Raw genomic sequence first — 53,571 nt, forward strand, 5'->3', positions numbered from 1 at the left:
TTTTTTTTTTCTTTTTCTTTTACCAAGTGGATCATCATGGCCTTGCCATATTGGTCCATTTGATTGACCTTTATTATAATTATGAATTTATTTTATTTACAGTTGCTACAAACGGGACAGACATGACTGGGGGATAGGACAGGGAGAAAGAATGAAAGAAAGAGAGGGAGAGAAAGAAAACCAAAGGGGACAAGAGACGGTGAGAAGGGGGGGAAGAAAGAAAAAAAAACAAACAAACAAAAAAAACAACAACACCTGGGTCACCTGTATGGAGAAAAAAAACAAGAGAAAGCAAACAACAAAGAGCAACATAATAAAAAAAACGGCACCATCACAATAAACTAGCTAGCAGTAGATATCAGTAGATACTAAATAATAAACGATATTGTGCAGCACGCAAGATAGACAGCGCACAATGTGCTTTGAGGCAGCAGCCAAGAAAGCTGTAGTCCGCGTCTGTGAATACCCGTGTGTACACCTGTGTGCATACCGGTGTGGATCAGCATGCTTGTATTCCAAAGGTTTCTCCATGTAATGATCTGCTAGGGAGTGTGGGGAGCCACAGCCCCGTCCTCCAGGGTATGAAGCAGGTATGGAGGAGATCAAAACTCCAGACATCCAGAGGCCCCCAGAACACAAGAGACCAAGGAAGACCAACAGAGGGGCAGCCGCGCCACTGTCCCAGAAAGAGCTGAGGAGAGTCCCAGAAAAATGCTTTTCTTACTTTGAATTCAAATTAAATCTCTTCATCGAGTATCAGAGAGTAAGAGTAACATCTCAGCGTCGCTCTGTTTCCAGTTTAGCATGTTAATAACAGCCAGAAAAGACTGACTCAGTGTTTTTAAGGCTGATGGAGCTCCTGCAAGTTTGGACAAACTCCAACCTACGGAGGAAAATCTGCAAATCATCCAAGAAAGAATCAAAAAAGGTAAAAGAAAGCTGTTTAATGCCAGGTTTGAGCAGATTCTTTTATTCATATCTCATTTCTACAAAACATATAAATCCTCTTCAGTTCATTTACTGACAAACAAACACAGAGAGAGGACGATTTTACCCTGCAGTTCCCCCAGCATCCAGCAGAGGCAGCAGTGAGTCGGTCCCATAGACTCCCAGGTAAAATGAAACCTGCTCGCAGCCTGATGCACAAACTGTTTGGTCTCTAGAGACAATTTTCTCCCTCGTAACACCAGGTTAACTTGTATTAACTCATTATTATTATTATCATTATTAAGGTTTAAAGGTTGCATTAATGGGGGCGTGGCCTCTTTGACTGACAGTCGAGACACATTTCAGCTGCTTCCCTCAGCTCTGCACCTCGAGGTGGACGTCCTTCCAGCTGCAGGAGCACAAACGGTTAACGTGGCCTGAGGCGCTTCCAGAACAAACTGATTTGTGGGGCATGGGCGGAGCCTTTCACAGCCTCGACCCAAACATGTTCCCTCATCATCCTCATCAACGATGATGAGTGCTGCAATAAAATCTGTACATCTGCTCACACGGTACAAGCAGCGATGCATCTCGCGGGGGTCACTCTGCTTTGTGAGCATTTAAAGGCAGGCTGAGCGGTTACCAGGCAGCAGCTAAGCACCCTCACACTCCTCTCCTCCTTCCTCTGTGTTTCCCTGCATCAGGATTGGGATCACATCAGGGAATAATAAAGAGTTCTGATTAAAACGTGCCGCGCCCTCCTCGTGTCGCTTCCAGCAGTCTGGTGATCATGTCAGAGTGGGTGGGGTGAAAGGTCAGGCCATCCACCTCCATGGCCAGGTGACCAGTTTTCCCGCTTCGGATCCCAAACCGGACCAGAGTGGAGAGGAAGGACTCCTCCTGGATTTAGGGAGAGAGGGAGATGAGATCGTCCGCCAGCATTAACTACAGTCTATTTAATCAAGTCACGTTAGCTTCACGTTAGCTTCCTGCTGTGAGTATTTACAGGCACAGAGGCTCTAGATCAGGCTGCGGGGGCACATTTGGTGCTTGTTAATGAGTTATTAAGCATTTGTGTGTTACCTTTTCCACAGACGGCAGGTTAGTGGTCCAGTCCTGCAGCTGCTCCGTGGAGGTCACAGGTTCCAGTCCCAGCCCCTTCCTCAGGTAGCGCAGGTGTGCTGGGCAGGTGTGGAGCAGGTAGAGCCCGCAGGCCACAGCGTAGCCTCCCCAGTTAGACACGCCTGCAGGAGCACGGGAGGAGGTCAGAGAAGATGGAGCACAGGGTTAGTTCAAACTGACCTGCAGCTCACTCTAGTGAGCAGCATGATGCTGCAACAGCTGCTGTGTTCGCAGAGGCCGTACCTGCGGTGACGGCGTGGTCTGCAGGAACCTCACAGGCGATCAGACCGCCTTTGGGCATCAGGCTCTGCACCTTCTCCTTCACCTTCCCCATCCCCAGCTCGTTCCCACCATCACCGATTCCTGCACACACGCACACACAGACACACAAATCGTTCAGTCTCCTGTAAGGCTGAGTCGTGATTGGCTGCTGGATTTATCACAGAGTGTAATGATCAGATGGTGGGAGGGTTCCCGCCTGTGGTGCCGATTCCAGGTATGTGCTTGGCAGCGATGAACAGGTCGTCCACGGGATCCACCAGATGTTTGATGTTCACTGCTCTCATGTTGTAGTAGTTCCCATCTGCGGCGCGTCCGCTGCGCTCTATCGCCACCAGGTGGTCGAATCTGGTAACGAGCATCAGTGTCACATTAGAACCTGCAGCTGTACCTGTGCAGGTGTGAATAACAGGGGGCTGTATGCATGAGAAAGTTAAAGAACAGTCTGTGCACGTTTCCTGTTGTTTGAGCTCACGTGTGGTCTGATGATTCACAAACCTGCAGATTCTTCTTTCTCTGTTCAGCTGAACACTCAGAGATGCTTTTTATTTGTTTTTGAGGTTTTCTGCATTATGATGACATCATCGTAATGTTACACGTGTCCTTTTGCTTTGGTCACAGCAGCACTCCTGCTGCACACACCGCATGTCGTTATTTTATGGGCTCACGGGGTTTGAAGTCAGGTGACTCGTCACATGACAGTCCTCACGTGTGTTTGGACTCGCTGCAGAGGGTGGAGCAGGTCTGTGATGGAGAGCTGCTGATCTCTGACTGCGACTAGTAAACTGGACTTTTTCCAATCATGCACAGCTCAGCTGGACCAACAAATCCAGCCCATCCATGAAGGTGCCTCACACGCCAGCTCACCTGGGCTTGTTAGGGTCTCCATGGTGACACAGGAAGTGCCGCGCAGCGTCTGGACCACCGTCTTCAAATGTGACCAATGGGATAGCATCCTTCAGGACTCCTGAGGGTGACATCACAGCAGTTTCTTGCACTTTATTTTGAAAGTCACATTTTATTTTCTCATTCTGAACATTTCTAAATTAAATTCATCCCAGAGCAGATTTAAAACTCTCACCCGTCCTCACTGCTTCATCGATGATGGTGCGGTTCATCTCCAGCGCCCGGCGATCCGTCACCATGGTCACCTGTTTCCCCAGAGACAGCAGCATGGTTGCCATGGCAATTGCTCCTGGTGGGCCGTCGGTTTCATCGGGAGGGCTGAAGAGGAGACGCAAACGCTGAGAATCACCTGCGTTACTCGTGACCTCTCCCCCATCACAGACTGCAAACAAATGATGGAGGCAGCTTCTGACGCCACCGCCATCATTTGTTTACAGTCTGATATAATCCGATGTTGAACTTCCTGGTCACACAGAACCAGGAAGCTGTGTGTGTGTGTTTGTACCTGTGCATGTAGTGTGTTGGGAAGCCCGTTGTTATGGCAACAGAGGAGGAATGGGATAGAGCCAGACAGGAGCGCAAGAGTTCATCCTGAACGAATAAAGCTCTGATCCCTCGCTCACCTGCAGACGCACAGACACAAACGTTCAAACAAAGAAGAACAGGAAGTGGCGACCCGACAGGTGCTGCTCAGACGGGCAGGTAGGAGGACGACCACATGAAACTCCTGAGGAGCTCTGGCTGCAGGTGAAAGGACAACTAAAGTTCAGTCTGCAGGTAAACTGGCAGAAAAACCCCAAAAACTGTCCCTTCATTAAACACGCTGCAGGTGTAGTAGCCTCTGTGATGCACAATAATAAAAAGCAGCACCACCCGTATGACAGTAAAGGAGCTTCACGTGTCTGTGCGCGCGGCGTGGACGCCATGCACTGGTGTAACTGGCAGACTGTGAGGACTTTAAAGAATCCACAGCTGGTTTTTTATGGCCTGTTTGTTTTTCTGTAGAATAAACTTTAGTCGTGGACTCGGCTGAAACACCTGAGGAGCTTCATCAGGCTCTACCTGCTCCATCATCAGCTCAGTTATTTGCTCCTAAAAAAAAAGCATCCTGGGCCTTCTACCTGGATCTTCTCCGATCATCACCTCCAGCTGTCTGATCTTCGCCGCCGTCCCCTGAGAGACCAGGCTGTACAGCAAGGGATTCTGGGACACCTGGAAGCACAGGGGGGTCAGCTCAGGATGGGGTTTGGCCTCAGTGGGCGGAGTTATGGTGGAAGTAGGTGAGTCAGGAATGTCGGTGAGGAACATGCAGCCGGGCGAGTGGCTGAAGGCCAACGGAGGCTCTGAAAGAGACAAACTGTTCAGGTCCTCTGCAGGCTGTGATGTAAGCACAGTATCAGCCAATCAGAGTGCTCACTGCTGCTGAGGATCGCCTCAATCGCGGTCACACCACACGCCCAAAAGACTGTGACATCACCAGGCTGCAGCTCCACCGCATCACCATAATCCGGCCTGGACAGGTCCTGGATGCCGAGGAGAGCTACAGACACACACACAGACACACACACAGACACACTGTATATAAAAGATGGCCACAGTCATCTTGACACCACATTTTGAAGCCTCATCATCTGAGGTTTGTTCAGATTAGCTGAGGTGAAGCTAGCAGGCAGCTAGCAGCAACAGCCACCTGTGTCACCATCCACCTGTCAGTCACAGAGGCCATGCCCCTAATAATGCAGCCTAAACTGTTGTTCTGAAGAGACCTCAGAGGCCAAACAGTTTGTGTATCATCCTGTAAACATGTTTTCTCTGCTGTAAGGTTTTAACATGGAGACTGACTCACTGCTGCCTCTGCTGGCTGTTAGAGGAGCTGCAGGTGAGTGTGTGTGTGTGTGTGTGTGTGTGTACCTGGATCTCCTATGTGTACAGGAGCTCCATGTGCCAGTGGGTTGAGATGAGTGACCTTCACTGCTGCATCCAACAGAGCAGCTGGGACGGGACGCATCGTGACCACCAGAGGGCAGCTGAACGCTCCTGCAGGAACACAGGGAACTGCAGTCTGCACACACACACACACACACACACACACACACACACAGATGAGCTGGTGGAGAAGCGTGATCCCAAATGTGCACTGTCACATGACCCCGCTCTACGCTCCTGCAGAGTTTCATCAGAATTCATTGAGAATTTCCGAGCTCGTGTTTAGCGACAGAATGACACAAGCGCTGCTGGTGGGCGTGACTACTCCCACTTCACTTCTACCCCTCGGACACTTCACGAGTGTGTCACAGTGAACGTGAAATAATTCAGGAAGTCGACTGGACCTGAGAGCATAAATGAATACTGAGAAAACACGACTGGTCATAAAATCACTGATGATGATCCAACCAAAACATCTGCTCGACTGACTGATCCTGTCACTCCACCCACAGTGCTTCAGCCGGAGCTGCACAGCACACTGTCAGCGACCCAGCGCGGCCCAGCGTACCCTGTACATGCTGACGTTCCTGCCCTGCTCCACGTTCCTGACGGGGACTCCGGCTTCTTTCAGTCGGCCCTCAAAGCCAAAGCTGCAGCCCAGATAGAAACACACCATGTCCGACCACGACCCGGGACGCTCCGCCTGCTGCCCGGGTGGAGACCTGCGAGGCAGAGGGAGGCTGATCACTGACTGTTATGCTACAGGAAACAACAGGTGAGGCAGGAAGCAGCAGCTTGTGTTTGTGCTTTAATGTCGAGTTTTCAGTGAAAGCAGCACGGAGGAGCTGGTGTAGAGTAATTCCTGGGATACAAGCTGAAAGCACGTTTAGATTTCAGGACAGATCCTGCCGGAGACGTCGCTATGCTTTAACCAGAGCCCATTTCAACAGTAAGTTATTACCAGGACGCAGTCACGGCTGAGGCTCAATGATTACCCCAACTCATGTTCAACATTACCTGTGTGCGTCACTGTACGTCTGCAGGCTGGAGACGGTTTTCACCAGCCGACCATCCTCATACACACAGTACTGCGAGATGTCCGTCCTACAGGAAACACAACCAGGAAACACTCGATCAGGAAAAATAAAACAGACACAGTCGGAAAGCTCCGCCCTTCGTTGGAGTCAGACGGGTATAGGGCAGAAAAATAAGAACTCTGTGAGCCCTCAGGCTTCTGGTCGATGCACCCATGGTGTCACAGCACCTGCCGGCCCGGCCACCGTCCTCTCAGGCTGAGGGGCGTCCGAAACAAACATCCACCAAACCGTCTGTCTGGTCTGGCGTCTGTCTCTTCCTGCTCGCTCCTCTCAGTTTGCAGAAAAGAAGTTCAATCATTTCATCACATCAGGATCAAACACCTTCTTGTTTGTTCCAGCTTTTCTGAATCAAATTCAAAATGAGCAGATTTTATAATGTGATGTGCTTGTTATCTGAGTAAACTCTGCTCTCGCCTCACAGGTGAGCGCTCCAAAGGTTACTGAGAGTCCGCAGGAGCTTTGTGCTGCATGGAGAACGATGTGAATGGACTCAGGAAACGTCTGTGATTTAAAATCATCGGCTCACAGAACCAAACGTAAACCTTCTGCAGCACATCTGAGAGGACAGGAAGCCCTACCTGATGTCAGCGTGCTGAGCCAGAGGCGGACAGGAAGTCTCTCCCGACTGGCTGCGATAAAGGAGCGGCAGGGGGGCGGGGTTACTGCGACAGAAGGCATGGAAGTCATCGGCGAGCTGGTTTGGCAGGACGACCACATTAGCCTGCTGGTATCCTGAAACACACACACACACGTTACAACAGAGAAAAACCAAGAAGCCCTGACCGTCCGGGCAGCTCTGCGGGATGACATCATCCTTTTCAGGCATTTCCAGAGCTCGTGGTCACCGGTTCCCGCTGAGGGCAGGAACCAATACGTCGACACCTCCACCCTCGCTGCACCGCACCAGCTCCAGCCTCCACACCAACCTGTCAATCAATCTGCTCAAACTCGTCAACATGACGTGTTGGAGGCAGAAAATCCTCGCCAACCCGGAGCAAGCACTCCACCCTTTTTCAGACTCGGAGCAGCTGTTTCTCATTCCTGCTGCTTCACCCTCGGCTGAAAAGCAGCCCAGAGGAAGCTGGAGGCTGCCAGTCAGCGAAGCCAGAAGGACCACATCCCAAGGACCCCAAACCCTCCACCGCCTGGCTGAGTCCAGCATGCACCTGACCTGATACCCCATACACCCCCCAGACACTCTGGGAGACACGTCCACAACACTCATGGATACTAGCTGAGGATGACTCGAGAGTATACATGTTTACTGTTAGAACAAGCTAACGTTCTTACTGGACGCTAATTCGCTAAAGCAGCTCCTTTACTAAACCAACAAATCAGCAGAAATTTCACCTCTAAGCTGTCCCGAGTCTGTCCTAAGCCTGTCCAGTTCAGATGATCTCTTACCGTTGGCTAATCCTGTTGTGGTCTTTATTCTGGGGTCTTTCTGCCGGATTAACTGCCTCAGATTAGCAGGACTCAGATTATTTAAATGTTCCGACTTCATCATCTCACACACAAGCATGTCAGTGAGCTGCTTCCTGTTTACCTGTCACGGAGCAGGAGGGGAAAGGCCCGAGAGAACAATGAGCTGCTCTTATCTGCTTCACCACAGTTAATGTTTGAGCGGGCAGCAGTCGATGAAGTTAATCTTTGAAACACTCCAGACTTTAAACCCCACTCACTCTTTTTCCTTCCCTCACTGCTGTCCTCCATCAGTGTTTTCTTTTGTGTGTGTGCGTGTATCACCTGTGTCCATGGCAGAGGTACGGATACCCCTGAGGTATCTGACGGCGCACCGAGCAGCTCTCACTGCAGACAGCATGCTTCTTCACCTAAACGTTAAAAAAATGTCATGAGTAACCTGAGGAATAGGCGAGCTGTCTGATTGGTTAATTCGCTGGTGAACAGCCAATGAAATATAATCTGTGGTAACACTTTGTGTACTTAGATTCAGACGCTTATTTATGTGAAACTTCCTAAACTGTCAGGACAGCAGAACATTGGTGTAGATGAAGCTGAGAGCAGGGATCGAACACCTGCCAGGTGAGGATTCATCAGGGTAACCCGCTCTGCTCGCTCCCGCTCATCTCCAACCATCACAGCAGGTCTCACTGCCACCTTTAAACCTCCTCCGGCACTCATACTGCTCTCCTTCTCCTCTCCTCCCTGCCTGCACTCACCTCTTTGCAGAGATGACGCCACCCGTCTATCACCACTGCAAACAGGAAGTGGCTCAGAGACCACCTGACAGTAAAGTTCAGGCTACACTGATCCGATACTTTGCACAAAATCAAAACTATTATATATCAAATTATACCTTCATGATGAATACAAGACATCACACTATTATTCCTCTTGTTTAATTATGAAGAATTATCTTACAAGGAAAAACTAAACCTGAAAAGTCAATACCCACATATTAAAATCTTCAATTAAGATTGAAAAAGGGTCAGGGTCCAGGAAGGGGTCAGGGCTAGGGTCAGGGTCCAGGAAGGCTGCACGCTTTCAGTGGGAGAAACATTTCGTCATCATCAGGTTTCGACTTTATAAACAGAACTTGTGCTCAATGGCTGACACTAGCACCCCTGACTCACAACGGGCTGTGAGGTCAGTTTATGATCAATGATATGCAAACTGTGATTGATCATTGATCGGCTATGACAGTGATCTTTGATCTGTCTATATAAGGTTGGAAACCTGCAGTCAGCTGAGACTGAAGAAGTCAGCTGGACGAGTTTCTCCCACTGTACACTACATTAAACATAGAAACTTCTATTTTAATATGAAAATCTCCGCTCGGAGGGAGCAAAGCTGACCGTTAAGCTAACGGTCCTAAAGTCCCTCCGACAGTGTGATTAAACTCACGGTGTGACGGTTTATCCGCGGAGTGTCGGGGTCGGTGATGACAGCTCCACAGGCTAACAGCTGCTAATAGCTAAGTCCGGGGCTGCAGCCTTCGAGGGCCCATTACGTCACAGCGAGGCGACGAAGGTTACTCCAGTGCCTCTGCGTCCTCAGTTTCCCGGATTTCAAGGACGTTGGCTGTGTCCCTGTTGTCCCAATTCAGGGTCTGCACGCTTGAAGTACGCATTTTAAGTGCGATTACGTCACCGCCACGCGACGGCTGTCCCAATTCGAAGTGTATTTCAAATGCATTTAAAAAACTGAAGTCAAGCAGATTTGCCACAATCTATGATGACATTTCCCATTTGCTACTATTTTGATCATTACCTCTATTGTGTATCAACCTGTGCTCTTTTTTAATTCTTCCCCGTTAATACTGTGAATTTTTGTCTAGCCCCCTCCCCCCATATCCTTGCTGTTAGTTTTGTTGTATTGACTGTGTTCTTTTTTTATTTATCCTCCACGAGAGTTCATTTGCACTATATTGTGTTATATTGTTTGTGACTGTATTGTTCCAATTGTTAATAAAAAAAAAAAATGAAAAATTCAAATGCATACTCCAAATGCGCCGTCGATTTCCCCAAATATCAAGCGTGGTCCGCAGTGTTGCCAACGCCTCAGTAAGGAAAATCGCTATTGGCTGTCCTAAAAGTCGCTAGAAGTCGCTAAATGACGTCATCGCCTAATTTGCACAATTGGTCATGCTAATGTAATTGTAACCTACTCGGTTGGACAGAGAAATATTAAATGCATCTAGAATTTATTTAGAACTACAAATTAAATTTCTTTTAGCAATTATTGTTTTTTTAATGTCATAATTCCAACCCTGCTCCTTTATCCGGGCTTGGACCGGCAAACGTGATCCGAAATAGGCACTCTGGTGGAGTTACTTTGTGTGTGTGTGTGTGTGTGTGTTCATAAGTAGTTTTAAACTTTGTGGTCCACAAAACAACATAACAGTAAAAGAAGAACTGACTGCGTTACAGTCAGTGCGGGAGCCCTGCCTGCCCTGATAGCAGCTGGGGGAGGACTATCCTCCGCCTGTGAGCGCTTTGGCACGGGTGAGGTGCCCAAGGCAGCACCCGCTGCTTATTGAGAGTAAGAGCGATACGCGCTTTCACGTCAAAAAGTCGTCATAAATAAGTCTCTAATAACGCCAGAAAAAGTCGCCAGATTTGTCGCTAGTCGCGTTTTAGAAAAAAATGTTGCTAAGGGGTCTGAAAACTCGCTAAATATAGCGACAAAGTCGCTAAGTTGGCAACACTGGTGATCCGGTGCACGCTTCGTGGTCCCATATATCCCACAATTCATAGCGCGGCGGTGGGTGTGGATAATTTTGTCACAAAATACGACAGAAGGGAGCGGCTGAAGAGTGAACTGTCAAAAGTAAGTACTGAATATGATGTCACTAATTTATGTGCGAATGTTTAATAACGAAGAACATTAAAACATTACTGTTGGCCACATGTCGGCAAAGTTATGCAACATTAGCGATGTTTGTACTTTCAGGATTAACTTTGTTTTAAAGCCTTTACTTATATATATAGTCGACCTTAATCTTACAGAGAATGTGATGATTTTGTGGATAATTAAAGTCAGTCATATATCCACAAACACAACAAGCTAAAAGTCAGTGATGCTGCTCGGTTTGCAGTCCTGAATATCACGGCACAAGCAGGATTCACTGCACTGTTAATGTTAGCTATGTTATATTGCTGCCTCTGTTCGGTGGTGTCGAGCCAAACGGACTTTAACGTGTGTTTGAACGAGCTGACGGTTCACTCGTTAAGCTGAAAGAAAGATGCTTTAATCACAGGAGTCACACATGTGTCCACTGCACCATCTGGGAACTCTTCTTGTTTAGCACTCATAATGACACAAACACTAAATCCTCCTTCTCTGGTGCTGTTGTGTAGCAGTGTATACACCTGAGACTGTCACCTGTCTGTCTGTCCTGCACTCTCTCTCTATTTCTTTCTCTCTGATTGTGGAATAAAAGTATGAACATGTGTTTAAAAGTTACACTTGTGTTTGAATCCTGCAGCTTATCACACATTTGATTTCCATGTGTGACGACTGCAAGTGTCCAGAGTGAGGACAGACTGAGGGACCCACTGCTGTACATCATCTGTGAGGCTTTGCACCCCTGATGATCCACCAGGACAAACTCAGCAGTGTGTGAGGAAGAGGAGGAGGAAGAGCCAGCAGCAGCTGACAGATGGAGAGCATAGACAGACTGTTCCCTGTTTGTGAAGGACTGCTAGGAAAGTTTAAAATAACTAATTGTCTGTCCTGAATCAGTCTTATTAGGTAATGTTCAAAAAATTTGATCATTCCAGTGTTTTCAGTGTGGGAGAAAGTACTCGGGGCCTTCAAGTTACACACTATGAAAGGAAGCAACAAGTTTAATGTTCAGAAACCTAAAGTATGTATCAGCAGCAGAATGGAGCTAAAATAAATGTTTGTTCCAGTATTTTGGATTAGTAGCACTGCTGTGTTTGTTGCATCATGTTGCTGTAATTGTTTATATGCTTTATATATTCTGAGCTAAGTTGATCTATAGTGTTACATCATATTCTATAAGGATGTTATGTGTTTGTAGACTTTCTGCCCAGTTTGACCCATTTAGCAGAAGTCAGCCTGTTTAAGACTCTGATATCTATTCTGTATGACTTAAAGCAGTTATGACATGGTCTGATTTTCTCACCCAATAAAGGAATATTTCATATATCAGTCTATTCTTCATACCAAAACATGAAGTTAATCACAGCTTCAGACAAATTTAGTAATTTTATGAACTGAACATTGAAGACATTGAGATATGAGCTGTTGACAGGTCGGTCTTTATAATGAAGATCCGGTGTTCCCACTCTCCAGCGCTCTGTGTGAAAGCAGCTGCTAAAATGTGAAAATGATTAAAAAATGCTGTTTGGTGACCCGCTGTGGGTCCGCGGACCTGCTGTTAGATGGTGACGAGTCCGTAGGCGGGTGGAGCTGTCTGGGGTTGTTCGTGGCTCTGCAGCCGCTCACACAGAAAAATGGATAAATACTGTATTTGATTTAAATGCAGGTTTACCAACATCATAGTAGCACAAACAGAGCGTGCAGTTTCCTGCTGCTCTGCAGTCGTCGTCTTCTGCTCCCTTTAGAGGTCCTCCATTTCCTCCTATCCCAGCATCCTCCTCTGTCACTCCGGCCCTCTGCACATCCTCCTGTCTATTGTTTAGTTGGCTTAGTTTGTATATCCTTATTATTTCTTTTTGCAAAAACTGGCTTGTATAGTTTATAAGAGCACCTTTTCTCTGTTAATTCTGTCAATATGTATATAGAGCTGCAGAACACACAGCAGGGAGCTGAAATAAATTGATCTTTAACCTGGATTTTGTCAGGTAACTGTGACGGTCAGGCGGGAGCTGTTTGATGAGCTGACATGGTGTGACCAGCTATACTCTGCTGCCCTTTAACGTCTTATCTTTTTAATCCATACGTACTTTAAACTGTCCTCTCATTCACCTCAGATACCCCTTCTGACCTGCCGAGAGTATGAGTGAGTCCAGCATTGTGTAACGTTGAGCTTCCAGAGAGCTCAGCTCACAAGCAAAGATCACAGCAGCGTGATGGCACATTAAAGCAGGAGCCCAGCTCAGGTCTGACAATAAATTCAAATAATAATAATAATTGTCCAGTGCTGAAACAGTAAAACCTGCAGTTCCTCTCATGTCCAGCAGAGGCAGCAGTGAGTCAGTCTCGTGTTAAACCTCATGTTTACAGCCAGAAACTCCAGTCATGGCGGCCATGTCCATCTTTTATTTACAGTTAAACAGGGGCAGTCAGTGAGTGTGGTTTTTTAAATGGGACACCTGTGTCTGTCACACCTGGGTTTTATCACCAATGGGGGGCGGGGTCACAGCTTGTACATATATTAGAATTAAGATGAATAAAAGAAAAAATAAACGCCGTGCTGATGTCACCACTCTGACCTCTGTGGTTTTACCTGCTGCGTCTCATCATCACTGTAAATTATTGATTGAATTCTTGGGGGGGGGCAGTGCTGATCACAGACTACACTTTAATTCTGAGGGATGAAACGACCAGACAGAGTTGAACTTTGACCTCTGAGCGGGACAGAAGGAGGGTCTTCATAAACGCTGAGCAGAGGTGCTGCTGTGTCAGTGTGGAGGAGGCCTGCAGCCCATCATGGGTCACAGGAAGCTGTGTCTGCTGCTGCTGCTCGGCTGCTGCGCGCGGGCTCGTAAGTACCGACCCGTCCTCGTGCACGCACACGAGGACGCTCTGTTAGTCTCACTCAAGCCGTTTTTCTACATGGATGAAAAAGTTGTTCTCTCACTGATCTCTGGGATCTTTCATTGTTTTCTTTCCTACTTTAAACTCGGTGCTTCCAGCGGTGTAGTCGTGCTCGCGTCCATCTGTCAGTTTGACTCCAGCCGGAGACACGGGTCCCCTTTGGGGCGCGTCAGCTTTTCATGCTGTTCATATTATAAAAGTGTGAATATGAGCCATCAGATCTGAGACAGGAAACACTTGTCTCTCTGATGTGTGCCAAACGCAACAAAATCACTTTTTACACAAACAAATCTAAATTTCAAATGTTTGTATTCGAGTGTATAATGTTTATTTCTAATGGAACGCTTCAGTCGTCGGTGTGATCTTGGCTCTTTTTTAAGGTTTTATTATAATTGCGTCCTTCTGGCCTCTAGAAGCCGCTCTCATTACTCCAATATTAAAATACTGTTAAGTATGTTGATCGTGTTTTCTTCCAGAGGACGGGCAGGACGTGGACCAACAAACTGCAGCGTGTCAGTGTAAGTCATCCTCACTCTTAAACATGCAAACTCATTTTTATTCATTTTTATTAAGGTTGAGCTGAAAATATTACGTATTTAAAGAACTGTGGACTTTCTCCTCGCTGGAGAAGGTCGAGTGTGTGCACTGTGTGCAAACACACACATCGACCTGCTAACAGATCAATGGCGCACTGATAAACACACGGCCTGTTTTCTGGAGATAGCGGCTCGTGGACTCCTGTCCTGTTTGTGAATGAGAGCTGCTGCTCACTCTCACCTACGACGGGGTCAAAGGTCAGCTGCTGAGTCATGGTGTGGAAAGCCAATCCTGAGATGCAGCAAGAGGACAACCATCGAAGCCTTTTCACATAAAGGAGCAAAGCCCTGACCATGTGACCCTCTCCTCCCCCCACAGCAGCATCCAGATTCAAGGCCTTCAGGAAGTACGTGTATCGGTACAGCACAGAGAGCCGGAACAGCGTGACCGGCGCCGCCGACCTGAGAGACGGCCATGCGCTCACCTGTCAGGTAAACAGCTGTTTATGCGTCCCGTTTTTCACCTGATGACACGATGTTCCTCTCTGACCGTGGCTCTGCTATCGCCGCTCGTCAGGTGGAGGTCGAAGTCCCCCACCTGTGCAAGTTCATCATGCACACCAGGGGCTGCACCCTCAGGCCGGCCCCCAGCTCGGACGCCTTCCAGGCCGCCATGGAAAGGTGAGTGCAAAAACACAGACTGTATATTAAAATGGCATGCTGCTGCCATGTCGGTTTTTGGTGCAGCGAGCACATTTTCGAGTGAGGCTGGTTTATGACCCCGACAGGCTCCGACACTCTGCTCCCCTCAGAAAACATTCGATGTGTTACGTTTTAAAGATCGAGCCTTTGTGTCCACAGCAGCGGCGTGTTCAGGAGCAGCACCTTCACCGGCTGAACACGCCCCCCTCTGATCAGGTTTCACTGTCTTTGTTCATCCAGGAACCCTCTGAAGTTCACCCTGCAGGGTGTCTCCAACATTCAGCTTTACCCCGACGCCGACGAGGCGATCGGCATCCTCAACATCAAGAGAGGGATCGTTTCTGCTCTCATGGTGCCAGACACGGAGGACCAGCAGGGCGGCCGCACGGTGAGCGTCCTCTGAAACACTCCAAACCATAATCAGTGTTGTCACAGGAAATAGTTTATTTCAGGAAAAACAAAAAGATTTCTTTTATCAGGATTTTTTTTCTGTCAGTAAAGAAATTCAAACTTACCAAGAGTGGAAAACATGAAGGTTTTGAGTTTTAAGCCCACTTCCTGCTTCAACTATGTGTTCGTATCCACAAGATTAGCAAAGGTCACAGCAGGGTAACGCCTCTTCACTGCATTCAGACGTGACGAAGACGACCTGCTGATGTTCGGCCTGAGCTTCAGCATTGGGAAGAAAAGTGATTTCACTGACTGTGGCGAGGTTGTTGGTCTGAGTGTTGCTGCGGTTTTCCCACCAACCATCTCTGAGCTTACAGAGGAAATATCGGTGAGCAGCAGGGAGGAAGTCCTTGTTGATGTCACAGGAGAACGAGCAGGAAGCTGACGGGAAGGAAACAGGAACTCAAATAAGCTCGTGAGAAGACCATCTCTGTGCCTTGAAGCAGATGGACTCCAGCAGCAGAAGACCACACTAGGAAACAAAGGCAACGACTGACACAGACTCATGAAACAGGACAACAGCAGATGGGAAACGGTTTCCTGATTTCTGCTGCAAATGCATGAAAGCCTGTATCGGTGCTCAGGCTGTGGTGTGATGGTGTGATGGTGTTGGCCGTTGGGCCCCTGACCACGCTCACTGTGCCCATCCCTGTTGTAATGTTTGCATGCCTCAAACATTAATGATGACACCTTCAGTATTTCTCAGTTCCATTCTTTAATTCTCAGGCTTGCGGCGGCAACACAGTCTGCAGCGCTAACTTGTTCATCTCCCGTTTTCTGTTGTCTCCTTTTTTTTTATCTCCTCCTTCGGCCTTACATTCGACCTTTCAAAATAAAAGTTCTGTAAACATCACACCTGTGTGACCTCAGGACCTGTCTACTATCCTTTTTTCTGCTGTTTTCTCCTTTTTCAGAGCACCGTGCACGGTCAGTGCGTCACTCTGGTGAACTCGAGCAGTGATGTTGCTACAGGTGTGACGCTGGTCAGAGATCTGTCCCAGTGTGACCAGTTCTACAGCAGAGAGCTGACCAACAGCCCGCTGGCCCTGCTGCAGAGACTGGTGGGAACTCAGAAGCAGTTTGTTCTTTTCTTTACCCTCAGTTTGATTTCCTGATTACTGCAGAAACAAATGCACGAAGCACTCAGACAGCTCCACACACCTTAACGATGTAACATCACCTGTAATTATTCTACTTAATGTTGTCCTGTCTGTGAGCTCGCTGAGGCTGACCGCAGACCTCGTGACAGTAATGTCACAGTAATACAGCCTCCGTGTCACAATAGTCACGAAAAAGGAGTTTAAATGGTGCAAACATGTTTTCTGAAGTCAGGTTTGTGTTTCCAGCACAGCCCGATATCCAAGCTGATCACAAGCACTCAAAGCTGCAGCTACCAGTTTGATCGGAGGGAAAGGCACATCACCACAGCCTCGTGCACAGAAAACCACAGCTACCTGCCGCTCTCCCACACGTGAGTCACCGCCTGACTGCATGTTTGTGTGCGTGCACAGGGCGCCGTTACGCCTCAGCTTTAATCTGCTCTGCAGGGACAGCATGGTGTCGTCAGAGCTGACGCAGGAGCTGCGCTTCCAGAGCAACAGGAGGACCAGCAACAGAGACTTCAGTGAGTGAGCTTTCCAGTCAGCTGTGGAGTTTCACACCTGGGGATTATTGTGTCCCCAGGTGATTCGTGTCACCTGTTTAAATTGACTTAAGGCTTAAAGTTTGCATTACTGGGGCGTGGCCTCTTTGACTGACAGGTGGATGGTGACACAGGTGGCTATAGCTGTCTGCTAGCTTCACCTGAACTGGACCTCTGGACCGTGTTTGTGCTGTTGGATCCTTTTTTGAGGACTTTTAATGACATTATGTGACCAATAATAAGGCTGCTGGGAGGTCACTGACTAACAGATCATCCAAGAAGTCTGACATTGAGTTTTAGTGAAGTTTGAGGATTTAATTTGGACAACAAAATATTGTCAGTTCTGAATTCTGAAGATTTGAAACGTGGGTGAGGTCATGTGACCACATCCATCCGTACACGTCGGTGCAACAGGCAGCTGCACCCCTACATGGCCAGCAGGAAAATAATTTAAGTCTCTTCATTAAAGTTTTATAAACCACTGCTGACGTCCATTTTTAAATGAGACTCACCTCTTACTGGGAAATGAATAAGTGACATCACATGTGTCTGTGTGCAGGTGTGGAGCGCGACCAGGTGAGGCCCCTTCACTTTGAAGATCCTGAAGATAAATCTCCAGTGCAGACAGGAGACGATGTTCTGACCACCTTACGGGAGCTGGTGACGTTAGCGGGCTCAGACCAGGGTCAAAAAAGGGCGGGGCTTTTCCATAAGCTGGTGTCCGGCCTGCGCGCCCTGAGGAACGAGACCCTGAGCCGGGCGGTCCCTGAGATGCGAGCGACATCAGGCTGGCTCACCTGGCAGGCCCTGTTCCAGTGCGGGACCTCAGAGTGCACCAGCGCCATCCTGCAGATTATCCGGACCATCGACGGCGTTTCCCTGGAGACAGACGCTCTGGTCTACGCCTTGAGTCTGCGGGCTGACCCTGATGCTGCACGTGTGCGAGACATGCTCAGCATGGCTCAGTATAAACAGAGCAAGCCCATCATGTACGCTCTGGCCAACACAGTGAAGAAGTAAGTAAAGCTATGATGCAGTGCTTCAGGTGACCACTAGAGGGAGACCCATGGTCCCCATGTCTCAGTGTCACACGTGAGGAAGTATCGGTCATGGAGGTGGAACCGTCGTCAGCCATAAACGGCCGACAGGGCGTGCTCGTCACCATACTGGGCAGACAGCGTGGTGTTGCTTAGCACACCCGTGATCATAACAGTTTCCATCTCAGTCATGCCTGCAGCATCACGCATCATCTGACCTGAGCAGCTGACCACACTCTTTTTCATCCACAGGATCCATAAAAACGCGGTAACGCCGGAGGTCACGGATGTGCTCACAGACGTGTCAAAGTTCATGGAGGTGCTCTTAAACGACTGCTCAGTCCCACACTACGACTCTGACCTTCCTCCTGACCCCGCAGAGATGTCCTTCCTTGTCCTGAGGGTACGTGAAGCGTGTCATGTAGTTTTAGATCCATGGACGTATTCTTCTGCTGAAAGCTGTCTCGGGGCTTCAGTCCTCCGCATAAATGTTGATTTCTAATCTGCAGGTCGTTGGGGTCATGGGTCAGGCCATGCAAGCCGTCAGCCCCAGCCTGATCTCGTCCATTTTACGATGTGCAAAGAAAGCAGAAGTCCCACTATCATATCAAAAGGCAGCCATACAGGCCTTTAGACGGATGGACGTCAGTGATGAGGTAAAGTCTCTCTCTTACATGGACACATCTCTCACACAGACTGATCTGGGAATGATTGAAACAGTCCAAAAATGACATGTCAGACTCATCTGCTCATTTTGAATCTGAGAATGTTTGAGAACCATCATCATGAACGTAGCTCATCACTGCATCCACACAGGAAGCTCAGACTGAACCAGAAGCACCTCCACCTCCTCTGAGCTTATTTAAGGTGGACTGGCGCCGAGTAGAAGCTGTGGTAATTCCTCTGGGTTGAGGAGGAGAGGAATCACCACAGCTTCTCAGCTTACAGGTTAAAGCAGCATCTCTGCTAGTATGGCAGGGGGCACATGAGTACAGTCATGACCGCTGAAACATCTGGAGCCACAAACACAAGAACACACCAGTCCAGCTCCTCAGTTCAAACACCTGGACAGCAGGTACCCACAGACATACTCCTGAACATTTCAAACGTGAGGCTGGCATCAAATTCAAAATGAACAGATACTGACTCTGAAAATGTTCAGTATACACGTGATTGTATTCATGTGTCACTCCCCGTGTGGTTGGTTACAGGTCAGAGATGTGTTCGTGGAGGTGTACCGGGACGATCACAGCCCCGTAGAAAAGCGTGTAGCAGCTTTCCTGATTCTGATGAAGAGCCCGGACCGAGCGACCATCAGAGACATCGTCAGCAGTTTGGAGAACACGAGGGACGAGCAGCTCAGGAGCTTCGTGGTGTCTTACCTGAACAACATCAGAAACTCAGACGAACCACAAATACAGCAGTGAGTGAACGACCAGGGATGTCCTGCAGGGGGCGACTCCTCTGAAATCTGATTGTATAGAGGTCTGTGAGAAAATGAGGCGGATGGTCATCTCTGAACTCAGTGAACTCTTTCAGTGGGCTCGGCCTCTAGTTTCAGGTCTGACTCAAGAAAACATGAAGTTCATTTTGGAAACGATTTAGGGCAGGGCTACTTTGTTACTAGCACCTGAGCGTCTGCTGTCTGGGTTTTATGTCAGGTTGGTTCGATTGAAACATCCAGAATGTTCACTCGAGGTTTTTAAACATCAAGACTTCAAAGTGTGTTTGACTCTGAGGGCAAAGACGTGACGTGGATGATGATGGTTACAGGGCAATGATAGAAACCCTGCGGCCTGTTCGACACTGCGGTGGTTACATCCTCCTGTTATAAACAATCTCAGATTGGAAGAGTATTACCTGCACGTTGAACGCATCCTCCTATGTTATTCGTGTTTCCAGCACATTCACACATTTATGTTATTATGTGATGACATTAAATGGACTAAGCACCAACACTACAGACAGAGAAAGTCAGAAACTCGCTGAGCAGCCACATCTTTAGCTGGTTGAAATCAAAGTAAAGTAAAAAATAAACTGAAGTTTTCTGAATAACAGTACTGCAGCAGACTTTAAAAATAAGAAATAAACAGAAGCTGAGGCTGACATGTGTAATGAGCAAAGATGGTATCGGTCCAAATATCAGAGTGCAAAGTGGAGAAAGGACAGGAACCATCCATCCAGGCTTCCCTGCTCTGTACCTCGTTAAAGCCCTCGTTAGGCTTTCACAGCTGAGGGACTTAAGTTAAAGCAGAGAAAGAAGCTTTGTTTGAAAATACAATCATATTGATTGTACATGCACTTCTTCACCTCACCACTAGATGTCTCATGTACAGTCTGTATCTGTGATTACTCTGGGCTGATAGATAGCCACCGTAGCAAGAGGAGGGCACCGGCCGGGGATCTGTACACGACTGATCATGACTGAAAAAACAAAAGTGCTGCTGATTCTGCATTATATTAATAAACACTATTAAATATCATTTATTGTCCTTTCCAAAGACTCAGGGAGTACACTGAGTCGGCCCTGAATGGCCAGCCGTCACCCACAGGCGCCATCTTTGATGGCATGTCCCGCAACTACAAGCTGGACTCCTCCTTGGGATCAATCCAGAGCAACATCATCTTTGATGGAAGCGACACCTTACCCAAGGAGATGATGCTGGAGACCACGCTGAAGGTGTTTGACTACAGCTACGACATCTTCGAGGTATTGAATGACATGAATCTGCAGTACAAAAATCAGTTTTCTGTCGAGGTCCAAACATTTAAAATCTCCTTTTTAAGGTCGGCGTTGAAGGAACGGGATTCGAACCAACGATCGATGCTCTTTTTGGGGAGAGAGGTTTGCTCCCTGAATCCATTTCCAGACTGATGTACTTGGCGCAGGACAAAGCCCCAATGCTCAAAGCCATTTTGGACAGAATAGCACCCCAACGAGACAGAAGGAAGAGACAGGTGAGAGGTTCTCCACGTACACGGAGCTACCACATGAGCAAATGCTATGTCACATCCTGAAACACAGACTGTCCTGTGCTCTCAGATCCCAGAAGACTTTCTGAAAGACATGGCAGACAGAATCCAGAAACTTGTGAATGATGTGAGCTCCTCTCCAGCGCCTGAAGCCGCCGCCTACCTCCGACTTTTGGGGAATGAGATTGGATATCTGAAGACCGGCGAGATGAGGAAAATGTTTGAGACTCTGTTCATGTACTACCACGTCTTCATCAGGGTACTACCTGCCCAGGTGGGATATTCTGTCTCCTGACCGTTTGGTGTGTTGATCGTGGCAGGAAGTGGCACACAGCTCCAGTGTGCAACGGTGCCTCGATGCAGCCAGCATGGCGACATTAGAACGAAACAGTTCATAACATCAGGAGAGGATCACAGATGATTTAGTTCATTAGTTTTGTTTCACTTTTTAATTTTATTTGCTGCTTAGGTTTAGGATCTAAAAATTACTCTGGAGCAACTTTTGTGGTGCTTTTAGAGGATCCAGATGTGATAGTGGACTCTCCCATCATGTTTGTTTTCTCCTGTTTTCTTTCCAAAAGGTGTTCTCTGAGCTCATATCCAGGACTGACAATGAAGTCTTTGCCCACTACATCTTCATGGAGAATGCCTTTGCTCTACCCACCGCATCTGGCTTCCCTCTCAAGTTCTCACTAGCTGGTGTGTTTGCACCAGGTGTCAGAGGAGGCCTGACACCCTCGGCAGCGGTATGTTGCTGCTCTTCATCACATTACAAGTCATGAATCCCAGACAGGCCAAAAAACAAAAAACAAATACAACTTGCAACCTGTAGGATATAGAGCTGCTGCATCGGATGCAAAACACTGGTATAGAAACATTATTCCAAAGGTACTGTATATGGACAACAAGATATAATATATAATACATCTTTAAATACAAGATTTACAATATTTACTTGTTTAATTTTTTTTCTGGATATGTTCCTGATCATAACTTTCTGAATTGTCAGACAGTTTTATTTGCTATTGTCCAAGTTTAATAATGTTCTTTGGTCTGTTCCTTTCATATTTGTAGTTATCGGTGCCTGTTTAGCTCGCTGCTTGGGTTTTAACTCTCCATGTTATTCCCATGCATGAAGGAAGCTCCGGAGTTAAGGTTGTGAAAAAGCTAGAAGAGAAATTACATTTTTCTTCAGGGTCCCCAGGCTTGGTTCCTTTTATGAAGTATAAAGTTAAAACAGTACTATTACGGAAGCTGGGGCCCAAAATAATACCAGAAAATAACTTTCTCATAAAAATATGGTTATTTTCAGTAATGACACTACAGTTTGTTGCCCTAATTTTACATGGGATTTTGCCTTTAGTGCTTTTAAACATTAAATTAGGAACATTTTAATGTGATTAAACAATTACCTATAAACAAGGTCAATGAATGTGGCAATAGGAATAATAATACTTAAATATACAGTTAGTTTAGATAATAATGGATTGCGTGCCCTGGGACAGAGGCGAGGCTGCCATATTGCACCATCGGCCCCTCTGACCATCACCAGTAGGCAACGGGTGAAGTGTCTTGCCCAAGGACACAACACAACCGAGAGTGTCCGAGCCGGGGCTCGAACCGGCAACCTTCCGATTACAAGGCGAACTGCCAACTCTTGAGCCACGATCGCTCTAAATAGCAATAATAATAATAATTATTTGATGTAAAAAAAGTTTATAAGAATCATTTTATATATTTTTCCACAGCATTAAATTTGAATTTAACAGTTCAATCAGGTGAAAAAATTGTAATATAAAAGTATTTTACAGTTTTGTACTGTTCTTCTAGAATATCATTACATTTACATAAATAGACTGATTTCACATTTCAAATGTAGATTAACGTAAAATCACTGTAAATGTAATAAAACACAATTTTCTTGTTTTTTTTTTAATGTATTTGTCTGTTTAGATTGTTAAAATTCATTCACAAATGCATCATAATTTCACAAATATTTGTCCGTTATTTGAAAGATTGAACTGTTAAATTCAAATGTAATGCTATGGAAAAATAAATAAATAAATATATAAAATTATTCTTATAAACTAAAAAGGAAAAAAGAAAGAAAGCAGAAACAAGTCATGAATCCCTGTGTTACAGCTGCTCTGTGTCTCTGCAGACTGAGCTGTCCTTCATGCCTTCGGTTGGACTGGAGTTCATCACCCAGATGGGCGTGCACATTCCAGACTACGTGGACGCCGGGATTCAGACGCACACCAACATGTACCATGAAAGTTCCCTTAATGCTAAAGCTACAGTTAACCGAAGGCAGGTCAAGCTGTCCATCCCTGCTCCTCAGTCGAACACTCAGCTTTTCAGCGTGAGGTCAGTGACCCACAGTCTTTCTCTGTTTGAGTTGTGTTGTTATCACTCACCTCATTCCACGTTCTTTCTGAAATGCAGCACCAAGGTGCTGTCTCTGTCATCTGGTCAAACAACGATGGGGCCATGCAAGGTGGGAGACCGGGCCGACTCAGTCGATTGCCAGCCTCTGCTCAGTGGTCTGAAGCTCTGCACAGCAGTGCGTTACTCCAATCCTACCTCTGTGGATCAGGCACCATGTTCCCCTCTAACCGGAGAAACCAGGTAAGAAGGTTGATCAGCTCATCTGAGTTAATCCTTTGTGATTTGACTTTGACATCTATTGCTGCTTTTTACCACACAGCTAACAAATCCTGGATTAATGACAGTTTGTTCTTTCAGGTTTGCAGTTGAAATCCAGCCAACAGGAACAGTTTCAGAGTACACCGCCACCATCGCAGATGAAACGGTCAGAGAGGGCAAACGAGGGCGCCATAAGGTGGAAACGCTGAAATTAATCCTGAAGGCAGAAGGTAACGCTATTAAATATGATGTCTGGACGTGTTTGTGTGCAAGCTCAGTTCATAAGACTGAGAAGGTTAAACCATCATGCTCTCCCAGCTCTCCCAGCATCATGAACAAATATGAGTCGTTCTCACAAAACAGAGGGTGCTGTGTTTACTTTGGCTCATATCTGTCTTCATCATATTTTATATCTGGGCAGGGACAGCTCAGTAGGAGTGGTCGCCCATGATCGGAAGGTCAGGGGTTCAAATCCACTGAACGGCTACCGTGAGGTACCCTTCTCCCTGTACACTGCTCGCCGGGCGCTGCATTGGTGGCTGCCCACTGCTTCACACAGTGAATGGGTTAAATGCAGAGAGGATTTCCCTACGGGGATCAATAAAGTACACATTATATAAATCCTTGTTTTCTTTAAACTGTTGTCAGGGATTTTGGAGTGTCTTTGGGGTGTAATGGTCCCTTCAGTGAAAGAATTCATAAAAATGAAGCACATTTTTGCTGACGCGTGTATTCTTTTCCTGTGCGTACTGGATAAAAGTCCACCTGTTGCTCCCTGCAGCTAACAGCCGGCTAATTGCTTTAATTCTTATCTTAACAGGCGACGATTCATCGGAGGCCTCGGCAGCTCTGAAATACAATCGCTTAAAAAACACCGTCTCTGCTGAGGTCGTCATTCCTGACTATGACGTGGAAGCAGGAGTCAAACTGGTTTTCACTGAGAGCGGTGCTGAGAGGAAGATGAGGGGCATCACCATCGATATCACCAACAAGAACATCCCACAGCTGACGCTTGTTGGACGTGCCAGGTACAGAGTTCATTAAACAAGTCTTGGGTCCTTTATGAGGTTTCGGTTGTGCTGAGTGGATGGGAAGCCGACAGTACACGTCTTTGTTTTAAATGCAGGCTTAGCATGATGAATGATGGCATGCTGCAACTCCAGATGGTCGTTCCTTCTCTGAAAGCCGATGCATCTCTCACTGCAAACCTAAAGAAGGATGAAGATGTGGTCATGGACCTGGAGACCATCATGCACCTCTCTGAGATATCATACCAGCAAAAAGCTTCCCTAAAATACGGTAACTGTGCCTCCTCTCATCAATACAGGGGACAGCTGCATGGATTCAGTCATTTGAGGGTTTTCTGGATTTTCTCTGCAGATAATGACAAGTTTGAGGTGGAACTGAAATCTGACCTGAATTCAGAGACGCAGAAAATGATCCCTAATGTGGAGGCTCATCGCAGGCAGCTTCAACAGCTCGTTGATGAGATCCTGGACCAGAGGGTGGCGAAGACAGACATGAAACTGCGTCACATCATCACAAAAGGAATCGAGGTGTCATAAAACATCGTGTTCAGAGTGTTACGCAGCTTTTACAGGCAGTTTTACAGCTTTACAGTGAGATCTAACAGGTCTTTGTTTCACTTTGAAGGCGGGTAACATATGGCTGGACAAACTGACGGCGCACATCCCCACTCTGGCAAAACTGCGAAGTAAGAGAAGCCTCTCTGATCTCGCTCTGCCAGAAAAACTGTTCCTGCAGTCGTAAGTGTTTAAAAAATCAGCCTCCAGATATGAATAGGCTCCACCTGTTCTGCAGCGCTTCAGTGTTCACCTTTCATTTTACCTCAACAGCGACACTTTGTTCCGGTACCAGTTCAACAAGGACAAGATGGCCATCTCACTTCCTCTTCCACTTGGAGGCAAAAAGTCCGAAGAGCTGAACGTACCAAACTCCCTGTCAGTGCCCCTCATAGATTTACCACAGATAGGTCTGTACATCCCACCCAGGGCCTATCAGCTCCCACGGTTCACCATACCACCGTCTCTGGATTTGTCTCTCCCCCTTCTCGGTCTGGCTGCAGCATCCACAAAGATCAGCAGCAACTTCTACAGCTGGGAAGGCTCGATCTCTGGGGGCAACAACACCGCCGATGTCCCCAGCTACACTGCACAGTTCAGGGCCACGGCCCAGTCACCTTTCAGCCTGTTGTCATACAAGCTTGAAGGTAAAAAGTTATTCTTCTGTCAAGTCACTTAAGACTCTATGAAATCTGACAGGATAAGATTGAGGCTGGCTAACAATGAGCTCTGCGCTCATGAAGTATTTAAATCAGCACGTGTGGTAGGCTCATGCACCTGTCAGCCAGCGCGTCATATTACTGTTAAGTTGGTCTTTGTTAAGATCAATTTGAGTCAGACTCTATGTTGGTTTTAAGGCAAAGAGAGATCGGACCAGTGGGGTCCTCTGAAAACTTCCATGTACTGTGATATTTCTGCAGATTCATTTCCTGTTACTGGTTCAGCCATGGTCAGGAACAGTACTGATTAGAGATGGCACGATACCACTTTTTTATGTCCGATACCGATACCGATATCATAAATTTGGATATCTGCCGATACCGATATGAATCCGATATAGTGTGTTTTAATCAACAAAACTGTTTTTTAAATATCTTGCTGCATTTTGTATAAGTTCATACTCAAGTTTAAAACAACAACTACACTAAAGCTATTCTGTTATACCTGTATGCAAAAAAAAAAAGTTTCATAGTTCAGCAATACTGATCAATCTAATAAACTTAAACCTACACCATCCTCCCTATTCTGGTATTTTAAAGAGTACTTAGCGTAAATATTAAGCAACCTAACTAATAGGGTTCCAACTCCCAGCAACAACAAAAATAAATAAATAAAAAATAGGGAACCACCCCTCACGCTCCACCTCATGATGCCTAATTGACGTAATCAACCAACAACAATTTGATGCAGTGTGAAAAAAAATGCACAGAAATCAATTATTTTTCAAGAAATATTAAATAGATTCAACATCTTTCTTCAACAAAATTGCAGACTGCACAGATGGTACCTTCCCAAAGGAAAAAGTACTATAGCTTACTAGGGTATATATTAGACTTAATAGTCACTATATACAGTAATTGACTTCTATTCATTTTACATCAAATTAAAACTTTGGGTGTCAGATAATTATTTATTAAAAGCTAGACATTTTAAATGAGAATAAGAAAGAAAAGTATGTCTTTGTGCCCCCTTTTCCCTGTTCATGCCCTATCGGCCCCCCTGGCTAAACTTTGCTAGATCCGCCCCTGCACAGTTACCAGCGTCAGCTACGTAGAAAAAGATCCTCGAGTAGAAAGTAATATTAAATAAATTCTAACAACAGCTTATCAAGCTTAAACGTGCTGCTGTTGTTCAGCCGTTGGTTTCCTCTTTCTGGTGCAAAGTGGGCCAAAAACAAACAAGACAGAGGGACTCGCGACAGAAAAGCCGATCAGCTGATCATTAAGCAGTTTCATGATTGAAGTAGCAGCAAGAAGAGGCAGTCGCTCCATATATCGCTTGTTAAGCTTAACGCAGGAATGCTTTACATTCAGAGATGGACTTACACACTTGCTTTACTTCTCTCGGGGATAACTTTGTCGGAGATTAAATGCCGGGTTGCTAGCGAAGCTCCAAATGCTATCCAGACCACCGACAGGTCCCGCATGCCACAGCCGCTCTATCACGTGATGCATACTGCTCCGACGTGCTAACGTTCTGAGGTGAGTTACGGCGTGTTGCAAGTTTTGTGAGGTGCTTTCGTGATATTTAATGGATCGGATTACATTTTTTATTTTTCTCCGATATCCGATCCAGTAATTTAGGTCAGTATCGGACCGATACCGATACGTAATATCGGATCGGTCCATCTCTAGTACTGATTAGTGCACATTTGGGTTGTGGTCCAAAACAAACTGCAAGTGCAGCAACAGTAAGATCAACACCTCTCAATCAGTGCCTGGAAAGCCCTGATGGTGCAGTGAGAAGAGTCTTCACTTACCAACATTTTGTCTTACAGCAGGTAAAACGTCATGCTTCCATGTTTGCATACTAATATAGTATCATTTGTGTCTGTTTTAAGGCACCGGGATGATGTCGGGAAGAGGCGATGATAATCTCAAGTATCTTCTGAATAGCTCCTTCAGCCATAGCCTCATCGACACAAGCGTCAGCGTCTTAGAAACATTAAGGGTGACGGACAAACTCAAGGCAAGAGCCAATTACAAGATGGAAGCTTCTAGTGCTTTAGGCTTGCAAGCCACCCTCTACTACTCTGCTCATGCGACTTCCTCCCTAAATTCAGACGAAGTCTCAGGAGATGGCACCGTCAACGGACTCCTCAAAATTGGCTCATTCCACACCAACGCTTCCTACCTTCACAGCTACAACCTACGCCCACTAGATCGAGAAGGACGAGGAGAATCCACTCTGAAGTTTGACTCACCAGTCCTACAAGTTCACAACACAGTCCGTGGAGTCTGCAAAAACTCAGAGTTATACATCATGTCCCAAACGAGCGCTCAGAGGGACATGCTCCAGCATGTGGCAGAACTCAGATATAAGGATACGCAGCTGACCCTGAAGTGCAGCGTCTTGGCCAAAGCCATGGGGGAATCACTAAGTAACCAAGTTGAGTTTGGAGTGTCCAACCAAATGGCCCTTCTCACAATTGAATCCCAGGCATATGACGACAAAAACAGGGTATACTCCCTGATATCAGGATCTCTGGATTCAAATGGGCTTCAGGTAAACTCTGAGGGTTCCCTCACCTTAGAAACAGGGCGTGTCTGGCATAAGGCTTCTGTAACAGCTGGAAAAAATGGTCTGACAGCAAGTGGCACAAACAGCATACAGTGCAGTCCTGTGACAGTGGAGAACATTTTCAACTGTGCGATAGACAACAGTGGAGCATCCCTGTCCTCCTCTACCAAAGCGATGGGTGACGAGAGCAGAGGGGAGCTGAAAATTGAGGGTGAAGTCACAGCTGCTAAAGCCTCTCTTTACGGTGACCTGAAGGGATATGCGTACGACGCAACGACATTAAGCAGCGTGAAAATGATGCTGGACAGAAGAGCTCTGAGTTTTACCGGAAACACAAAGGGAACACTCAGACAGATGAAAACAGAAAACAGCCACAAACTCACCCTCACCCTGTGGACCCTCAGCCTCCGCTCCGAGTCAAACAACTTCATCTGTGACGATATTTACTACAAGCAAGACACCAAGCTCGATGTGAAGCCATTTTTTACGCGATTCAATATGAGAAATGACCTCCGGTTTTATGACGTCGCTTTGAGCCACGAGGGTCACGTAAGGCTCGAGCCTGTTAAGGTGGATCTCCGTGGAAGCATGACTGCAGCTCACAGAGAGCAACACAGCGTCAAACATACCTATGAACTCACCTATGACTCACCTGTGGCTGGCACCATGAAATACAGCACATCTGGAAACGTGATGGACGCCCAGCTCACTCACAGCTGTGAACTGGAATTTGCTGGACTGTCTTTAACATCAGACTGTGAGGCGCAGGTAGACTCTGCACCTGTGCGGTTTAACAGCAGCGTTCGCACCATGGCGCTGCCTTTTCGCCTCACTGTGGATGCTGGTTTCAACGCGGCGGGAGAAATTATTCTACATGGGCAGCACACCGGAGACACGTACAGCCAGCTGCTGCTGAAAGCTGAGCCCCTAGCTCTTTCATTTGCACATAAAAGCGGCATATCAACAGCTCATAAGCTTCCAAGTGGGGAATCCTCTGCTGGTGTAAAGAACATATTTGAAGGTTTCCTGACTCCAAGCGATCAATTATTATCTTGGGAAGTAAAGTCTAAACTGAACGACCGTGCTTACAACCAGGCGACCAGTATTTCCAACAATCCAGAGAAAGCTGAATTGGAGTTTTCAGCAATAATGTTAGAAGATTTACAAGAAAATGCAAAATTCAACATGTCTGGTTTCCTGCAGTATGATAAGAACAGTGACTGTCATATCATCGAGATTCCACTCATCGAGAGCTTTCCTGCAGCTTTTCAGCAGCTCAAAAACACACTGGTTCAAACCTTAGAGTCACTGCAGCAGGTCATCCGTGATGTAGATATCGACGGGCTCATCAGCAACTTTAGAGAAAAGCTAGAACGCCTGCCGACACAAGTGAGTAACTTCATGCAAGAGCTAGAGTTGGAGAAAAAAGTAAATCAAGTGAAAGTGAAACTTGATGATTGGATCGGTGCCTCCCCTGTCACGATGAATGACTTGGAGCTTGCTGTGAAGAATCTGAGGAAGAATTTAGAAACCACAGTAACGGACATCATCACCAAAATTCAAAAGCTCGTTTTTTCCGTTGAAGAGTACATCAAGGGTGGACGTCTTGAAGCCCAGATAACAAATGTTCTTTCTGATGTCGGAAATCACACGTGGGCCTTCGATGACCAATATAAAATTAAGCGGTCATTTCTCAGAGTTCTTGATATCATCGAAGACATTATGAAACAGATCGATTTCCAGAAACTCCGGATAACCGGTGCTGTGTTTCTCCAGGAGCTAGACTCCAAATATGAAATCTTGGAGACGATTAAAACCAAACTATCAGAACTGAAACGAGTCATTGAGGATTTTAACATCAAGTCGATTTTTGAGGATCTGAAGGAGTATCTCCTTTCAGTTGACTGGGCTGCGCATGTTGAGCAGTTATCTTATAATATCCCCCCTTCAGAGATAGCAAAAGTCATGGAGTCGGTCCATGATGTTATCGTCAACTGGATTGATGAATATGAAATCCCCAACAAAATCAATGAAGTGTATTTCTACATCAGGGATCTTGTTTTAAAATACGACCTCGATGATATATTCAAACAGCTGATGGATCAGGTGGTGATTCTGGTCGAGCAGTTTAAAATTGAAAAGACTGTGCAGTCACTGGTAGAAGCTTTGAAGTCTATCAAATTTGAATATTTTTATGATAAAATAATGCAATTTCTGTCCAGTGTGACAAATCAGCTCAGAGCGATCGACTTTAAGAAGAGCATCGATGACCTTAATGAATATATTTCTTCGACTCTTAAATCAATGAGGACATTTCGGTACGGTGCCTTCGTTGATGACGCTAATAAGAAGATTGCTGAACTAACAAACTACATCAACGAGCAGATTAAAATATATGAGCTGGTGAAAAAAATTGAGGCTGTTAGGGACTTTTTCAGAGAGATCCAAACTTCCATTTTTACGTATTTGGATGAACTAAAAAACACAAAAGTGGCTGATGCTCTAAAAAGACTGAAAAATGTGATCGATACTACATTTTACAACGACATCAAACTGAAGGTGCAGGATATCCTTGAGGATGCAAGGGAGAGAATTGTTGACATGGACATCAGAGGCGAACTGTATTTATTCCTCGAAAGAGTGAGCGATTCCTACAGAAATATTGTTGAATTAATGTCTGCAAACTTTAACCAAGTGATGGATCAGATTGTAAAAACAGCAAAGGACAATGAGTTCATTGACCAGACGAAGCAGGCTGTAGATGAATTTCTGAGCTTACTGAAAAGAGGTAAGATTGAAGTTCCTACTTTTACAGTACCTCTCACTGATCTTGTTATTCGAGGATTTACAGTTGACATGAAGAATCTGCAGGACATTAGCATCCCAGCTCAAATTTCACTCCCTCCGTTCACCATCCTCAACTTGTACACCATCCCTGGCTTCACGATAGATGTCGATGAGATCAAAGCTAGGATCATTGCTCTGATAGATGAAATCAGAGACTTTGAGATCCAAACACCTGACCCAGAGGAAATCTTTGGTGATCTGAAAGTTCTCTACCTGTCTGAACTACCCGATCTCACCTTCACAGGAATAACTCTATCGGAAATAACATTTCCAGCAATCAACATTCCCAAGTTGCAGTGGAGAGGCTTTGATGTCTTACCACTCCCAGTTCCAGAGATAACTTATCCCAGGATTCCCAGTGACATTTGTGTCCCACGTTTTGGAAAACTCCATGGAGAATTTAGGGTGTACTCGGAAGACCTGACTCTCATTACAACAGGAAAAATTGAAAACTCAACATCCACACCAAAAAACCCACAGTTTACAGCCATCGTTGCGTCTCATGCCAAGTCGCGCTTCAAGGCGCTGGAGTACACGTTTGAAGTCACGGCTCAGCTGGAGGCTCCCAGAATGAAGAAGCTGCAGTTCACAGAAACACTGAAGGCTGCACACATGGCCTTTGCCATTGACCACGAAGGATCCCTGATACTCACCGGCACCGCTGCTGAGGCTTCTGCCAAGACTGTCGCCAGAGCTGCAACCCAAATGTACACAGCAGAGTTGGTCAGTAAAATGGACCTTACTTTAAAGAGTGGAGTCCATGCAGCCGTAGCCACAGCCTATAACCACAGCTTGAATATCCCGTCACATGAAATTTCAAGTCAGGCATCAGTGAGACAGAACATAGCAGCCTCTGCAGAATCTGGCAGAGTCACTGTGACTGGAGAGACTACAGGAAATGGAAAGTGGTCGGTTTATGACTACGCTGATGAAGGTACTCACAAAAGCAACATGGAGTTTGATGTAAATTTCAGCACTGCAAAGTTAACATTTGTTGGAGAAACTGACTGTGAGGCCTTAAAAGCCAAGCACACGCTAAGAGCTGAATCAGTGCTCTTAAATCGGATTAGTATTGATGCAAAATGTGAAACTGAAACTCCATCTGTGAAGAAGAGTGTTTTGGTTTTGGATGGAGTGGCTGATATCGGGGACCTGAAGGTTGCGCTCGCAGCCTATCACGATGTTGAATTCAATGGAAAACTGACTGGATCCATGTCCAACTCGCTGGAGTTCACAATCCATCCATTTGAGGTGGCCTTCGATGTTAAGAATAAAGTAAACTCGAAGGTTTTCTTTCCCCTGAGACTGACTGGAAAGGTAGCTCTGCAGCATGACTGTGGTGTTGCATTAAACTCTGTGAAACAGCACGCGTCCTGCTTTGCTTTGGCAAGGTTCAATCAGTACAAGTACAGTCACAACATCACCGCAGAAAACAATGATATGGACATCTTCTTCCACTCTTCCGCAAACGGAGAGGCTAACCTGGAATTTTTGACGATTCCGCTCTCTATCCCAGAGATGAGCATACCTTATTTCCATATTAAAACCCCTGAAGTCAGAGAATTTCCGCTGTGGGAAAATGCTGGATTCCAAACTTTGCTCACCACACCTCAGCAATCATTTGACATGAACTTGAAGCTTCACTATTACAAGAACCCTGACACCCACAGCTTTGAACTGTACCTTAAACCGATCTACGGTGCAATCAGCGACAAAGCCACCGTCCTCCAGGCTCAGTTTGAAGAGTTTTGGGACAAAGTGGTTGCATTTTTAAAAGATTCATACAACCAAGCAAGGCCACAGTACATCAAACACAGAACTGACACATCTAGCCTGCCACCTAGCATCTTCAGAGTCCCCGGATATAAAATACCAATCCTGGATATACAGGTTTCACCTTTCAGTGCCGAGATGCCGGCCTTTAGCTATTTCATTCCCAAAGAGGTCAGGACCCCAAGCTTTAAAGTCCCAGCTCTGGGGTTCTCTGTGCCGTCCTATACTCTTGTGCTGCCATTATTAACGTTTGCTGTCATTCATGTTCCAGAAACGTTAAGTGAAGTAACCTTGCCCACTTTTAGACTGCCACCCATGCAGAACAACATAGCGATCCCAGCTATGGGTAACATGACATTTGATTTCTCCTTCAAATCCGCTGTGATTTCGTTCATTGCCAGCGCAGGCCTTTACAATCAGTCTGACATTGTTGCTCGTTTTGGCACCTCTTCAACGTCAGCGTTTGACATTTTGAACATAAAAATCGACGGCACCGCCAGCTTGACGAGGACGAGAGGAATAAAAGTGGCCTCAGCTGTTTCCCTGGAGCACGACAACATCAATGCAAACCACGAATGTGCTGTCAACCTCAACAAAAGGGGCATGGAAGCTTCTTTAACCAACACTGCAAAGGTCAAGCTACCCTTCCTCAACCTGGAGCTGAATCAAGAGCTCATCGGAAACACCAAAACAAAGCCAAATCTCACATCCAAGAAAAAGTTAAAGTACATTTTTAGCATTCCTCTGATTGAGGCTGCAGGAAACTGTGACATGAACTGGGAACTGGAAGCGCTTCCTTCTTATGTGTCTCTGGAGACCTGCACCCAGGGGAAGACAGACATTATGATGGTGAACGGCTGTATCTTTTCTGGAGATCTGGAGAATAAAGCCAGTTTCTACTTCACTGCCAACAGCCTGCGTTCAACTGTCAAGACTGTCTTAAACTCAAACCTCGACAAACAGGAGAAACAAAAACGAAACTCCAACAACATCTTCCTGTTTGACTTGAATAAGGAGTTAGCTCTGGCAGTTTCCTTGCAGCGAATTTTTGCAACGGCTGAATGCACGAGCACCAACAATGTCGATTTGGCCTTTTTCACAACAAATGGAAAACATGTCACTAAAGGAGAACTGGACTTTATTCCTTTAACGACCTTCAAGACCAAACTGAATATCGAAGCGAGCCAGCCGAGCAGTTTGGGTGATGCTCGACTCATTCAGAGCATTAACCTGGCCGTCAGCTCAGAGAAGCAGTCTCTCACCTGGAGAGTTAAGGAACAGCTTGCGTCTTTCGTCCATGCTCATCTTTTACTGCTGTCCAATGATGAATCAGCAGTGCACTTGAATTTGGCTGGATCAGTAGAAGGTCCCCTCGCTTTTTTGAAGACAGTTAAGATTCCTATTTATCAGAATACCCTCTGGGATGTGCTCAGGTTTGATCAGGTCACCAGTATGAATAAATTACAATTCCTCAATGTCTCCACTAGTATTGTGTACACAAAGAGCATGGATGGCCATGAATATGCAATACCGTTTACCCTTTTGGAAAATGGTGTCAGTTTTAGCGTCCCTCAGATCAGCATTGCAGTGCCTTCATGGCTCAAAGGAATTCCAAGCTCCATAAGGAACATAGACGAGTGTCTGGAAAACCCAGACGTCCCGGATCATCTCACACTTCCCCCTGTGATCTCACTTCCTGCCTTTAATGTACCATTCACGACACTGCATGTGGAGCCCTTCACACTCGATCCTAAGAACCTCAGCGTCCCGAGGGTGATCAGCACCGAGGCCTTTGAAATCATGCTGCCTGGCCTGCCAGTACTGTCAGTGCCTGGTTATGACATTAACACAGAGTACCTGCAGGGAAAAACATCATTCCTTTCATTTAAGATACCACAATATGAAATCACAGTCTTACCTTTTACTCTACCAAAATCAGTGACCATCGGGGGGCAAACCATCAGCCTAAATTACATCACACGCCAGATTTCCAACTTTGACCTTCCAGCCATCACCATTCCAGAGCAAAGAATCGAAATCCCTGCAACGACCCTCCATCTGCCTTCAAGTGTGTTTATCCCATCTTTTGGTGCTCTCAGCGTCTCTGTGAAGGTTTCATCTCCCATTTATAGTGTGTCGACAACTGCCAGTGTCGAGAAAAAGGACTCTGACCTATTAACTTCACTGAAATCCAGATGTGTTTCTACCATGAACTTCTTGGAATACGACCTCTCTGGTAAGACTAAAACATACGCCACTTTACCTGATACCACACATTTGTAAGCATTGCTGCATGTAAGGCAATATAAAACCTAATCTTGCCCATGTTTCCCCAGCTGATGCAACCATCGTATATGATAATGGGGCAATGAGTCTAACTGGGAAGGGAAAATTGATTCACACTGATGGAAATGTCAACTGGCAACATGTTTTGGCACAAAATGTCCGGTAAGTTAAACAAACGCTGCATTCTAGAGTTGACTGGAAACACTGGTTTAACTTTAAATAAGTTTCCCCATTTCTGTACACTGGTAAACATTTCATGCACACCACTAAAGTGCATCAGAAGCTGTGATGAACTGTCTCAGATCCCATCCGATAAACATTCAAAGTCTGGAATTAAACCCTCAATCGCTCGTTTTCTTTCAGAATGAAGCGCCGAGTCTCAGCAGCTGAGTCACTGTGAGTTTATTTCATGCAGATGCTGATGTTTCACATCTCTCCATAGTTCTCTGTCAGGTGTTTATCACATATGATCTGGAGCATATCTGTACTAACGGTGTGTCTGTTTTAAAGGGAGCCTCGTCACACACTTAGCGTTGACATCAGCAGTCGAACGTTCACAGATGTGAGCTTCCGCTTTGCTTCCCGCAAAGATGGCATCACTGCATCCGTGTCTTCGCCATCATCTGGTTTCCTTGGAGTGCATTTACAGAGGAGGTCTCCATCACAGTTGTATGGGAAGCTGTTCAGTCGATACCTGGTATTACATCTTAGACTCTTTTATTTCATATTATTGTTACTGTGAGTGCAGCTTTCCAGACTGTTTGATGCTCTGTTTAAAGTCATACTCTTCTCAACGTCTTCCCTCACTCTCAGTCGTCTCCAGAGAGGGATACCGATGTCTTCGCTGTAAAAGTCTCACTGAGAAACTCGCAAAAATTCTTTGTGCAGACTTCGTGGAATCGGGACTTCCTTTGGGATGTGATGGAAGGCACCAAGCACAGAGTTCCTGCAATGACAGACGCTGTGTTCAAGTGCATTAACAAGTATCACACCTCCCACTTTGGCTTTGACATCAACCGTGGCAGCAAGAAGCTGAAAAACACACTTTCTTATGCCATAGAGCGAGCCTACGATCAGGTTCCTGTGTCTTGTACCACACCGCAGGATTGGATCCAAAACTTTGCTGATGGAGCGCGAGATAACTACCGGAAGGCCTCTGACGTCTTGATGTCCATGACTGTGCAGGATGCTATAGACAGGCTGTTTGAGACTGTGAAGCGTGTCATGAAACAGTGTGAAAACAACATGAATGTGCTGCTAGATGCAGCCTTGCAGTTTTTGAATGACACACGGTTCATGGTGCCGGGATCGGAGAGGAAGCTCTCTCTTATGGAAGCGGTCCAGGAAGCCCGTAGTGCCATTCAAAGAATCAACGGCCTCGTGGAGAACATCTCTACAGACATCAGGAAAATCAGGTTCACCGTACCTGGAAGTGATGCTTTTGTTAGCGGAGATGAGATCATGGATAAGGTGGGGAATATTCTGGACCAGCTGAGAGAGGGTGTGATCAGCTTGATCAACGTGCTCCACCTGACAGCTGCTGGATGTTTACGCGTCGTTGCTGAAAAAGCTGAGAGTTTCCTCGCCTACCTGCAAGATCAAAACTCTGAAATTTCCTCTAAAGTTAATGCCATTTATGCAGATGTTCTGCAGTTTTCAGAACAGCACGGCGAGGAGGCGCAGAGGTGCACGACTGAGTACAGAGACCTCATCAAACTCAAGACCCAGAAAGCCTTAAATGCTCTGAGCATGGAACGAGTAAATGATGGGACCAGCAGGATCATCAGTATTTTGCAGGTGCGCTTCTATGAGGGACTTGAAGCCAGTGTGGCTCTAATGACCAGGGTCTCCCAGAGCACAGCACCCTACGTTAGAGTCAGCGATGAGAAGATGGACATTGAGATACCTTTACCCTTCCTCTGGAGGTCTTTCAGCGAATGGCCGACGCCGCTTAGGCAGTGAATCACAACTTTGAAGATAAAGTGGTTTCATAATGGATGAAAAAATTGAAAAACCCCTTTTTTGACAATAAAAACTGTTTTAAAGTGATATTCATGAATGATAAAAATAAATTACGTTTCTTCTGTGAGATTCACTGAATGTGGTTCAGCCTGCACGTTGCTGTTTGTTGGTGTTCAGCTAAACAGATGCTGAACTCCAGTTTGTGTTTGTCTCATTGTGTCCTCCTGAAGCTCCTGGACTCATTTACACAAATAACATCAGAAATCTATAAGAATAAGAAGCATCAAAGCTTTCTGTGGTTCTTAGTCGTTTCCTCCTTTGTTGTTTGGCTTCTTCCTGTTAAACTTTGAAGATCAGTTTTCTCATGTTGGTTTACTTCCTGTTCTTAGGTTGTCTGCTCTGGCCTCCTTTGTTCCATCTGTGTCTCATCCCCAGTCAGCCTCCGAGTCCAAAAAGCTGTAAAATGTAAACAAACAGAAGGAAATGCAAATCTAATAAACTTCTATTTTACCTGCAGAAGAACAGAGAAAACATAAACTGAGAAAACGTACCATTTTAGGTACAATAAGAAAATTCTGCAACATCCGGTCTTCTTTTAACAACAGTCTGTAATGTCTGTGATCGGCACACTGGGGTGGTGGTCCCTCTTTTCAGGAAGGGGGGACCAGAGGGTGTGGTGCAACATCCTCAGCCTCCACGGGGAAGCTCTACACCAGGGAGCTAGACAGGAGAATCTGCCAAACATGTGCTTCCTGGACTTGAAGAAGGTATTCAACCATGTCTGACCTGGCATCCTTTAGGGGTGCTTTGGCAGTACGGGCTGGACGATATAGCCTCAAAATGATATCACCATATTTCTGACCTGAGCAGCAGATGTTTCTGTAACCATTAAAGCTGCTGGTCTGAGTGACATCAGCAGCGCTCCCGTTATTTTCCTCCAGTCTGGATGTTTGAAGTCTGGAAGTTTGTGAAGAGAAACTCTTTAGGTCCAGTGTGGAGTGAGGAGCAGGGAAAGAGATGCTGCTGGCTTTAAAACTATTCTATTCTATTCTATTCTATTCTATTCTATTCTATTCTATTCTATTCTATTCTATTCTATTCTATTCAGCATAAGCATTTTTCCATGCATGACAAAAAGCTCAAAGCGAAGCACCACATTTATGATCTTTTATGTCTTTCTTTTGTTTAGTTGAGTTTGAGGTTTTCAGTCCAGATAAAGAAAAAAATATGAACACACAATAACACAGGTTCAGATTTGTATTATTAGTTTTTATGAAATAAGGAGAATAGTTTGTGTCCGTCCTGTTTTGTGCTTTGGCTGCTGTGACAGAGGAACTGTTCAGTCTTATTTTAAAAGGTCTGCTCCAAAACACCGACCTCTCCATGACCTCCTGTGGTGATGATGGTGACGATGATGATGGTGCACTGTTATTGTAGATGATAATAACTCCTCTCAGAGGAGAGGAGTTATTATCTTTCTTTATTAATGTGTCGTGAGTCGGTGTAAAAGGATCCAGATGTGTAATTTTCTTCACACAGGAGGTCCATACCTAAGTCACCATGTTTGAGCCTCACGGCGTCGTTAGCATAAAAACAATGTGAAAGTTATAGGAGGAAATGACAAGTTTTACCACATCATCATCATCATGAGTCACTGCGAGGGGAAACCACACATCTGCATGAAGTAAAACACGGGGAGATGCTCTTATACAATATCAGATGTCTGTGTGTCCGTGTGTGTGCATGCGTGTGTGAGTGTGTGTGGATGCGTGTGTGAGTGTGTGTGTGTGTGTGTGTGTGCATGCGTGTGTGAGTGTGTGTGCATGCGTGTGTGCGCGCTGCCATGACTGAGCTCAGACAAAACAAAGACACCTGATACGATGTGAATCTTTGTCAGTTCATCTGCTCCTCACGTTAGAACAATGGACCTCACGCTGCTGCCTTCATTACTTTATCTTCTCTGTTCTTCATCACTCGTCCTCCTCAGGGTCGCACACAGAGGGACACACAACCAGTCTCACTCACATCTTTGTGTGTGGAGTGTGGGAGGAAGCCAGGCAGCCACAGAGAGAACGTGTCATTTTTAACAACACACAGATACAGGGGGAGGCCACCTGTGACACACCTGTACCAGACCTGTGATTGATTATTGGGATATTATGTGTGTAACCAGTGACCGGCCGTGCAGCAAGCAGACCGTGGACTCAGGAAGCAAACATTTAATGCTGAGCCCTCGCAGGAAATCCAAACACCGGGAATTTTAGGAAGACAACGAGACACACAGCCATGACATTATGTATGAGGGATAACGAGGGAGAGGCAGCAGGTTGGAGCACAGCTGAGGATAACTAATAATGACTCAGGAGAAAGTTAAACTGAAGACAGACACAGAACAGCAACCACCAAAATACAACGGGGAGACAGAAGCAACTGAACGAGGAGAATCCAAAATCAAACAATGCAAAAGGTTAAAGTAACTTGAAGATATAAAAATGAAAAACAAGACCCTTAAACCCAAAAACTCAAACCTGGGCCCAGACCAGCAGACCAAAGCAAAGAACAAACCCTTCACATCTGTCTGGGCCGTGCTGGGCTCTGAGGGTGTAAGAATGAGCTCAGGATGAAACTAAAATAACCGGGATAAAACTGAAAGCACTTCGTGTGTGACGACAGCCACACGAGCTCAGTGTGTGGATCACTATTATTATCACATTCACACCAACGTGTTGCCAACACAGATGTCTGCTGAGGGCCTCTGTGAAAGTGACTGGCTTTAATATTAAACACTTCACACAAATGAATGTACATCATTTTGTGATGTTAAATCAGCTGATAAAAACTAAGGACTGATTATTTTTTTGTTTATTTCGTTTTTGCTGACAACATGTTTAATAAAAAGAGGGCGCAGGTTTAATAAGTTAGAGTTTCAGTCTGGATGCAACTGAAACAATCCCCCCAAATTTGTGTAATTTTATTTACAATCATTCACAAAGTTTTTCTTTATATTAAAATGTGCAAAAATGAGATAAATTGCAAAAATGAATGGCAGAGAGGAAAATTGCAAAGTTGCATTTTTCTTATTATTATCATAAAAAAAGGACGAATTCACTTCAGCACATGCATGTTGTATTTATTTGAAATTAATGCCAGTCATTTCTATCATTTATGCAATTTAATGTGAATTTAAAGATGAGATATTTATCTTCATGTTCATCTGAAAGTCTGGGATGAATATAAATATGTTACAGAAGCCAAGACGATAAATATGACTTATAAAAACTGAAATACACAGTATGACAAACAAAAAGGTAAATCTCGTTACATAATAAACTGAGGAAAATAAAAATAACGGATAAAATCTTTTTTAAAGACTAACAATGAACAAAATAAAATAATAATTCTATTTTGGCGATTGTGGCTCAAGAGTTGGGAGTTCGCCTTGTAATCGGAAGGTTGCTGGTTCGAGCCCCGGCTCAGACAGTCTCGGTCGTTGTGTCCTTGGGCAAGACACTTCACCCGTTGCCTACTGGTGGTGGTCAGAGGGCCCGGTGGTGCCAGTGTCCGGCAGCCTCGCCTCTGTCAGTGCGCCCCAGGGTGGCTGTGGCTACAATGTAGCTTGCCATCACCAGTGTGTGAATGTGTGTGTGAATGGGTGGATGACTGGATAAGTAAAGCGCTATATAAATACAGGCCATTTACCATTTTAATTGTCATTTGGTACGTTCAAGTTAACAGCGGGTGTAGTTACACTCCGGGCCCGTGGGGGCGGTAATGAGCTGGAAACTGAACCGGCCAATAAAAAGAAGAAGCTGCGTTGCAACTGGCCAATCAGCGTGCAGCAGTGCGAAGCAGGAAGCGGTTGAAAGCGAGCAGCACCTGCATGGAGAGGATATCGTAGTACTTATTCGTAATTGTTCTGACAGGTAAACAGTTTTATTTACAGCGTGTCATAGTATCAGCTTCCGGTGTGACGTCAGCCTGTGAACGGTTTAGTTTGCAGTCTGTTAGCGGTTAACGGTGGTTGGTTAGTTAGATAGATAGTTAGTTAGTTAGTGGTTAGTTAGTTATTGGGTTTTCAGGTCAGTTAAAGCTTATTTTCAGATCTCAGATCAGCTGTTAGTGAGACACGTGACCAGCTGAAACCTGCAGCGTGAACACCTGCAGCTGTGAATGTGAAGCTCAGTCTGAACCTTTGATCAGACTGGAACCTTTGGACCTGCTGATACACCTGCTGATACACCTGCGTGTCTCTCCTCGGGGCTGATGATGGACCCACCACACACAGACTTCTTCTACTGCTGCGGAGCCGCCACGGAGCTGCTCAGGTTTGGATCCTGCCCCCTAACCTCTGCACACAAGGTGCTCTTCCTCATCATCCCAGGTGAGCCCCGCCCACATCCACAGCTCAGCAGCACCTGTTGTGTTTCATACTTCCGGAGGAAGCTGTGCTCAGGAGTTCAAACATCAGGACATACCCTGTACTGAAGGAATACTGCAGTACAGCACAGTAATACTGTCGTACAGCTGCAGTATTGCTGTAGTACAGATGCAGTATTACTGTAGTACAAATGCAGTATTACTGTAGTACAGATGCAGTATTACTGTAGTACAGCTGCAATATTGCTGTAGTACAGCTGCAGTATTACTGTAGTACAAATGCAGTATTACTGTAGTACAGCTGCAGTATTACTGTAGTACAAATGCAGTATTACTGTAGTACAGCTGCAGTATTACTGTAGTACAGGGCAGTCCTCTGATTTGGACTGTGACGTGCTCTGGATCAGGTTTGCGGTTACCATGGTTACCACAGGCCTCGCTGACCTCGTGCTGTCTGTCACAGGTAACCCAGGTGTGGTGGGCTTCTACAGGACCTTCATGCAGACGCTCCACAGCAGGTGTGGCTACCAGCACCCGGTGTGGGCCGTAAGCCACGCCGGCCACTGCGCTCCTCCGGCCTCCATGGACATGATCGAAGGTACGCACGGCTCTGCTCACAGGAGAGAGGAGCAGCTTGTTCGGGTGTTCTGACATTTCTATTCCGATTGCAGACGGCGCCTCAGCGGCGGAGGACGACGTGTTTGGTCTGGACGGGCAGGTCGAACATAAGCTGGCTTTCCTCAGGAATCACGTTCCCAGAGAAACCAGCCTGGTCCTGATTGGTCACTCCATCGGCTGCTACATCATTCTGGAGATGATGAAGAGAAATCCTGAGAGGAAGGTGAGTCATCGCAGTTCTCCGGTCTGAGGAGAAACCACAAATCGGCCTCGATCCACAAAAACACACAGCCTACAGCACGCACCAACACGCCTCCACCCAAACAGTGAAGCATGCAGGGACAGTGGATGGTGGACGTAGGGAAGGCTCCGGAGCTCAGACATGACCGTGCGCAGCGTGGTCGTCTCAGCCTGATCACATGATCAGCAGGACGGAGGCTCTGTGTGAGAACGAAACTAAAAACAAGCCAAATGAGTTTTTACTTATTGGGATCGTTTAATCCCGGAATACGACGGCCGCTCTGAGGTTTCTGTCGTTCAGAAACGGAGACTCTTTATGTTTTTATTGTCGCTTATTTCATCCTTAGCCTGCTGCTGTCGTTCACAGCGGGAGTGCCACATGTTTGATTTGGCACGCCCTTCTTTTCTCTCCTCCTAGGATCAAACGGTTTGTTAGCCTTTGTTAGGTGAATGCGTACCTGCTACACCGCGGAGCGCTCTGTGGGGGTTTGTTGGAATCACAAACTCTGTCTTTGGAGCGCATGACCAGCTCGGATGGCGCCCGGCGAGATCCTGGCTGAGGGCACTGAGCCCTCCCTTCACTTCCCTCCCATCACTTTTTCAGGAAACGGATTAAATGACATGAAAATCCCCCTGCCTCTAATCCGGGAGTTTCCGCAGTTTGCAGCTTCCTGTCTCGGAGCTTTCTGTTGTCTGTCTGAAACCTTCTGTCTCCTCTCTGTTTTTAATGCAGGTCCTGAAGGCGCTGCTGCTGTTTCCCACCATCGAGCGCATGGCTCAGAGCCCTCAGGGGAAGGTCATGACCCCCGTGCTGTGTCACATGCGTTACGTGGTCTACCTGCCCCTCTTCCTGCTCTCGCTGCTGCCCGACAGGCTCAAAGTCGGCCTCATCAGACTGATGCTGGGGGGAATCCGCTCTCTGGACCTCACTGTGGTGCAGCCCACCCTGGGTCTGCTCAGTGGAGACTCTGCAGGTCGGCCATGCTTCGTTCTTCTGTGAGATATGCAGCGAGGGCAGATGCTTTTCAGACTGCAGACATTTGTCTTTGATAAGAAGCTTTTATGTGATAACACAGAGACAGAATTATGGAGAGAAACCCTGTCAGCACCAGAGGTGCCTGCAGAAAGGTGGAGGGGGGGGGTTACATTTACAACATGCAGTGGCTGTATATTAATATACTGGGAGTGAAAGAGCTCAGTGCATGATGGGAATTCCCCCAGCAGGCTGGCAGCGGTTCAGATTTAACAGCCGAGGTTTGAAATGTTGAGTTTGCAGCGAGAGCCGGACCAGCTTTAACCTCTGTGGTTTGTTTCCACGTGCAGCCAATGCCATGTACCTGGGCGGGCAGGAAATGAGGAAAGTTCTAAAAAGAGATGACACGACTATCGGGAAACATCTCGACAAGGTAAGAAAAGCCCCGCCTACAAGAGGAGCGAATGAAAATGTAAGCCAGATACCCGTGCAGGTGATGTCGCCTTTTTATTAAAGACAGCACTTCTGATTGCTCACGCTTCACTTACTGCTCTGTTCTGTACACTTTGGACACTTTACCGACCTCATGACCTGACGCCGCTCCCAGCGCTCCTGTCAGATGTTATGGCAGAGCTCGGCGTCGGCAGTCTGACTCTGAGGGTCAAAGGTCAAACCTGTTGTTCCCCTGGTTGCGCTGAGCTGATCGGCCCTCTGCTGGCTGCAGGCTGGCGATCAGCTCATGGAGCGCTGCTTTGATCACACCCTCTAAAACCACGTTTCCCCTTTTCTCTCTGTCTGTCTGTCTATCTGTGCTTTCAGCTGATATTTTATTACGGAGCGACCGACCACTGGTGCCCGGTGCACTATTATCACGACATCAAGCGGGACTTTCCGCTCGGCGACTTCAAGCTGTGTGAAAACGGCTTCCGTCACGCCTTCGTGCTGGACGCCGGACGAGAAGTCGCCGAAATGGTGTTTGAATGGATCCGTGAAGATTTACGGAGCCGAGTTCCCGGTGACCAAAACACTTCATTCGGTGCCTCAGCTGGACGTTTGTAACGAGACCACAGAGCCGAACCAGAGGTTCACGTTGTCTTTGTGTAATAAGATGTGCAGGCGTGGAAGCTGTACAAGTTTGTGCTCAGTGAAAACACTAAACACAGCATCAGCCTTCAGGGGCCACATGCTTCCAACTCTTATATCCTGGCTAATCACATAAAAATGTACAACGATGGCATGAGGGCGCTCATCATAGAGACCAAACATTTATTAAAGTTTAGAAAATTTACAGTGAAATTTCAAAGAAGTCCAGATGAAGCCGCAGATGTGAGGAACAGTATTTTTAATGCATGTGAAATAACTGCTGTAATATTAACTGTTGTTTATAATTGTGGGAATAAATGAAAACTTAATTTATTAAACACACAGATTACAACAGGCCGTGTTACTGCTTCAGGTTAGGTCTGAAGATAAAGTTAATCCCACTTCAGGCTCCTGTAAGTGTGTCGCAGCATGAAGCAGTGAAAGCCTCGCTCTGTGTTCTCGGAGCAGATTTTATTTCTCTTTTCAATCTTTCCGATTTCCTCGCTGGTCGACCTCGACGGGTCCTCGATACCTCCCAGCTTAAAAATCTTGGAAAAGTTCCCGAGCACCAGTATCTACCGGGCCACTTTACAGGTGAGCACATGAAGGCGTGCGCTCATCACCGTGCAGATAGCTGTGGCTGCACGTCCTTCACGGTGAAGATCACGTGATGTTAATGCAGCTGGAACTGAACACCGGTCGGTATGAATAAAAACACAAACTGAAGCAGTTGCATCAAAACCATTTATTAATTTCTCAGTCAGTAAAAAGTGGCTGTGTGAGGGCAGGTTCATGGTTATAGACTGAATGGCTGGTGCTGAGTTCAGTAAACTAACAATAAACACAAACTAATATTCCAGATGTGGTGTCAGATGTAATGAGGTGACGGGCATCTGTGAGACTAAAGCTTTGCTTCTTGGTTCATGGTGAGAAAAATCTGAATGCAGGAAGTGAGAGTTACAAATATGCAAATGGAGCAGAAATAACTTGATAACACGACTTCAGATGGCGAAGCATCGTCATCTATCAGAGGCGTATTTTCAGCTTGTTCTGCCGTGATTGGCCACAAAGACCAGAGCAAAAACACAAACATTGCAGGTGTTGCTCTAATCTTAGACCAGTACACGAGGTGAGCCCTGTGTTTGTGCGTGTGCTACCGGCACCCACAGCTCTCCACCACCATGTTCTCGTACTGCTTGTAGACCACGCTGCCGGCTGAGTCTATGTAGAGGATGCTGATGGGGCTGAGACTGGAGGGGACGCAGCAGCTGGGTGGGCTGAGATCAGGGTCCATGGAGTTCATCAGGGTCTGGATCACAGCGTGGTTGGTGGGCTCCAGGTGGGCACGCAGCGGGAAGTCGCACACGCCGTCGCAGCGGCGCGCCTCATAGTCCAAAGGGGCGATGATCCAGTCGTCCCAGCCCAGGTCTCTGAAGTTCACGTGCAGCGGTTTCCGGCTGCAGCGGCTCCTCCTGCCTCCTCTCGCTGCCCCACCGAAGGATCGTTTGGACAGAGCTCTCTGTCGATGCCGGCGGTTCTTCTTTACGTGTTTTGGAATAAGTTTCGGAGGCTTCGGGAGGCTAAATCCTCCGCCCTCGCTCTTCATCCTGTGCGTCACCTCTCCGAAAAGACTGTCGGCAGTGTTGGTATGCCAGAAAGCCACCAGCAAAGCTTTCTCCTGGGTTGGGCAAGGGGTGCGACCCAGCCCCAGGACCAGCGGGTCAGCCACCTTGTTGGTCAGTTCAGAGAAGGCCAGGAGATGGAAGCAGGCCTGCTGTGGCTCCAAAGGATTCCTCAGATGGGCCTTCATGCCAGACCACACGTCAAACACCTCCCACCTGGGAAGACCACCACCCAAAACCTCGACAGTTCTGGAGTCCAGCAACTGTCTCTCCGAAGAGCAGGAGTACAGGCGGATGTCGTAAAGGTTTCCTCCGCTTGTTAGGGTGGGTCGAAGGTCTGCCAGAGGCTTCCTGAGGATTCTCAGCTCGGCCTCCACCAGCTCTTCCATCCTGGCCAGGCTGGATAAGTCGAAGACGTAACGCTGGCCGCTCTCCCATGATGGAGGATCTGTGGATAGGAGGAAAGTAAAGGTAGAGCACGCAGCATGTAACTTTATGTGCAGGTCTGAAACCTGACCCAACACTGGTCTTTGGTCACATGTGGGACTCAAGCCTCAGTCTTCAATACAGCTCTTTGGCTCTTCATAGGATGTCACCTCTAAGTCTTTATGGCATTCATCAAAGTCAGTGATAAACATCATAAAGGGAACTGGGTGATGTTAAACAGGAATGATATTTACAAATGTCATTCCTGTTGTTAAACCCGTTTAACAAAAACAGGAAGTTGAGAAAGAAATGCACTAAAATGCTGCTGAAATGATAAAGCTGATGTGTTGGTGTAGGTGGATTCATTCATGGATTTCAAATCTATTAAAAGTTTTTCAGGCTGACTTAGGGGAGGATTTAGATAATTTGAGATAAATTATCAAATTTTCAGGAGCGGAACCACGCCTCCAAACACGCCCCTTCTGGCCCTTATCTATATGTGACCGACACCCCCACCCCCCCCGTTCTACAAGCTGTTCGTTCTTGCTTTTGTGTAGAATCAGAAAGCAAAGCAGAGCTTTCCCCAAACCACAGCTCAGTTCATGTCTAAGCCGTTCACCTTTGTCTACTGAAACGCTGTCAAACCGAAAATGAGGACGAGAGCCCAGCGAGTGAATGGCAATGAAAACTGTAAACTTGGAGATGAGACCTTCTGATGGTCACAACATAGCAAAAACCCGCATAAATAATCACTTCTACTAACTTTAAATTCTTTACTAACTTTAAAAATCAGTGATATATTTAGTAATCTGTGTCAACAATGGAAATATGGTTGTTTAAAACAGAATAACACCAAATATAGATGTAATAAAACTAGAACATTCAGTTTTTTAGGCAGGATTTTGAGGGAAAGTGAATTAAATTGGTGTCAAACCTTGTCCTTGGTCCACAAAACTTGTAACTGTGTTAGCAGCTCCTGCTCCGTCTGAAACATCAAAGTCTCTGCTTTGAGGTTTGGACAATGTTTGGTATAAAAACACCATGTAGTCGTGGAGGACCACCGAGCCGTTAACTGACCGATCTCTCCTCATCATGCTCGTGTTCGCGCCCCACTGCGAACTGGACTGCAACGCTCCGGTCCACTCTATCCCGACCCAGAAAGCAAAGCAGAGCTGAAACAACACGGGTCGGTCCATCTGAGGTGCTGTCCTCAAGTTAAATGAAGAGCTTCAGGTGGGGGTGAGACTGAGAAAAATCCCCTCTGACTTTCATTCAGAGGATCATCTTCATGTAGATCGTCTGTGTACCTGCATGCAGGTGTACAGGTAGACAGTGCCCCCTGCCAGCTTTGTAGATTAATAGACATGTGTCACATTAAAGGAAAAATGACTACAAGGTGTTTTCAAAAGAAGTTCCATTTTATGCCTCAAAACCAGCTTCAGTGCTCCCGGCATTGATTGTCTAACACTCAGCTGGATCTAAGCATTTCAGAAGAAAACCCCTCCTTTGGTTTAACATGTAACTCGAACCTACAGCCATGCAGAGCCACCAACGCCTTCACTGTGAGCATCAGACTTTTTCCTAATTTATAAAGAATGCATTCTGAATGTTTGAATCCTAGGTTTTGTTGATCAACACAGACTCACTTTGGAATGTAGTTTTATACATTGTATCTTATTAACCCTGCCTTTTCAATACACTGCACTCGTCATATGTACAGTAATTACAAATATTTCACAATTTAAAATTATTTTAAATCGTTATTATTTTATTATTATTATTTCTAACTTTCATGATACAACACAAAACATGAATACATTACAAAATATATCTTTACATGAATGTACTGCTCAAAAAAAATATAATAAATAAAAACGTTGTATCAAGTCAGTAAAGCTCCTGGATCAAAATCAGAATACTTTATTAATCCCTGAAAAAATGATGTGGTTACAATTGCTCCAGGATGATAAGGACAATAACAGACAGAACTAAATTAAATGTCTTGATGCATTCTCAGTCATCCAGGTAACTAAATCCCCAAAAGTTGATTCTGTTCACCTGGACGTAGCGTTTTCAGTGGGAGAAACGTTTCGTCACTTATCCAGGTGACTTCTTCAGTCTCAGCTGACTGCAGGTTTCCCCAATCTTATAAACAGTATATTTGCATAATGACTGAGGGCTGGTTTCAGTCACCATCAGTGATGTGAGTGTTGGGAGTGGCGCATGGGAAGTTGTCAGGTATTATGATTTCTTTGCAAAATTAACACAAGATGCGACTCAAATCCTGCGTTGAGTAAAGATTTTTTTTCTTTTGTAATTCCAGATTTGGTTAGTTCAAAGATAAGAATTTGTATAATTTTTGTGATGAACAATAATAATTTTGAAAATTGAATTGATTGCAATAAGCACTGTTTTCATAAAACAGCTGCAGCTTTCATTGCAGCACATGTGGTACGTTAACCTTTGTACGGTTTTCATCAGTTCATTTTGCAGTTAACATGTGAACATGTTGGATGATCTGTCTGCTGTCACTCGAGGGGGCTGAGGTCTGAATCTGAGGGCAGCTCCTGTAATCACAAAGAGAACAGAACCATCAAACTCAGATATAAATTTTATCCCTCAAAATTGAAATAAAGCTGATTCTTCTGTCCTCACACACTCAGGATCTGAAGTTGTTCTCTTACATTTTTTTCAGTATCACAGTACACTACAGTACTTTAATCCGTACTTCCTGATTAATGAGTTACTGAAGTACAAGCTTTTAAATAAATGTTACTGTCTTTACAGATGTGGCAAGAGACTGAAAACATACTGTTGTTTGCACATCTTTAATATTCAGCTCTGCACAGGAGCTGCAGCAGGATGCGGCCTGTTGTTTTTACAGTATAATACTTGTAATAAAAGTACAGTAACAGTAATTAGTGACTGAGCAGCCCGGCGCGTTTCTCTTGATTTATTTAGTAAATTCATTCACCTGCACAGATTAGCTAAACGAACCCTGACAGCCGAGTTCTCATCTTAGCTAGCTAGGTCTCAGGACCGAGCTAAGGACGGTAGTTACTAGAGATGGCACGATACCACTTTTTTATGTCCGATACCGATTCCGATATCATAAATTTGGATATCTGCCGATACCGATATGAATCCGATATAGTGTGTTTTAATCAACAAAACTGTTTTTTTAAATATCTTGCTGCATTTTGTATAAGTTCATACTCAAGTTTAAAACAACAACTACACTAAAGCTATTCTGTTATACCTGTATGCAAAAAAAAATATTTCGTAGTTCAGCAATACTGATCAATCTAATAAACTTAGACCTACACCATCCTCCCTATTCTGGTATTTTAAAGAGTACTTAGCATAAATATTAAGCAACCTAACTAATAGGGTTCCAACTCCCAGCAACAACAAAAATAAATAAATAAAAAATAGGGAACCACCCCTCACGCTCCACCTCATGATGCTTAATCGACGTAATCAACCTTAATTTGATGCAGTGTGAAAAAAAATGCACAGAAATCAATTATTTTTCAAGAAATATTAAATAGATTCAACATCTTTCTTCAACAAAATTGCAGACTGCACAGATGGTACCTTCCCAAAGGAAAAAGTACTATAGCTTACTAGGGTATATATATTAGACTTAATAGTCACTATATACAGTAATTGACTTCTATTCATTTTACATCAAATTAAAACTTTGGGTGTCAGATAATTATTTATTAAAAGCTAGACATTTTAAATGAGAATAAGAAAGAAAAGTATGTCTTTGTGCCCCCTTTTCCCTGTTCATGCCCTATCGGCCCCCCTGGCTAAACTTTGCTAGATCCACCCCTGCACAGTTACCAGCCGTCAGCTACGTAGAAAAGATCCTCGAGTAGAAAGTAATATTAAATACATTCTAACAACAGCTGATCAAGCTTAAACGTGGTTTCCTCTTTCTGGTGCAAAGTGGGCCAAAAGCAAACCAGAGAGACGGACTCGCTACAGAAAAGCCGATGAGCTGATCATTAAGCAGTTTCATGATTGAAGTAGCAGCAAGAAGAGGCAGTCGCTCCATATATCGTTTGTTAAGCTTAACGCAGGAATGCTTTACAAACATTCAGAGATGGACTTACACACTTGCTTTACTTCTCTCGGGAATAACTTTGTCGGAGATGAAATGCCAGGTTGCTAGCGAAGCTCCAAATGCTATCCAGACCACCGACAGGTCCCGCATGCCACAGCCGCTCTATCACGTGATGCATACTGCTCCGACATGCTAACGTTCTGAGGTGAGTTACAAGTTTTGTGAGGTGCTTTCGTGATATTTAATGGATCGGATTACATTTTTTATTTTTCTCTGATATCCGATCCAGTAATTTAGGTCAGTATCGGACCGATACCGATACGTAATATCGGATCGGTCCATCTCTAGTAGTTACTAGTTGATGTGACGTTCTTCTGTATCGAGGCTTCGAAGCTTGTGTTGAGTAATGGAGGGGGCGTTTCTGCGATGCGCGTATCGAGACTTGCTTCATTTATGGGAGGAGCTGAAAATGATGACGTCCGAAGCCTCGCTGCCCGGCTGTACCACGTGACTGGTTCACGAAGTGGTTCGAACTTTGCCGCGAGCTATGACAGCGATACAAACCCCTCAGACTTCAGTCAAAATGTGGGTGTTTGATGGAGAGTTGCGGTTAGTGAGAGTTTGGAGACAGTTTGGAGGTTTATGAGAGTGAGGAGAGAAAGTTAGGAGAGAATGGAGCCAGCTAAGAAGAGGAGGATGTCCTCCCTGTGTGGGAACATTTTGATTTTATTCCTCCCAACAAGCTATGTAAATTTCTACAGAAGATGTATTTTCATAATACTGATGGTGCAATACAATTTATGTTAAGCGGCTTTACTTTTGTACAAGGTGAAGTGTTTGCTATGTGCCAGGGAGCTGGGATATAACAGCAACACCTCATCCATGCTTAGGTGAGCCATCAAATGCCATGATAATATAGCATGCAGTAATGTTACTAAATGATATAACAATATTATACAGCTGTTATAAGTTACGTGTGTGATATTTATATTTGTGCTTTGTCTTTATTGTCTTTCCTCAGGAGAACAATCTCAAATAGATGAAGACCTGGTTAGCATGGTGATTGAGGACTCCCAGCCATTTAGCATTGTGGAGGACAAAGGATGTAAAAGATTTGTTAAATCATTAAATCCTAGCTATGTTCTCCCCACTAAAAAGGTCATAAAAATTTTTAGTTTTTTACAGAATAAAATGTGAACAGGCAGGACTGAGGCCTCAGTGTGTAGCTGTCCATACCTCAACGTTACAAAAGCACAACCACTGTCCACACCCCAACCACACCTCACCTCACAGTAAATGATCATTTCCATTTTAAGCATTTCCAAATAATCATTTTCCATACTGCCAGTATAAATATACACAGTATACTGCATCATTACAATATAAATGTTTTACACACTCCTTTTGTTGTTGACATTTACAGGCTGTGTGCAAAAGGCCACACTTCAAATTCTTGCCAACTAATATTTTTACGTCCAGTAGGTGTCCTACTAGAGCAAATGAAGCTTCAAGACGCTTTGTGCTGGGGTGAACCAATTGGATGAAAAGCTTCAGTGCTTCATCTGCCCATCACTAGTAGTTACGAATTAGCTTACAAACACGTTTAACTTACCGAAAAAGTGCAGCAGGGCCTCGGGTCCTTCAGTCGGGTAGTCCAGTTTACTGAAGAACACCTCAGGCTGTCAGGTTAAAACACTCTGTCGTGTTTTCGTAGCGTAAACGCTGGCCCTCCTCTCAGAGCCTACGCTCTATCTGCTATTCCCGAACAGAGATACGCAAGTTTCTCCGTGACTGCAGCTGCCGGTTAAAAGTCTTATGATGACGTTTCACCCCAATTTAACATCACCGCGGTAGGAGTTAGAATCAAACTTATGGAAGAGGAGACCCCTTGAACATAAATCAGCGTAATGAGAACTATTGAAAACAAAAGAAGAATCTTTGGAAAAAAAATTATCTAAGGAGAATAAATTTTACTTTTTTTTTTTTTTAGTTTAGTCTGACCCCGGTCCCATCCGCTACCATGGAGGAGGCGGGGTTTATGACCTATACTGCAGCCAGACACCAGGTGGCGATAGAGACGTTTTGGCTTCATTTTTGGGGAGCTGTCATGTCGTCATGTGAGTGAAGTTGGGCCCCCCCACCTTCTTCAAATCCAACAAAAGTGGTATCAAACGTTTGTGCTACGTTTGTGCTGGTTTGTGCTGCAAAATTTTCGTTTGTGCTACTATCATTTTAAAGATATTAATAAAAATTTCTAGAGGTCATCAGAGGTCAACCAGCCCCCCCACATTAATTAAATCAAACAAAAGGGGTGTCAATCAACTGTGCTACGTTCAGTGTTGGCAAGGCTGGACTGGGACAAAAAATCGGCCCGGGCATTTTGACTAGAGACCGGCCCACCAGGATAAAGATTGAAAATGTGACGTCATTCAGGGGTAAAACCGCAAAGGATTCTGGGAACTTGTGGCAAGAGGTACTAGCGCACGCAGGCTTTCAATTGAACTCAGTTACACAGCGATAAAAGAAACCCAAAAAATGTCAAGAAGCTGTTGTATTATTAACTGCAATAGCCGGTTGCATGACAGCCACGGGAAGCCGACGGGTAAAGAGATCGTTTTTTTTTATCGGATTACGTCGTTGAAGAGAAATTTTTTAAGCCATGTTTCCGAAGTAAGACCAGTGACCTGAAGTTTCTAAAACTTCATGAGTGTATGCACTCACTCCAAGAACCGTATAATATAAATCTGAGCGTGGTGAAAGTTGGGCAGCACGCTAACGTCTTTTGTCCACTCTGTGTGCTCGTAAGGGTCTGACCCTTTCACTCCTTTGATTTTTTCCTCGTATCTTTTCTTTGTCTTTTCATCGAGTCTGTCTTTGTACGGACCGGCATTGTTCTCCTTCGTTTTGTACATACCTTTTTGGGGGGCAAAGAAAAAACAAGAAGGTATTGGAACCGGAGAATGAACGTTTTGCGGTGCTGGCAAATGCTTGCATTTGATGCGGTACTTTGATTGTTT

General features: G+C 45.6%; 4 protein-coding genes across 9 annotated transcripts; 2 read left to right on the forward strand and 2 right to left on the reverse strand.

The window, feature by feature from the left end:
* Positions 1-929: 929 nt before the first annotated feature.
* On the reverse strand, positions 930-9,344 carry dglucy (D-glutamate cyclase). 3 transcript variants are annotated; one of them, XM_026151177.1, is made up of 15 exons: positions 9,123-9,344; positions 8,004-8,089; positions 6,836-6,989; positions 6,178-6,264; positions 5,729-5,882; positions 5,146-5,296; positions 4,652-4,774; positions 4,356-4,577; positions 3,740-3,857; positions 3,410-3,552; positions 3,196-3,295; positions 2,528-2,676; positions 2,293-2,412; positions 2,011-2,171; positions 930-1,827 (listed from the first exon to the last, which is right to left on the reverse strand). In XM_026151177.1, exons 2-15 carry the CDS (start codon positions 8,077-8,079, stop codon positions 1,669-1,671), a joined length of 1,917 nt encoding a protein of 638 aa, XP_026006962.1. In that variant the 5' UTR covers positions 8,080-8,089; positions 9,123-9,344; the 3' UTR covers positions 930-1,668. The 3 variants fall into 3 exon arrangements, with proteins under 3 accessions (XP_026006962.1, XP_026006960.1, XP_026006961.1); XM_026151175.1 differs by lacking the exon at positions 9,123-9,344 and adding an exon at positions 7,662-7,803 and having other exon boundaries at positions 8,004-8,070; XM_026151176.1 differs by lacking the exons at positions 8,004-8,089; positions 9,123-9,344 and adding exons at positions 7,662-7,803; positions 7,940-7,991.
* A 3,958-nt stretch (positions 9,345-13,302) lies between these two features.
* Positions 13,303-37,662, forward strand: apoba (apolipoprotein Ba). Of its 2 annotated transcripts, none has more exons than XM_026151169.1 (29): positions 13,303-13,413; positions 13,943-13,984; positions 14,382-14,494; positions 14,580-14,683; positions 14,945-15,092; positions 16,069-16,215; positions 16,501-16,625; positions 16,702-16,778; positions 17,356-17,812; positions 18,086-18,236; positions 18,343-18,489; positions 19,045-19,256; positions 20,336-20,543; positions 20,621-20,791; positions 20,877-21,080; positions 21,388-21,552; positions 22,968-23,173; positions 23,252-23,434; positions 23,552-23,682; positions 24,273-24,480; positions 24,579-24,751; positions 24,833-25,008; positions 25,106-25,218; positions 25,309-25,682; positions 27,596-35,131; positions 35,232-35,343; positions 35,545-35,577; positions 35,692-35,878; positions 35,995-37,662. In XM_026151169.1, the coding sequence occupies exons 1-29, from the start codon at positions 13,359-13,361 to the stop codon at positions 37,141-37,143; spliced, it is 13,107 nt and encodes a 4,368-aa protein (XP_026006954.1). In that variant the 5' UTR covers positions 13,303-13,358; the 3' UTR covers positions 37,144-37,662. The 2 variants fall into 2 exon arrangements, with proteins under 2 accessions (XP_026006954.1, XP_026006955.1); XM_026151170.1 differs by having other exon boundaries at positions 14,385-14,494.
* Positions 37,663-40,815: 3,153 nt separating this feature from the next.
* Positions 40,816-44,772, forward strand: LOC113011625 (lipid droplet-associated hydrolase-like). Of its 3 annotated transcripts, none has more exons than XM_026151189.1 (7): positions 40,816-41,066; positions 41,344-41,524; positions 41,984-42,118; positions 42,192-42,361; positions 43,112-43,352; positions 43,702-43,784; positions 44,171-44,772. In XM_026151189.1, exons 2-7 carry the CDS (start codon positions 41,407-41,409, stop codon positions 44,408-44,410), a joined length of 987 nt encoding a protein of 328 aa, XP_026006974.1. In that variant the 5' UTR covers positions 40,816-41,066; positions 41,344-41,406; the 3' UTR covers positions 44,411-44,772. The 3 variants fall into 3 exon arrangements, with proteins under 3 accessions (XP_026006974.1, XP_026006973.1, XP_026006975.1); XM_026151190.1 differs by having other exon boundaries at positions 40,817-41,066; positions 41,429-41,524; XM_026151188.1 differs by having other exon boundaries at positions 40,816-41,524.
* An 85-nt stretch (positions 44,773-44,857) lies between these two features.
* Positions 44,858-48,240, reverse strand: LOC113011628 (growth/differentiation factor 6-A-like). Its single transcript, XM_026151195.1, has 2 exons — positions 47,417-48,240; positions 44,858-46,504 (listed from the first exon to the last, which is right to left on the reverse strand). The coding sequence occupies exons 1-2, from the start codon at positions 47,676-47,678 to the stop codon at positions 45,588-45,590; spliced, it is 1,179 nt and encodes a 392-aa protein (XP_026006980.1). The 5' UTR covers positions 47,679-48,240; the 3' UTR covers positions 44,858-45,587.
* Between the last annotated feature and the right edge of the window lie 5,331 nt (positions 48,241-53,571).

This window comes from Astatotilapia calliptera, chromosome 19 (genome assembly GCF_900246225.1).
Source record: "Astatotilapia calliptera chromosome 19, fAstCal1.2, whole genome shotgun sequence".
NCBI lineage: Eukaryota > Metazoa > Chordata > Actinopteri > Cichliformes > Cichlidae > Astatotilapia > Astatotilapia calliptera.

Excerpts from the sequence above, each read along its gene's own strand:
- dglucy (XM_026151175.1), bottom strand. The coding sequence starts at position 7,779 with ATGCTTGTGTGTGAGATGATGAAGTCGGAACATTTAAATAATCTGAGT. Across the intron at positions 3,858-4,355 it reads GATGATCGGAGAAGATCCAG|GTGAGCGAGGGATCAGAGCT; the intron begins GTAGAAGGCCCA and ends GTGCGTCTGCAG. Across the intron at positions 3,553-3,739 it reads CCAACACACTACATGCACAG|CCCTCCCGATGAAACCGACG; the intron begins GTACAAACACAC and ends TCTCCTCTTCAG.
- apoba (XM_026151169.1), top strand. The coding sequence starts at position 13,359 with ATGGGTCACAGGAAGCTGTGTCTGCTGCTGCTGCTCGGCTGCTGCGCG. Across the intron at positions 13,985-14,381 it reads ACAAACTGCAGCGTGTCAGT|CAGCATCCAGATTCAAGGCC; the intron begins GTAAGTCATCCT and ends CTCCCCCCACAG. Across the intron at positions 16,216-16,500 it reads TGGCCCTGCTGCAGAGACTG|CACAGCCCGATATCCAAGCT; the intron begins GTGGGAACTCAG and ends TTGTGTTTCCAG.
- LOC113011625 (XM_026151188.1), top strand. The coding sequence starts at position 41,407 with ATGATGGACCCACCACACACAGACTTCTTCTACTGCTGCGGAGCCGCC. Across the intron at positions 42,119-42,191 it reads CTCCATGGACATGATCGAAG|ACGGCGCCTCAGCGGCGGAG; the intron begins GTACGCACGGCT and ends TTCCGATTGCAG. Across the intron at positions 42,362-43,111 it reads AGAGAAATCCTGAGAGGAAG|GTCCTGAAGGCGCTGCTGCT; the intron begins GTGAGTCATCGC and ends TTTTTAATGCAG.
- LOC113011628 (XM_026151195.1), bottom strand. The coding sequence starts at position 47,678 with ATGGACCGACCCGTGTTGTTTCAGCTCTGCTTTGCTTTCTGGGTCGGG. Across the intron at positions 46,505-47,416 it reads TTTTGTGGACCAAGGACAAG|ATCCTCCATCATGGGAGAGC; the intron begins GTTTGACACCAA and ends TCCTATCCACAG.